The 71,140-nt window shown below is 52.3% G+C and overlaps 1 protein-coding gene across 1 annotated transcript; it reads right to left on the reverse strand.

Annotated features, from left to right (window-relative positions):
* Positions 1-3,433: 3,433 nt before the first annotated feature.
* Positions 3,434-45,056, reverse strand: CMKLR1 (chemerin chemokine-like receptor 1). Its single transcript, XM_021703525.1, has 3 exons — positions 45,029-45,056; positions 5,558-5,633; positions 3,434-5,023 (listed from the first exon to the last, which is right to left on the reverse strand). Exon 3 carries the CDS (start codon positions 5,018-5,020, stop codon positions 3,926-3,928), a length of 1,095 nt encoding a protein of 364 aa, XP_021559200.1. The 5' UTR covers positions 5,021-5,023; positions 5,558-5,633; positions 45,029-45,056; the 3' UTR covers positions 3,434-3,925.
* Between the last annotated feature and the right edge of the window lie 26,084 nt (positions 45,057-71,140).

The following is a 71,140-nucleotide window of genomic DNA, read 5'->3' on the forward strand; positions in this document are numbered from 1 at the left end:
TCTTTGGACAGGCTCAGATCTCTCTATAATAGGTGTGCAGCGCTTAGCGCGGCAGTTTTCTATTGAGGGTGTGGTTTTTAAAAAACTATTGGCTGTGTCTCCCACTAATCAATGAAGGAGCTCCCGAGGACAGAGGCTGTGTGTGCCCTGCTCACCCTTGCATTCCCAGTGCCGACCACAGCAGTGGCAAAGAGAAGGTAGTAAATAGATTTCTATGGAATGGATGAATGGGTGGGTATAGAAATGGTTACGTGAATGGCTGGATGGGCGGGTGGGTAGATGGATGTTGGGGTGGATGGGTGGGGTCTATCTTGAGTCAGTTACTAACAACCTGCTGTCCTTGGCGGCTAGGAAATTGAAATAAGTGGAGGGGATGCTTTTCAAAATGCAGATTCTGGGGCGCCTGGGTGGCTCAGTCGTTAAGCGTCTGCCTTCGGCTCGGGTCATGGTCCCAGGGTCCTGGGATCGAGCCCCACGTCGGGCTCCCTGCTCGGCGGGAAGCCTGCTTCTCCCTCTCCCACTCCCCCGGCTTGTGTTCCTGCTCTGGCTATCTCTCTCTCTGTCAAATAAAAAAATAAAACTTAAAAAAAAAAAAAAAAAAAAACCCGCAGATTCTTTGAAGTCCTAAATTTGGGGACTGGCAGGGAGTTTCGGGCTTCCTCCTGCTGCTGCCTCCCAGCACTGCTGTGTGACTTTGCACAGCACGCTGCACTTCTCTGAGCCTGGCCTGCTGTTCTGTGAGGTGGAGGAAGGCAAAGGGGTTTTGGGGGGCAGGAACGTCCAGCTCAGCGCCCCACTCTCACCTCAGTCTCTTTATTCAAAAGCAACTTTGTCCTTAGAGGAAGAAAGCAAGCAAGCCCCCCTCCTGAATTATTTCGTGGTTGGACAGGCAGCTTCCCGGTTCCTCCTGGTCCTGGATACCATGCCCCAGCAGGAATTTTCCAAATTCAGGGTTTGGCAACCACAGGCCCCGGGCACCCCAGCTCCCCCAGAGCACCACATGCTAGGGAGGAATAGGAGAGAGGAGGGCCAGGGAACCACGGATCACTTCCATCCAAGCAAATACCGAGTCCGTTTGCCCCAAAGGGCCGCTCTCAGCTCCCTCATCTGTAAAACGGGAACGGCCCTCATGGCTCTCACTGCTGGGTTCTCTCCTCTCCCAGCCAGCCTGGCCCCTAACCCTGCCAGAGCCAACTCTGGGGGCAGGCTTAAGCCACTCCTTCCTCATTCCTCATCTGGGTCACTGTCCCCTCCTGAGCCCCTCCCCCTTGTCCCCTTGCTGTCCCCCCTCCCCCTTTCCCCTCCCTCTCTCTCTCTCCTTCCTCCCATAGGCTGAAGAAGCTAGGAGCTCGGGCAGCAGACCAGGTTCAAAGCCCAGCTCCACCATTTACTGGCTGTGTGACCCAGAGCAGGTGGGGTCTGCAGTCGGAACCTCCTTCTTCATCACCCGTGCAGCTCTGATAGTCCTCTTCTCATTTTGAGGGTCTGATGGGATCATGAGCCTGACACATAGCACTTGCTTAATAAATGCCAGACCCCTTTGCTTTATCTCTATTCTGCATTTCCTCTGTGCTTCCCTCCCCCCTCCCTCTCAAACCCCACCTTCTCTGCGTGTCCCTGGGCCCGCTTCCCCGTCTGCCCTCGGCCCACCCACCCCACCCAGGAAGCAGCACTTGGACGCCCCATCAGCCAGGTCCTGGCCCCGAAGGGGGGGGGCGGGCCTCTCAGGCACAAAGCACGTTGGCTGCCTGTGGAGTAATGCAGGTGCACACTCTTTGTGAACCACAGGACCTTTGTATGTGTGACCTGGGAGATCCTCTGAAGAAGCTGCAGGGACAGGATTCAGGAGGATGTCATGGTTGCATTTCAGTATTTAATGAGAAACTCCTGGCGGGGCAGCCAGGAAGAGGCCTGACCCTAAGGAGGAAACAGCTGGTTTGAATTTTACTCCTGTTCATCAGCTTTTCCAAGGACAAAATGATTTCCTGGCTCCCCGGCCTAACCCGGCCGGCACGCAGCCCAGGAGGAGCGAGGGCCTGAGCCCGAGCGAGCAGCACCTGGGGGTCAGAGCCTGGGTGGCTGAGGACCGTCTCTGGGGCCTGACGTCCCATGCAGTCTCGTGCCTTAGCCACTTCACCTTTGCCGCTGTGGTGGGAGGTGACAGGCGCACTGGGCAATCTTGCAAGCTCCGTTTTTTGCTCTCCGATGGCCCAAGTTTAGATTTCCTGAAGCACTGGACGCCCAGACTTGGGGTCAATTCCGAGCTGCCTCATCATAAGCACAATGACCCACGGAGGGAAGGAACAGTCTGTCTCTTAATGAGGTGTGATTTCCAAATAGCCCATGGCCTCGGGAACGTGCCCAGCGCTGTGTAGACATTACATCTGTTCATTGCGTCTTGTCACGGAATTGGCTTCACAACAACACTTGGAAGACAAGAGAATGTGGAGGGCCAGAGGGCCCACCAGTGACGGCCTCTGTCCCCCCACCGCCTTCCCTGGAGGTCTCAGGGGGGTGCAGCAGATGGGAAACATGGTGGGCACGAGTGGACGGGCATCAGGGGACTGGAGGCCAAGTGTACTTTCTTTGCCATGTTGGGTCATTTTGGAAAACTATTTGCAAGGCTGGCTTATGGGCTAGTAAGAGGTTTATATTAATCTGCTGAGGAATCAATGTTTATGGTCAAAACCCCAAGCGTCTCTCAAAACCCTGATTCTGCAGCTTTCTTTGAGCCAGGCAGACCTAGTTTCAAATCCAGGTTCTGGCAGAGGCCTGCTGGACGCCCTCAGGGAAGTTACTTAACCTCTCTGAGCTTCAGCTATCCCTCATATATAGAAGGGCAGTACTAACTGTACGGAACTCAGGCCTGCCAGGGGGAATACACGAGATAATACATGGACAGTGTTTAGGGTAGGGGGTGCTAATAAATGCAGGCTATCATGAGAGTCTAGAATATTCTCAATGGATACATTCGTCATTAAAAAAACAGAGGATCTGGCGCCAGACAGAGCTGAGTTCACATCTTAACTCTGCTTCTGGCTAGTCGCGCGGCGCTGGGTGAGTTACTCCCCGCCCCACCCCCACGGAGCTTCGGCTTTGTCATCTCTAAGTGGGACAATGACACTGCAGCCCAGGAAGGTGTCAGTCCTCGTTGAGAAAAGGCAACAGGGCTGCATGTGGAGGGGCTCCATGCCCGTGGCGTCCCCACGGCCTGTATCTCAGCGGCATGCGACAAGGGCCCAGCCTGCAGGCTCTGCTGAGTTCAGTGACGGAGCCCTTGGACCTTCTCTTCAACCTCCAGGCCGCTCCCAGGTTGCTTCCTGAAGCTGATTTTGGCAAGGCTTTGAGGAAGCTGAGGAGGAGGACAGGCCCTCCTTCCCTGGCCCCCTGACCTGGCGTGCTTAATTCTGAGCACTGGCAGTCAGAGCCGGTGGACCAGGGAAGGAAGGGACAGTCCCCGGGGACGGGGTGGAAGCTGTGGGTGACGCTGCCCGCCATGACCCAGACCCCAGGCAACAAAGGCAAGGGGAGAGCGGGGGCCTGGGGCGAGGGGCTGGCACCACCCCCATCCCCCAAATAGCCGCCGCCCCCAAAGCACCATCACCCTGGGAAGTTCGAGGGTGAGCACCTTCAGGCTGCCTCCTTTGAGGGCCGTAGCTCGCCTCCCTCCCCCGCCTCCCCCAGGCCCCAGGTCCTCACAGAGTCAGTCCAGACGGTTGAGAGGACACGGCATGCCCTGTCCACCGGGCCACTCGAAGAAAGGAGTTCCAGGCCCTGGGCTCCCAGCTCAAAACACGGGTCAGCCCCGGGCAGACTACAGCGGGCATCAGTGGGTCCTGAAGAGGTTTCTGCCGTGGTCTTGAGAAGGCAGAGCTCGGGGCCTCCAAGGCCGGAGTGTCTGTCCATCGGGCTTCCCAGATGAGCCTCAAAGCATGCTGGTCTCCCTCTCGTTCATCGACGACATCTTGGTAAAGCTCCTGTGGCTGGGGTAGGAGGAGTGGCCCGTGTCCTCGCTCAGAGCGTTGACCAGGCGGGAAAAGAGGGCCACCTTGAACTTTCTGAAGTCCTGGCCCATGAAGACGTACAGAATGGGGTTCATGCAGCTGTTGGCGATGGCGATGGCAGTGGCCAGGGGCAGACCCAGGCTGAAGACGGAGCCGGGCATGGCGGCGTGGTGGAGCTCCAGCAGGTAGAGCGTGTGGTAGGGACACCAGCAGAGGAAGAAGGTGATGATGATGGTCACGATGATCTTGAAGGGCTTCTTGGTCTTGGCCAGGCGGTTGCGCCGCAGCTTGCAGACGATGGTGAAATAGCAGGCCGTGATGATGAGCACGGGGACCAGGAATCCACAGAGGAAGCGGGTGACGGTCACCACCATGTGCCGGCCGAAGCCCACGGGGTCCAGGCGGGTGTGAGCGGGCCACGGGGCAGAGCCGGCCGCGGACAGGCTGAAGTTGTTAAAGCAGGATATTTTCCCATGCACGCGGGCCGTGTCCCGGAAGACCAGGGACGGAGAGCTCAGGAAGAAAGCCAGGACCCAGATGACCACACAGGCCACGTAGGCCAGCCGCACGCTGCGGTGGTTCTGCGACCAGACGGGGAGGAGCACAGAGATGCAGCGGTCAAAGCTGATGACGGTCAGCAGGAAGACGCTGGTGTACATGTTGTGGATGAGCAGGAAGTTGCTGATCTTGCACATGGCCGTCCCAAAGACCCAGTGGTAGTCCATGGCGGCGTAGGCGATGTGGATTGGGAGGAAGATGTTGAACAGGAAGTCCGCCACGGCCAGGTTGAGGAACCAGACAGTGTTCACCGTCTTCTTCATCTTAAAGGTGGCGATGATGATCACCAGCCCGTTGCCCAGGATCCCGAGGAAGCAGACGATGCTGTAGACCACCACCAGGAAGATCCTGGCCACCTTGCCTTCCAGGGGAGAAGACTCCTCCAAGACCATGATGGGGTCAAAATCATCCGAGTAGTCATCGTAGGCGAGGGAGGTGTTGTAATCCTCGTCGCCCATTCTCTGCGAAGGGAGACAGGGGTCAGTGGGGGAAGCGTGAGGGGACTGGCTCTAAGAGCTTGGCCAACACCAGCAAGGCCGACAGGGTTCTGCCTGACTCTGAGCCAGGCCAGTTTGGTATCTTGACGGCTTAAGTACTTACTTAACTACAAACCCCATTTTACAGACGGGGAAGCTGAGGTGGAGAGAGCCTAAGTCACTTGCCCGAGGTTATACAACGGAGAAGAGGTGGAGCCAGGAGCCACACCCCTCCTTCAGAGTCTGTTCTCCTGACAACCCTGTTTTGCTGCCTCTCTGGGACCCCCCCCCTTCCCCTTAGTCTAGTGAGGGAAACGAACATTCGTCAGATTCCTCAACTCGTGGTAAAATCGCAGTGATGCTCGGTGCAATGAAGGAGGGGTGCGGTAGTGCTGGGAACTTGGTTCCGGCCATGTTTCCCAAACCCTGTGCTGGCATTCTCCAAGTGCTCCCACCTCGTCACGGGTCCCCCACCAGTGCCCTTTGGAGACATTTGTTCAGACCACAGAAGCCCCTCACCGTTCACTGTTCGGGTGTCCAAGGCTCTCCGATGGGGGTCCTTGGCCAGTCAGTCCCTGGGCACAGCTAGAAACACCTGCAGGAGAGGATAGAGAGGTAGCGGTTGGATCCAGGGATAGAGCCAGAGATCGGATCTGTTGTCACCGCTCCCAGTTTACAGAGGAGGAAGCAGAGGCTCAGAAAGGCTAAGTGATGCCCAAGGGCAGAGGCTGGGGAGTGGTGGAGCCCCTCGAACCCAGATGAACTGCCGGCGCCTTCATCCCAACCCCCGCCCCACCCAAGCACATCCAGAGGAGGGCCTGCATCAGGGGCAGGGGCAGAGGAAGGCACGGGAGGAAGGGGGGTGCGGCGGCGGGGGAGTGTGCGGATAGCTCCATGCGAGTCTGCTGCCAGGACAGCCCCAGAAAGCACCATTCCAGTAACTGGGACAACAGAAGAGGAATGGCCCTGAACACCCACTACGCCCCTCGTTTTGTCTTCCCAGGGCCTCTTTGAGGCGGGCGTGGTTACTCCCGTTTTGGATCTGGGGAACCGAGGCCCAGAGAGAGAAGCCTCCTTCCCCCTGGGCGTTGCCCGGGCCTCGTGGGGGCTGTGGATCACATGCAGACCCGCCGGCGCAACAGCCTGGGGAGGAGACGGACACGAATACATTCACTGAGCACCTACCATGTGCCAGGCAACTTAAGTGGTACTTGGGCCAATTCCCAGAACCACCTTGTTGGGGATTTTCCCAATCTAAGGAGGAACGCACTGAGATTCCGGGGAGTTGGCAAGCTTGGGAGGTCTTGGAGGCACGCCCACGGGCATGGTTCAAACCCAACCTCGACCATCTGCCAGCTATGTGGCTTTGGATCCATGACTCCTCTCTGAGCCTTTGCTTCCTCATCAATAAAATGGGGATACTCACTCCTTCGCAGAATGGATGTAAAAATCGCAGGCCCTGGCAATATGGCGCATCGGTTCCGTGCTGGCGCATAATAAACCCTCAAAAAGTATTTGTGATTCCGTTAGGGCCCGGGTTGAGGGGGGCGGAAACCGCTGAATTCCAAGATGGGATTTGAACACGGGGCTCTGACAGCCCTACGCCCAGGCACCTTCCACCACCCAAGCTCTTCCCATCCTGACACATGGGCTCCAAACCAGATGTTCAGCTCTCGAGACTGCCAATCAAGGCTTCTTTATAAATAACTCAACTTCCACTGTGGAAATGCACTGCTGGTCCTTAATGGGCTTGAGGTTGTATTTTATGGCAGAAAAGTCATCTTTCGCTTTTATTAAATAAAAGCCACTTGGACAAGCCCCTTGAGCATCACTCTGGGTTCAAGGGACTCAGAATTCAAGTGTCACCCCACTTGGGTATCATCCTACTTCTGCAGGCTGGGAAGATAGTCCCAACGTGCCCAGTGAGGGGTCCCCCAGGGCTTCCTGTGGCCCCTGGAATGCAGAGAGCACATGGGAACAGCATGCCCCACCCCCATAACTGGGGGGGAATATGACTGGTGGTCATGACCAGATCTGCTGAACAAGGGCTCTCACCATCCCTACGTGCTGCCCCTGAAATCATGGTCCGATGACAGGCACCAAGCATTTCCTTGAGAACAAAATGACCATGTCCTCATTCCCTACGCTGGGCCGTGCAGGCCGCAGGGATGAGGAAATGGTTTCCATAGGGTCCCTTCCCACAGGAGCTCACAGCCAGTCACAAGGCACAGGACAGAGGTGTGCTGGGGCCGGAGCAAGGCCAGGAAGCCCGAAGCAGGCTGGAGAGGGGTGTCCCCCAGCCTGGGCATCAGTCCTACACTTCTTGGGGCAGGCAGGATAGTCTCCCCGGGCCCAGCATGCCTCCTTCATTGGCCGTCGGCGGCGGGGTGGGGGGGTGTCTGAGCCCCAAGAGGAGAGTGAAGAGGAGTGGGGATCCAGCACTTTGCACAGCGTCTGCAGAGATGCCCTGGACACAGATAACGTCACATCTGGCTCTCTGGCTGGGCCGGGAGCAGCTCGGGGTCAGAGGCCATGTCTTCTCATCTGTGAGCAGGGCGGGGGGTGGGCAGGCTGAGCCAGCACAAAGTGGCGCTGACATCCTCTGGTCGTGTCCATCCGTCCACCCCCTCAGCCGACTAGGAATCAAGTGAGTCAGTGTCCCCAGTTGGCTTGTGCCCTCCCCCGAGCCCCTCGGCCCTCCCGGGAGAGCGTTTCATCACACGCCCGCCCTCGGCCTGTCCCGACCCACATCCCTCCCGCCTGAGCCCGTTTCTGCGCAGTACAGCGGAGGGGTAGAGGACACAGATGCTGGGGCCTGGCCAGGCTGCCAGCTCCCAAATCCTGGGTCTGCACAAAACTCCTGTGAGCACGGGCAAGTCAGTTAGCTTCTCTGCACCTCAGTTGTCTTATCTGTAAAATGGGTGTGATCCTCACAGTCTCTAACTCATGGGATGGCTGTGAGGCTTGAAAGTCACGTGTGAAGTTCTTAGAACGGGCAAGCACTATGCTGTTCCCATTTTTGCTGTGCCCCAGGATTCTACTCTTAAGGCCCGCCTAAAATGAACTTGGCCTGGGAAGGGAGGAGGGGCTGGGAAGGCCACAGGACCAGTGAGTCCTGCCCACTTATCTCCCCACTTCTGGGTTCAAGGGCGGAACAAGGGTGACACAAGCAAGGATTTTGCTTCTCTAAGCTCCTCTAATCTCTTTGCCTCGCAAATAGGGGTAAGAATGCCTCCCTCGTGTTGTTGGGAAGGTCAGGTGAAGCGACAACGAACCCTTGGCCAACTGTAAATTAAAAAGAGCTATAAAGTTCTAGTTATTTGTGTTCCTTAAACAAGTAATCAGGAAGCTCCTGAAGAAAGTATAACTATAGATCCATTGTATGTGTATATACACATAGCCAATATTTATTTGAGTGCTCACTATATGCCCAACACTGCTCGGCCAGGCTCCATGCAATGCTCCCGACAGCCCTGAAGGGGTAACTTTAACTTGCAGGTGCAAAAAATGGAGGTTCAGAGAGGTGAAGCAACTTGCCCAAGGCCACACAGGTGGGAAGTTCGGACCTCCAAGGACCCCAAGTGAGCAGTGTCTTGGGCTTCCCCTGCTTCCCTGAGGGATTAAGCGGTCCCCAGTCCCGCCACTCACCCCTTGGAGCTCTTTAAGCCTTAGCTTTGAAGCCCGAGAGCTCAGACCTTCGTCACATTCTTGATCCTCCTACAGAGCTGCCTTCCCTGAGCCACCTTGCCAGGTTCCCCTTCGTCTTTCCTTCAAGATGCTTAGACTCGGCTCCACGTGAAAATCATACCTGCAATGCCATGTGTATCCCGGTCCGTGAGCCATGGCCCACCCACTGCCTCTCTCGGGTGCCCTCTGTGAAGGCCCCTGCTCAGTGGGAAATGCCCAGGAGAATTCAGGGTAAAGAACAACATTGCTTCCCCTGAGACACTGGACTGTTTCCTCATTCTTAATAATTCAAGTTCAACAACTGATCACATTTCCCTTTTTGACGTGGCCACAAGGAAGCTCAGAGTCACATTTGCAGGTCAAAGGCAGCAACGGCATCCACGCTGCTGCCTCCCCTCAGCCTTCTGCACTGGTTCCGGCTGCTTCTTAGGTCTGCAGAGAGTTATACTTTCCACTGGTTTCCGGGTGATAAATAATGATTGATTGGGTGCACACAAGAGCCCAAACGCTATATAAATACTTTCACTGCACTAGCTCACACGTCCCCAGGAAGCCCCGGGAGTGGTGCTGCTGTGACTCCCCCATGTGAAGGCGAGGGAGCGAGGCTATTGTCGAGGCTGGTGACCAATTCACACCCAGGATGATCAGACCTTGAACCCTGCTCTTAACCACTGTGCTTTCCAGAAGGCGGAGCACCTCTTGCTACATCTGTCCTCACCCCTCCTCATGCACTAGGGCGTCCAGCTCCATCTTCCCGGGCACCTACACATTGCTCTCCTTTTCCTAGCCCCTCAAGGAGTCCACCTTCCCCAGTTCTCAGGACCAGTGACCCTGAGCTTACACCCATTTGGAACACCTTGAGCTGGGCTGCTCTGAGACTGCTAAGACAGACTGCCCAGGCCACGGAGACAGCACCCTGCCTCGGCGCCCCCTCCTCCCTGGCATCCCCTCCTGGAGACCTACAGGAAGCGCACAAAAGAAAGGATGGCTTTCTTTTCCTTTATGGCCTCAGCTCACCCTCCCAGCAGCCCTGAGAAGCAGGCAGGACAAGTGTTATCATCCCCATTTGGCAGGTCCCAAAACAGAGGCCCAGAGGAGAAGCAACTTGTTCAGGTGTGGTCTTGGACCTCGCAGCCTCCAGAACTGTGAGAATGAAGGTTTGTTGCTTCAGCCCCACAGTCTCGGGCATCCTGCTACAGCAGCCTGGATGGGGGCTGAGCCCTCTCGGGGGCTCCACTGCGATCCCAGCGCAGCGGGGCCGATCCGAGGACTAATCCCCAGGCTGCTGTGAGGCTTGAGTAGGTGGGGTGTGTTTTGGGGCACTTGGGCGCTGCCTGGGGCACGAAAGCTCACCACTGTAACTAACAGAGCACCTCCCGTGTGCTGGACAGCAGGCCACACACTTCACACCCGCCTTACGACAGCCCTCTGCGGCCGGGACATGAGTGTACCCATTTACAGATGGGGACACGGAGGCACAGGGAGGTAAAGTAAGGTCTGTGAAGCACTGTACACACACCCTGTAGAGCCTAAGGCCACTGTAGTCTGTCACTGTTGCTGGTGTTTGTGGGGTGGGGGTGGGGGTGGCCAGAATCAGCATCCTCTAGAGTTTTCTATCGGTACCCACTTCTGACCCCACTCGTCCCTTCATCTCCACTCTGGCCAGCGCCCAGTCCTCTCCCTGCGATGCTGACCAAGTCCTACCCGCTGCCCCCCCAGCACCCCGAAAAGGCCTGCCGGACGGCAGACGCTCATTCTTCACCAGTCCCCAGCTCAGTGCCTGGCACAGCCCAAGTGCTTAAGAGGTACGTGTGGTATTCATTACCGGCTTCGTCATTTACCAGACACTTCTGTGTGGCAGGGGCCAAGCCCGTCAGAAATGCTGTCCCGGGTAACAGTCCTGCAAGGAGGCAGGTGCCCTTCTCCCCCGAGGCTTTGGGAACATGGCACGTCTTGCCTACCGTAGCAGTCGGCTCGGGCTGCTGTAACGAAGGACCCCAGGCTGGACGGTTCAAACAACAGATGTTGATTTTCTTACAGTTCTGGGGGCTCGAAGTCCAGGATCGAGGTGTTGGCAGGATTGGTTTCTCCGAGGGTCCCTCTCCCTGGCTCATACACAACTACCTCCTCCCTGCGTCCTATATGGTCTTCACTCTGTGTGGGTCTGCATCCTGATCTCTTCTTATAAGGAGCCCAGTCAGGAGGGATTGGGGTCCACCCTAATGACCTCATTTTACCTTAACCACCTCTTCAGAGGCCCTGTCTCCAAATACAGTCACATGCTGAGATATTGGAGGTTAGGACATCAAGATACAAATTTGTTGGGGGGGGATACAATTCAATCTATAACACCTACACGTTGGCATTATTGTTATAACCTAGCACTGCTATTTGTGGTTCCTCCAGATGGTTCACACTGAGTGTGGGGGGTCTTATCCCCAGCTCTCTGCCCCATGGCCTCACCCACGCTGGGGCCCAAGTCCCATCCTTACAATGGGTTACACACACACACACACACACACAGGCCCTGCCTCCAGGGCTGCCTGCCTCCCAGATATTTATAATCTCCAAACCCATCAAGGGATTGTCATCTACAATGTACAAGAAACTCCTTCCTTCAAATCCAAAAAGAGAGCAATCCCAACAGAACAAAGGTCAAACGATATGAATAGGTAATTTACCAGAGGGAAACTTCCAAATGTCAGCATATGACAAATTCTTGCTCAAAGACATGCAAATGAGAACCACAGCCAGATAACACTTTGTGCCCACTGGACTATGGCACGAATACAAAGCTGGCATGTCTACCCCTCAGGATGGCAGGGTGGCGGCGCACGGCTCTCATGCCACACTGTGGGTACCCATGAACCCCTGTGCACCTTCCAGCCCCGGGAGGCACCAAACACCAGGACGCTCATGTGCAGTATTTGTGTGTGTGTGTGTGTGGCGGGGGGGCATGACTTAGCTTTAGCTCTCCAGAAGCAAACCTCAAGTGAGGATCCCTGCAAAAGTAATTTATCAAGGAAATGTTCCAGGAAAAATCAGTAAGGGAGTGGAGAAATAGGATCCGGAAGGGGAGGAGGCTGGGCAAGGGTGCAGAAGGTGCCCTTGGCTCTTGCTTGCGCTCAGGGAACAATGGAGGTCACGGTCCAGGAGGCTGAGTATTTGTATCCCTCTGCCCTGCCCATGTGCATTCCCAGGCACTCCCAGCCCCTGAGGTCAATCCTCCAACAAAGAGTGAAGGTCTGGCTGTCAGGGGCAAGAGACCACGGGGAGACTGTGTGCACAAAAACAATCAAGATTCCGGGGGGCTGGGGGGGGGCAAGCACACAGAGGCGTCCACTGATGGCTGGAAGCTGGAGGCCCCTGAATGTCCGTTGTGGGAGAGGGAACCAGTGAATGCTGTGCAGCTGGTAAAAGCAACAGATCATCCAGGGTATACACAGCAGCAGTATTCGGAGCATCTTAAAACCACCTAACCATAACAGCACTTAAGTGCACTGAAAACACACACGCAAAAGCAGCGATGCACACAAAACAGTAACAAACATTTTGCAAGAACACCGCCAAATAACAAGATGCACACTGAACAGATTACAATGGCCCCGTGGGAGCAGCGGTGGGAGGGAGAAGGACAGAAAACGCGGCTAAGAGGAAATGAGCACCGTGAAGAAAGAGAGGTCAAGTGTGGGGGCTTCCGGAGGCTGGCGATGTGAATGAGGATGGATGCAGGGGTGTCATTGTGTCAGCCCTCTCTCATCTCCTGAGGTCCAGGAAAACCCAGAGCAAACAAACAGACACCCCGAATCCTTGGCTGGTGTTCATGTTCGGGCAGTGCTCAGCCCACGCCTGCATCCCTGAATCCCCGATGAAGCCACGCTTGGCCGGCTGAGGACCAAGAGAGCAGCCTTGGCCCGGCCCAGGGCCCTTCGGTGCCCCACCCTGAAGCCTCCTCTCAGACTGGGAATGAACTTGGATGCGCCACTGGAAGCCCTGGCCCAGAGTAAGCTGGCTCCGTGGCACCCAAGGCCTCGTACCTCCTTGGTGAGCCCAGCTCCTGCCCAGGACGGATGGGGGCTCAAGTTCACATCTGATTCCTCCTGCCACAGAGAGCAAAAACCTCAGGCGGATGTTACTGGCTTCATTTTTATTAAACAAACATGTATTTAGCCCTCACTACATTCTAGGCACCATTCTAGGCACTATTACGAAGAGGAAACTGAGGCCCAGAGAGGGTGAGTAACGTGCCCAAGGTCACACAGATCACTCAGGTAAGCAAGGTAGGTCAAATCAGGCACTGTGGATGGAGGAGGAAGCTCCAGGCAGGTAGGTGTCATGTTAGGCTTCAAACTCAGCCTGCCGAACTGCCAAACCCACTCTCTTTCCTTGTCTACCACCTCGCCTGCCCAGAACATTCTGGAATTCTCTGGTCTTTGCTCCAGTGGAACCACCTAAGAGCCCCCACCAGGGTCAATCTGGCAGGGTTCATGGTGTGCATTTTATAGATGGGGCAAAACGAGGTTCCAGGTTCCCCGCGAGTTTTCTGCTGGGCCCCCCTGCCTCTAGTGAATGGTCTGAACAGGAATGTGTCATGATCCCAGGTGCTGCAGGAAAAGTCTTTTGGAGATGGGGGCGCATTCGTGCATCCATCCTGCAGGCATGCGTGGAGCCTGCTGCCCCCGGCCCGGGCTTGGAGGCTGGGATGCACCACGGGGGCCTTTCCCCACCCGGACCTCCCCCTAACACTGCGAGGGTGGCTGTCACCAATCCTGCTTTCTCAAGCGGACGGCTGAGGCCAGAGGGGGTGGGGGTGGGGTTGCTTGCCGGAAGTCACACATCTGGTGAGCGGCAGTGCGGGGATTTGAATCTGGTCCATCTGCGTCCAAGGCCCCACCTTCCCCAGCTACTGCCTGCTGGCCTGTGTCCCCACGGGCTCAGGGGACAGCAGAGCTGGGAGGCATCTGGGCAGCAGCCGTGTGCCTCCGGCTTCCCCTCTGTGTCTTTGTTCATGCCCCTCGGCTAAACAGGTGCCCTAAGGCTGCAAAGAACTCAGCTCCCTTTCCGTCTGTGTCTGTCAGTCGGGGTCTCTCCCTGTTTCTCGTCCTTCAGCCCCTCTCTCTCTTTCTCCTCAGCTCTGCGTGTGTGTCTCCGTGTCTCTCTCTCCTCCGTGTAGTCTCCCTGTCTTCTGTCTCCCCGCCCCCAGTCCCAGTCCTCCCCCGTGAGAGGCTCAGCCGGCCCCTCGCCTGCCCTCACTCACCTCTGCGCTGACCCGGCCCCCCGCTACCAGCGGCCCCTCGCTCTCCCACCCCGCTGCCTCTCCAGCCACGGCCGGCCTGCCACTAACCTCCTGGCCACGGGCCCAAGGCAGGAAGCGCTTCCCTTCAAGGGGGAGGTCTGGCCTGGCTGACGTCCTCCTCTGCCACCTCCCCCACTGCCCACCCTGACGGGCCAGATGGCAGCCCTGGAGGCCTCTCCTCCAGCTCCCTGCAACCTCGGGAAGGGGGATGCCTCTCCCTCAGCGGGCACCCCGTTTTGTGGCTGGAGAAACTGGGGTCCAGACGGAGCAAGTGACCCTCCCTAAGCCACAGAGAAGAAGAGGGGCTCAGTCTGTCCTGTGTGTAGTGTGTCCCCGGAGCCCAGACCTCTGCCTGGCCCCTCACACCCCCCTCACGCCTCACCCCTCTGGAGCCTCCCTGCAGAGATCTGCAAATGGAGTCTCACTCAGAGAGGTGAAGTGGCCGAGCAGGGCTCCCGTGGCCTTTAAACCTCAGCCTAGGATTTGAACCGAGGATGCTCTGACCCCCAAATCTGTGCTATTTCTCCTTGCCCAAAATCACAGCCTTGGCCCGCAACTGAAGTGTAAAGAGGCCTTCCACGCACCACTCCTCCTTCACAAAAGGCCCTCCTCAGCCGCATGCTCGCCTCCCACCGGCCCCGGCAGCCTCTGTAGGTTCTGACGTCTGTCTGCTGCAGAGTTCCCTGGCTGCCCCCGCCCGCCAGTTGCCCACCGCCCGACAGATCGCTCTCTGAGAGACACACCTTAGGGGTTACAATCCCTGGATCCCCAGCTCGGAGGGACTCAGGAACCTCGAAACCACACTGCACTGCAGATATTCCCACCGCAGGCTGGCCGCCAGCCCCGGGACAGAATTAGCTCTGTGTCGGGAGAGAATTTCCTCCCTAGTCCCACGCCCACACTTAGGAGCTCACACTGAGTCACTGCAATGAAGCTAGAAAGTGCTGGCTGCCTAACAGCCTGTCCCATTTTCTTTGGGTTTGGATGGGGCCCTGTTTGAGCTTAGGAACCTGTAGGAGCGGGCCACAGAGTGGAGCTTACAGCCCTGGACCTGGACGAGCCCCTTGCTCAGAGACCAGAGGCCCCAGGAAACCTCCAACAGTGATGAGGGCCCAGAAGCAGGAGACCCTGGGACTGAGCCTGGGCTGGATCCCCAGCCCCAGATGAGAGCCTGGCTTGGTATCAGGTTCCGGGGCCCAGGGAGAGCATGGACACTTCCTTGCAAACCCGGCCCCACTCTTGTATGGCAGACCCAGCAACAGTGGCCGGCCGCATAAGGCCCCTAGTGAGAGCGTTTGGGTGGACGTCCTTCTTTCCAAGCTCAGAAGCCACTCTGGCCCCATTAGTGTGTCCGATGCACAAACACTGTGTGTCCTCCCAAGCACTCAGCTCGTGTCCAAAGCCCCCAGGCAGATAGCCTGTGCCTCTTCCCATAAACACTGCCCCAGCCCCTGGAGGTGGCCTGTAAACAAATTCCCCCCTGCTTAGGTCCCCCAAGACTACGAGGCCCAGCACCCGACCTGCCTAATCCCCTAAAGTCAGCCTTGAGTCTGCTCACGCAAGCAATCCCCGAGCTATGTACATAGCTTATCTGGAAGGCAGCAGCTCTGGGGGCGTTGACATGAGTTGCTCAGGATGTGGTCTGAGAGGGCTGCCAACGGTGGTCGTCGTCTCCCCAGGCCAGGCGCCGGCCGGTGACATATGCTCAGGGTCCTGCTCACAGTGTGGGCTTGGAGCCTAGACTCCCAGGGGCTCCTGGGTGCTCCTCAAGAAGTCATCGTCTCAGCCCCTGCCCCCTTAACCCCTGCCCCTAGTCCAGGCCAGCACAGCTCACCTTCAGCCCCGAGGGCCAGGCTACATCAGCCCCAAGCACAGCTTCTCCCCCGCCTCCTTGAGACCCCTGAGAGCTGGCAGCCAAAGGAACTTTCTCCATCAGCAGGGCCCCAACCTGCTGTGGGAGAGAAGAACAAGCAAGCTGAGCCCCAGGCTCCTGCTTCTGAAGCCCTTGTTTTCAACCCCCAGGCTCTGGTCCCTCCTTCCTTCTTTATAGCTCCATTGGATGCATGAGAACTGGACCTTACCAGGCCCCTGAAACTCACACCAGAGCCCCAGGCCAGATATCTGAGACCAGCAGACCATCCTGGTAAGGAGCTCTGGAGCCCAGAATGTCAGGGCTATTATTATTATTATTTTTTTTTAAAGATTTGTATTTATTTATTTGACAGAGACACAGCGAGAGAGGGAACACAAGCAGGGGGAGTGGGAGAGGAAGAAGCAGGCTTCCCATGGAGCAGAGAGCCTGACGTGGGGCTCGATCCCAGGACCCTGGGATCATGACCTGAGCCAAAGGCAGACGCTTAACAACTGAGCCACCCAGGTGCCCCCGTCAGGGCTATTATTAAATAGTATTAATAATAATCATCAAAACAATGATATTTTATTGAGCACCTATGTGTGCCAGGATGCTGAGAAGCACTTACGTACATCCCCTCACACAAACTCCAGGGGATGGCGGGCATTATTATGGCCATTTTAGAGTTGAAGAAGCAGAGGCCCATCGAGGTTGAGTCCTACCCAAGGTCACAGGGCTACTGAGAGGCAGAGGTCTTTATACTTTCACAGGCTCTGCTTGGCACATGTCCTTAGATAAATCCCGGACACTTTGGCGGCCTTAGTTTCCCCATCTGTAAAAACAAGGAGGTTGGAGTTGATGGTGTCAAAGCCTCCCTTCCAACTTTAAAAAAAAATGCCATAGTTGAACGGGCCATGTGTCTGTCTATTGCTAGTCTTGTACCAGCAAAAAGACAGTGTGGCTCAGCTCCATGCTGTGTGACCACGAGCAAATCGCTTTACCTCTCTGAGGAGCCGTGGTTGAGGTGCCTATGAAAGGGCAATACTAAAACCTTTCCTTCAGGGGCGTCTGGGTGGTGCAGTCGGTTAAGTGTCTGACTTCGTTTCGGTTCAGGCCCTGATCTCAGGGTTGTGGGATCAAGCCCCGCGTCCGGCTCTGCGCTCAGCGTGGAGTCTGCTTAAGACTCTCTCCCTCTCCCTCTGCCCCTCCCCACCACATTCTCTCTCTTTCTCTCTCTCAAATAAATAAATCTTAAAAACAAAAATAAAATAAAACCTTCCCTTCAGAAAATCAGGGAGTTTGGATAAAGTGATCTCTTGGGACCCCTTGCAGTTCTAAGATTTCTGGCCCAGGGATTGAAGGTTGATGTAGAGGCCTCTCACCCCACAACCCGAGAGCAAGTCTGTGATAAGGTGGTCTCAGGTTTGTTGCCCCACTCCAAGCCACCCAGCGGCTAAGCCACCAGGTTCAAAGGCCCTTCCTAGTTAAGCAACCAAATTCTCTCTTTTCCAAGGCTCAGTGTTCCTGTCTGTAAAATGGGGCTGTTATTACGACCTCCCTCCTAGAGTTCTCATGAGCAGGTCATGAAGCAATGACGTGGGCGGACACAGTGCCCCCCGCACAGTAGGTGCTCAGCAAACGTTGATGGTGACTTATCTGGGAGAACCAGCAGCATCCCTGTCCCGGGTGAGGAGAAAGCTGGGTGGCATCCAGCTAGCAGATTCTGTACCAAAGCAAAGAGCCGCGCTTCCAGAAACCAACGGAACTTGAAGACGAGCCTGGAATGTGTCTGGGGGCAGAGGAGGGATGGAAGCCAGGCTGCAGCCAGGGGTTCCTCGGAGCTTCCTCCTCCCATACCAGACGCTGCCCTGGCCACTGCCATGCCTGCCCTCAGCTCGGCCCCATCTCCCTTCCCGCATCCCCACATCCTCCGTAGGAGCCTTTGCAAAGCAGTTTTCCACTTAGTGAAATCCCTCAGCTGAACTCAGGCTGTGGTCCCGCCTCTGTCCACACAGAGCCGCACGGCGTCACCAGGAGGTGGCCCTGGCTGTGAGGGCTCGCACCCACTCCCCACATCTCTGACCCTCCATTTCTGCTTCTGGGACATGGGGATTGCCCAGCGGGCTATGAAGATCAAGAAGGACCGACCGGATGCACCTAGCAAAACAGCCAGCCCCTCGAAGGGTCTCACACGATGCCAATTCCCCCTTATTCCCACTTGACAGATGGGAAAACTGAAATTCAAACCAGTTTCATGATCTTTCCCCAGGTTACCCCCACAAGTGAGCCAAGGGTAGAATTCGGCTTCTCTTCTGATTTTTCCCGGAACCCGGTTCCCTACCACTTAGAGCTAGGATTGAATCCCAGCTCCCGCAGTTGCAGGCTGTGGGACCTGGTACGGGTTACTTCACCTCTCTGAGCCTCAGGCTCCTCATCCCTAGCATCCGCCTCCAGGGGCTGTGAGCGTTCAGTGAAACACGGTTGGGGAGGCCCTGGGCAGAGTGCCTGTCCCAATCTCGACAACTTACGAATATTACCGGCAAGGGAGAGCCTAGGAAATGCATTCCCACTGCTCCCTCGGCAGAGCTACTATCTGAGGGTCCACGGAGAAGTTGGCAGGGCGCGGGCCTTCTCTGGAACCCCTCAGAACAGGGTCAGATGATGGGGAATGCTGGCTACATCGCGGGCACCGGCAGGCCGCAGCGTCGGAAGCCGGGCCCCTCTCCAGCCTTCTCCTCATGTCCTGTCTGCTTGTCCCCCTGAGCCACATTGAGGCTCTCAGCACATCTGGCCGATGACAGCCCTGCCCGCCCCCCCCCGGCCGCCCAACAGCCCCGTCCGCTCCAGGCCACCTTGTTTCCGAGACTTCCTGCCTCCGGCCTGGAACGTTCTCCTCCGTGGTCCTGTCACAGGAGGAAGTGTGCTCAGCATGGGCCTGGGGTTCCAGGAGTGCGGTTTTGGCACCTTTGCCTGGGAGAGGTCAGTAGACAGAGGCCCTGTTGGAGGGTGAGGGAGGGCGAGGGAGGGTGAGAGAGGCTGGGCTGGGGCCTCTCCCAGACAGGCTGACTCAAACCCTCAGGGAGGCTGAGAAACTTCCGGCAAGATGGCCTGGACATTGGGCTACCGGAAAGCTCTTAAGGCCAGGGATTCTTCCCTCCAGTTCTCTGATCCTCCCATCTCCTTTGCTCTATCCTTCCAAGAAATATTTATTAAACATCTATTAGGCCCCAGGCCTGGATCTGGGAACTGAGGGGGCTGGCATTCTCCAGGGGTGGGGGGAGATAGGAACAAACAGATAAAGAAAGGCGGGACGAATAAGGTCATCACCCCTGGAGCCAGACAGCCTGAGTCTGAGTCCCTGCGCTGCCACTCACCAGCTATGTGACCTCAGGCAAGTCACCACACCTCTCTGTGCTTCAGCTTCCTCATCTGAAAAACAGCAGGGACAGTAGCTCCTCCCTCACAGGGTTGTTTGTTCGAAGGATTAAATGAGTTCACATTGCTGATGTTTTAGAAGCATGCCCGGTTCATTGGAAGCACTATGTAAATGCCGGGAAAATAGAATGATTACAGTGGCAGGTGGTGGGATATGCTACGGATAAAATATAAAGAGGAATGGGGCACAGAGATGGGGGAGAGGGTATTATTTTAGGTTGAGTGCTCAGAGAAGGCCTCTCTAAGAAGGTGACCTTTCAGCAGAAACTTGAATATAGGAAGAAGGAGACATGTGACTATCTGATTGAAGGCAGTATGGACAGCAAGTGCAAAGGCCCTGTGGCAGGAGCACGTTTGACAGGTTCAGGAAACAGCACAGATCTGTGCATTCAAACATCTATTCAGAACGCTGCTAGCAAACACCTTCTGAGTGCCACACTCCCTGCTAGAAGCTGTGGGTGTGAGATGGCCCAGTCTCTGCCCTCATGTAGGGGAGGTGGGTGCAGGGGCACCCAGGAGGGGCACCTCCTCAGAGCACCTAAAGTCCAGACTTCCAGTGAACCAGCCATATTGGCCTGCATTACAAACAGGATGGGGTTATCTGCCGTCTCCACCTCTCCCTAATACTCCCTTGACTGTGGGGCCATGAGTCAGTGGCAGTTCACCACAGAGCATGCCCTGGGTCCTGCTGGTGTAGAAATCAGAGCGATCTGGTAAGAAAGATGGGCCAAGTCATTCTCACTTTTAGCTGTAACGAGAGAGTGCAGATCTCTTTGCAGAAGTGACGACATAGTCCCTACATTACTCACTGTGTCCCCTTCCTGGTCACTGGTGGCCGAGTTTGTGACCCTGGCTCTGTACAAAGCACAGAGAAGCTGGTTGGCGATATCAGGGGAAGCTTCTTGGTGGAGGTGACATTTGGGCTGAGCCTTGGAGGGTGCAAAGCCTTTGCTAAGTGGAGCCATGGAAGGAGGAGGCATCCGTGCAGAGAGAACTGTGTGCAAAGGCACAGAGGCTTGATCAAGTGTGGTGAGAGAGTATGTGGAATGGGATGGCAGGAGACAGGGCTGTTAAGAAGACCCCTGCAAGGCACCGACTTTCCTCTGGGGGCAATAGGGAGCCATGGATGGTTTTTGAGCAGAGGGGTGTCCATCTTTCTGAAATGACCCCAGTTCTAACTCATACGGCTGATACGGGGGCTGTGCTGGAGGAGGGGAGACTGAAAGCAGGAGACAGGCAAGGGGCCCTGTGAGCTGGGTGAGGATCCATCTGCCAGTTCCAGGTCCATTCAGAGGTAGCAGTCTTTGGAGGCTCCAGGAATTGGGGCCCCCTCAGCGAGCTGGGGAATCTGGCAATCTCCCCATTTTCTTGAGGAATTTTTTCTCAGCCCAAGTGGGCCGTTTTGCCTCAAGAGCTGTTTCCATGGCAACTGCCAACGCTCTAAGAAAGGTCTTAGATGGGCAGACAAGTGGGGACCAGAGATACCCAGATGAGGCTTCATGGGAGAAGCCAGGTCATGGAGAGGGGCCCACACTGGCCAGTCCCAGGGACTGAGACTCATCTACTGCTCCCAGAGCCCCTGAAGCCATAGATGAAGTCTGGTCGCCATGACAATGCTGATTCCTCATCTCTGGGCCTCACTGACCTGGGGCCTTTCAGCATGGGGGGCAGGGGGAGAGAGAGAGAGGCAATGCCAAGTGGCAGCCAGAACCAGCAACTTATAAAATATGCACATCCTAGGACAGGTGTGCGAGGCAGGTAAGTCTGAAGACCCCCCAGGAGATGAGCAGGGATGCAGCTAAAGGAGCAGCCTCTGGGTCTGATTTTTGGATTCCAGAAAGGCATCCCCTACCTCCCCAAACTGATGCCTGGTAAACCCTGCTGCTATGCCTTGAATTCCACCATAAGAGTTCTACTTTCTATCCCCTTCCCCCAATTAATTGCAGTAAAAGTAGTAATGATAACGAGTGGCGCAAACTGTGTCCCCCCTCAAATTCATATGTTGGAGCCTCATTCCTAATGTGAGTGTATGAGAAAGCGGGGCCTTTGGGAAGTGATTAGGTCTTGAGGGTGGAGCCCCATGAGTGGGATGAGTGCTTTCATAAGAGACCCCACAGAGAGATCCCCAGCTCCACCGTCTGCAGAAACACGACGAGAAGACAGCCGTCGATGAACCAGGCGGCAGGCCCTCACCAGCCACATCTGCCAGTACCCTGATCTTGGACTTCCCAGCCTCCAGAACTGTGAGAAGTCCATTTCTGTTGTTTATAAGCCACCCAGTTTATATTTTTGTTAGAGCCACCAAGACAGACTAAAACAATGACTAGCTTTCACTGGAAGTTTACAATGCACCAGATGTTGTTCTAAATACTTCAACCCATTAGCTCATATAATCTAGACCGTAACAGCACAGTGGGTATTACTGCTCTCATTTTAAGATGAAGAAGCTGAGGCACAGAGAGGTCAAGCAAGCTGCCTGAGGCCATGTAGTTAGGAAGGGGCGGAACAGGATTGGGATGTGGGCATCCACTCTCTTCCTCCTTGCTTACCTCTGGAGTTTCCTTCCAAAACCCATGCTTGCTTTTGGCGTTATGAAGCACACAGAGCTTAGTCCAGTGTGTGGCACAGAATAGGGGCCCAGCAACGTCTGTTCCCTTCTTCCTTCCTGGTGTATGATCCCAGAAAGGAATCCAAATATAAATCACTCCCTTAACAACAGAAATGCTGGCCTTCTCTCCAGAAGCACCCCTTCCTGGTAGCCTTCCGCAAACCCCAAGCTTTCCATGAGCAGCCCCTGGAATCCAGAGACGCCTTCTGGACTTCCACTTGCTCCCAGGTGGGGCGCGTTCATGTGTCCCTCTGGGGAGTGGCCTGAACATCTCTTCTTTGTGGAAAGCCAACCCTCCCCACCCTCGTCAGGCTGCGGGGCTTAGAAGGAGATGACCTCGCCCCTGCTCTGAGCCTGGCCAATGAAAATACCCCATCCCCCTGGCCACCAATGACCGCTTCAGGAATTGGGCACAGGGGCCTGAAGTGGGCCAATGAGAGCCTTCCCTGAGACTCTTGCCACCACTTGGGCAGATTCTAACAGAGAACGAGACCAACAGGAAGGAAGCAGACCTCAAAGATGGAGCGAGACCAACCATGCCTGAAACCCTTGCTGGACAGATGAGTTCCCCCCAGCCAATGAATTGCCTTTCCTGCTTTAGCCAGTTTGCGTAGGGATCCTGTCCCCTGCAACCGAGGGAACCCTGCCTCACACGCAGCTGTTCCAGCTCTGATATCCCAACGTTGAGGAGGGACCTCACTGCAAACAGTGCTCGGGGCCATCCAAAATGGCAGCAGCTTGGGAGAGAGAGAGAGGAAGGCTGAGGCCTCACAGACTTGCTTGCCTGACCCTACAAGGTCCACTGCTGAAGGAAGGGGCTCCCTCAGGTGCAATAAACTCTCCAGGGAAATCAGGAACGCCAAGGGAATCCCCAAATCGGAGAGCTGCCCTTCCCTTCACCAGCAAGACCAGGCCCTGAGCTGGGTGTGTGATGCGCAGAGAATTAGACACCATCCCCATCCTTGCGGGGAGGTGGGAAAAGCAGTCATGCAAATAGATCCCTAAATCAGAGCTGACATTTACTGAGGGCGGAGGCTGTGGCCTGTTCTGGTCACTGCTGCACCCCAACCCCTTGAATCGTGTGCGACACATGGTGGGCGCTCCATAAAAATTTTGTTCAATAAATTTGAAGGCTTCTTACGTGTGTGGCATTTACCTGTTACTAGCTCAGTCTCCACGTCAGTCTCAGGAGGTTAGAACTATTATTAGCCCCATTTACAGAGGAAGGAGGAGAAGCTCAGTGAGGTTAAGTGACTTGCCTGAGGCTGCCCAGCCAGGAAGCTGCAGAAGTGGGATTAGAATGGGGGCAGTTTGGACCTTACAGGGCTTGTGGCAGACATCTGTAAGGAGCACTGCCAGCGGAGGGGGAAATCGCAGAGGGCAGTCCAGGAGACAGCAGGAGGGAAGGCAGGGAGGCAGGACGCAGGGAGACGTGAGAGCTCCGCCGGCAGGGAGTGCTGACCTTACAAAGCTCCAGGGAGGGGATGCCGAGGGGGGCCAGGCAGCACAGGACAGGAGACCAGGTGCAGAAAAGCCACAAAGAGAGGAAGAGAGGGCCCCTGAGTGTGAGACCAGTATCTGTTCCCTTTGGCCAGCCTGGGCAATGTCAGCAACCTAGGGTCACTGACTCAGGACAGGGCTGCAGGGCCCAGGGTCAAGGAGGGCTACCGGGGGAGCGGGGAGGGATCGCGGAGCCCAAGTCCTTCCAAACCCACCCGCTCCCTTGTACACCAGGAGCCCAGTGCCCCCTGGCATGGTGTTCAAGGCCTCTGGGGCCCTTACTGCCTGGGGTGGCCCTGTCTCGTTCTCTCTGCTCCTCCCAGCCCCACTGGGCACTCTGTAGGAATCAGGGCAGAACAGCCAGCAGTGATAACGAGAAGAAAGAGAACACTCATGCTGGGACAGCCAGGCGTCTGGCTGGGCCTGGCCTTCCTTATCTCCCCGTCTCCATACAAGGCCCCCGGGGGTGGGGCGGGGATTACTATCCCCACTTAACAGGTGTTGAAACTGGGACTCTGAAAGGAACCGGATCAGGATCACCAGCCACACCTGAAACTCGGGTCTGTTCTAACGGACCCCAGCAGCAATCCACAAGGCTGGTTAACATGTCCCTCTGTCCTGTCACAGCATGTCCAAGCATCCGGAGGGGCAGACGGCCCTTCCACTGCAGGGCTGTGACGAGCTCTTCCTGTCCATCCTACTTCCCTCACATCTCACTAGCAAGCTTCTCCACGGGGATTCAGAAGCCCTCTCCTGTCTCCGGGTCTCGGGGCGCAGCCCTGGGCCAAGAGTAACAGAAACCGAGAGGCTGGTGTGACATCATTAACTCCCACATCTCAGGTGCCAACTGGGTACCCAGTACCTCCACTCAGAACAACCCGTCCAGGTGGGCTTTTTCACTCCCATCTTGCAGATACGGAAAACTGAGGTAATAAGAAGCAAGACCACTCGCCCAAGATCCCACAGCAAGGAAGGGACAGAGATGGGATTTGAACTTGGGCTGCCCTGACACGAGGCTCATATTTTGGGTCCCTGTGACTGTCCCTGCTGTTGTGTGACTTGCCTGTTGGAGACTCCTCTGGGCACAGAGCCCTGTGTTCTTATGCCTGCTGACCGCCCCACCCCCTCCCCAGGCCCAGGGCTGGCAGGGTCACTGCATCTCACATGTCCCCAATCCCACCTCCAAGAGCCCTCGGTGACAGGACTCACCCACCTCTGGACAACAGTTGCCACTCACCAGGTTCCTGGGCAGGCAGGGGCTGGAGAGGCCCGTCCAGCCGGGTGGCGCCCTGCGAGATCCTGGAGCCCTGAGCCGCCCAGTGGCACCCTGCCCAGGCTGCCAGCCCCGGACACAGGGGGCCCTGGGGCATCTAGGCAGGTTCTGGCCCCTTGGAATTCCCTGGCTCCAGCCCAGGCAGCTGACCAAAGAGCCAGGCGCCACTGCCGGCAGCCAGGACGGTGGAGTATGAGATCCCACCCTGTTCCCAGGCGTGGGGGGAGGAGGAACGGGCTGCCCTCCCCCTCGACCCCGTCACTGCGCTGTCACCTTTCCCAAGGCAAAGCTCAAGCCTTGCCCTAAGGAAGGGTCTTGCTGGGAAAACTGCCCCTCCACCCTCAACGGAAAAAACAGCTGGTTGAAGCCCAGAGGAAATTCCAGGCTCTCCAAAGCCGTTCCTGGAGAGGCTTTAGGATGGAGGGGTCTGCCACCCTCAGGTTATGGCTTAAGCCCCACTGGGGGGCAGCAAAGCCAGATGCCCAGGCCAGCCTGGCCCCGCGCCTGCCCTGCAACCTTGGGCCATGGAGCCATCTCCTCATCTGCAAGGTCTGTCGATGTAAAAACTACGTGGGATCTCCAGTGCAGGGTGTAGAGGGGACTTCCAAAACATTCCAGGCAAATCGGGATGGGTCGGTCCGCCTCCGTAGGTAGAGATCCTCGCTCCAACACACGTGCCCCTGGGCTGTTCTGTTTACAGAGAGCTACTTCTGGAGGCAGATAATACTGAGTTGGAATTCTAGCCCCACCACCAGAAGCTGTTTTCTTCATTCAATTACTGTGACAAATCTGCGGTGTGCCGGGCGCCGGGCTAGGTGTGGGAATGGCACAGAGAGCAAGGGGCTCAAAGACTCGTATCTGGCAGAGCTCACCTCGTGGGGCGACGAGGGGCAGAAGGAACCAGCACGCAGGCAACGTCGTGAAGGGGTGCCCTGCGGCCGGTCACATTGCCTAAGTCTTAGCGTTGCCCAGAAATGGGGAGAGCCTGCCCCTGAGACCTCCCCTCAGGCATCCCCTGGGCCCTCAGGTCCACGCTCAGGAATAAAAGAATCAGAAATAAACCCACCCTGGGTTCTGCCATGTTCCAGAGCTGGTCACTCCTCTTTCTCCTCCCCACCCCCACCCCCTGGCAGACCTTCTAGAAAAACCCATCAAGTCATTAGAAAACTCTGCCTTTTTTGACTAAACTGAACTCTGAACAACCTGCCATATTCACCTCAAGCCTGGTTCAGCCCCCCAGGATCACACAGGATAAGCTGGCCACCTCCTTCCCACCACTTCCCCAACAAGGGCCACTTCCTCACTTATAATGTGGGCCAGTACTTCCTCTGCATCGTTCTTAACCCCTTGCCTTCTGGCCCCCACCAGCTGGGACCGTTCTCTCTCCAGGCAGAAGGAGGAGTGCTACAGGATGTTTTTGCTCGCAGGTTTGTCTGTTTGTTTGCTTATATTTTGACTTGGTCCAGAAGGGAGGAAAAAAAAACATCTCAAAAGACTCACGTATACAGGGGAACATAAATTAAAAGTGAGAGTGTAAGGAGGAAGGGAACGTGGGTGGAGACAGAAACCAGAGCCAGGGCTGAGGGGAAAAATGCAGATGATAAGTAATGTCCTACATGCTTAGCTTGGGTGGGCCATACCGCGGACTCCCAGACTTACAGTCTCGGAAAGGAAAACCGGTCCCAGCGGTCACGTGCGCCTGGCTAAAAACAAATCCACTCCGGGGGATGGCAAGCCTTCCTGCGGCCAGGGGGCAGAAGGACTTTCTCCAGAGGTACCTGCAGAGAGGACAAGGTGTGATATGGTGATCACTGTCCTCATGGACACCCTGACCGTGGACACAGCCTCGAGGTTCTGCGCATTTTAGGATAGGCATCCAAATGCTTACGGTCTGAATACGGCGCCCTCCCTCTAAGTTGGTGGCCCTGCCCCAAAGTGCAGTTCGGTAAGAGCCCCTTTCCCCGGCCGGGCCTGGGAAGGAGTGTCTAGACATCCAGGTTTACGCATTGCTGGCTTCCTCTGAAGACATTTCTAGAATATGTGGGAGTAGGCCTGAACTATGTGGCCTTCAAGGCATCCTCTCTGATCCTGTTTCTCCCAGGGAGAAAATGCTAGACCCCAGCCATGCTGCCTACCAGCTGGAGGCAGGCCCAGAGTGTGATTCTGCTCACTCCCCGATGCTTGCTTGCCTGTTACCATGCCCAGGATGCTGACAAAGACACTCGCGAAGCCTACATAGTGTCCCTACATCCTGGCTTGTGCCTCTTATCTCAACAGGCTTATTAAGAGTGCTACTTTTACTCTCAAAGTGCCCCAGTTTGGACAATGTGGATGTCCTACTCACAAATCTCCCCCCGCCCCAGAGAGAGGAGGACCAGAAGCTTCTGAGTGCTGACCTTGCCCGCCCACCTGTGCTGGGCCCTGTGCACTTACCTGGGTCCTCACATTCCCATGATCCCCACTTGGCAGACGAGAAAACAGAGGTTCGAAGAGGCTGGGGCTACCATGTAAAAAGGTACGTGCCAGGCACCTGTATCCAGAATATTCCGGGGTTTAGGTACCCATTGGCTCTGCACAGGGACGGCTACTCACACCATCTCCACAGATGTAGAGACTGAGGCTTGGCTCAGAGACAGAAGGGGGCCTCCCGGGGGCCCTGCAGTCTCAGCCTGAAAGCCTGGATTTGAGAGGCAGCTCTCTTCAGTGCAGGGTCTCAAGCTGTGGGCCCCGGGGCAAGGAACTTGGCCTCTCCGAGCCCTGGCTTATCTCCTCTGCAAAATGGAAATGAATCTGGCAACTACCTTCCATTGTTGCAGGACAACCGCTTGAGGGGAGCGCCTTGGAAGCTGGGGGCACATCTGGGTGTGGTTACTCGTGGGCAGATAAGGAGCAGCGGTGGCATGCCCAGAAACTGGACCCTCCCAGGAAGGCCATGCCCCTCAGCATAGGCCGTGTACCTTGCGGGGCCCTGTGCAAAGTGAGCACACAGGCCCCTTATTCAGAAAGGACTAAGGATTTTAAGACGGCAACTTCGGGGTGTTAAACCAAGCTCAGGCCCTTCTGAGGCCTGTGTGGCTGCCCTGGTGGCCCACCCATGAAGCTGGCCCTGCCCTTCTGCTCTGGGGGCAGGGGTGCGAGAAGAGTCCTCTCCACTGCAGGCCCAGCAGGGCAGGGGTTTGGTGGGGCGGGCAATCTCAGTGGGGAGGAGGGAGCAGGGGATGATACCGTGGTGGACACAGAAGGAGATGGGAGGAGGGCAGGGCAGCCAAGTATACCCAGAGGGAAGAGGACACAGAGGAACAGGGAGGCGGCGGACAGGGAGACACAGGAATGGGGAGACAGAGAATTGACAGAGAGGGTAATGGAAGCAGCTAAAAGGTGAGAGCAGGGAGAAAGACTAAGACAGAGCAAATACAGAGATTCAGAGTCAGACAGAAGGGGAATAGGCTGAAAGCCACCTCTCTGCCCAACTCCCGAGAAGGTCCAGGAAGGCCCTACAGACACCCCCCCACCCCCACCCAGAATGGGCCGAGGAGGGGCCCCACGAACAGCCATCCCTCTGGGGGGTGGTCCAAAGCAGCTTGGAGAGTAGAGGGCATGCGGGTGTTTTCTGTTGTATTTAGGCACCTGCTTAAGAGTATAATAAGGGCAGCCTTGGGCTATTTCCAAAATTCCCAAAGATCAGAGAGCTAGGAGCAAGGTGTGAGCCCCATAGAAACATGAGGGGCCTCTGCTCTGGGATGGAAAGCTGGAGCCACTTGGCAACTGGGGACCACACGCTGATCAGAATATGCAATGGGAGCTCGTCCGTGTCTTTGGCTAATTTTACCAGGAAACAGCAAGTATCATTTAACACACGGGCTGTTTGGTGGTGGGGTGGGAGCGGTGTTTGGGGAGGTCCTGGCAGAGAAAAGACTGGCTAAAAGCCCTATCAGGTTGTTTTCTCAACTGAGTATAGGGGTTTTCAGTCATTATCTTCTCTAGAGAGTCTCTCGGTCCATTGGATATTAGCATCAGGGAGAGCCCACAAGGACACATTTTTTCCTATAAACATTTCACCAAGGGTTTAAGAGTTCAAGGGTTCTCTTGGCATGAGACAAGCAAGTCTCCTGACTCGACCACTCGACCTGACTGGACATTGGATATTAGCATCAGGCCCCCCCATAGGGGGCCACCAAGATGACGTGGATGTTAGAGGGAAGGGTGGGCCCTGCATAAAACCCAAATAGGACCCTCTCAGGCTAGGTTCAAAGTGAGCCAGAAGAACCCTCTCCCTGTGACACTGAGGAAGCTGGAGTCGGTAAAGCTAGGTTTAAAACCCCAAATGTGTTCATATGATGGTCAAGGGGATAATGGTGGTAAAGAGTCACCAGCATTACAGTTTAAATAATACTTCATAATAACTCATTATTAGTCTAATGGGCATTTGTGCACGATTATCACTTGGATTTTGTAACTTAAATTTTTGACTTGGCAACACAACTCCCATCTAATTGGTGACATTCAAAACCATCTAAAATTATTAAAAAGTTAGGATGCAAATCCTTGCTCCCACCCTGCCACCATCTGCCCAGTCCCCTCTGTACCTATCAGCTTTTCTTTGTTTCTCATGTCCCCTTCCAGGGTTTCTTTGGGTAAATACGAACGTATATTCTAATTTCTCTCCCGTTTTGCATAAAAGGTAGTAAACTACACACACTACTTTGCAATTTGTCTTTCTTACCTGACAATACGCCTTGGAGATCATTTCACATCAGTATGTAGAAAAAGTACCTATCCTTTTTGATGGCTGCATAGTATTCCATTTTGGGTTGTTGTTGTTGTTGTTGTTGTTGTTTTTTTTTTTTTTACCATCATTTACTGGTCCAGTCTCCCGGGCTTGAGCATTTGACTTGTTTCTAGTCTCTTACTACTATAGTTCATTATTGTACACATGTTACAATATTATAATCAATCATGTTGTGTGTGTATCATTTCCTACTTATTCCTAATACTGTCTGGGGCTCTCCAGCCCTTGTCTTTTATGATGAGCAAACAAGTCTTCAGCCCTCCCTTTGCCCTGGCTGGGCTGTGTTTTAATCCGTCAAGAAAATGCTTCAGAGCCACTTAGACTGTCAGTCTGCAGAGAGCCCAAGCCATGTCTGCGGTATGAGGTGTCACAGGAAGTCGGGAAGTCTTGGTTTTTATCCCAACCGTCCCAGCTGTTCCAGCTTCTGGTCCTCAGTTTCCAGATATATCAGAGGGAGAGAGCAATCATGCACAGGGCCATCGTAGGGGTCAGGGATCGGGAATGGGTCTGCAGATGTATGAAACTCTCCACGGTATGAGAGAGACAGATGTGTGCCCAAAGCCCCCTTGCCAACTCCAGAGGGTAGATCTGGACCCTGTGGGTTCCCAGAGAAGGAGCCAGTCAGGCTGGAGGAGGCAGGTTCCACAGAGAACCAGGCAGTGACAAGCCAACTGGCACTTCTTCCAGAGCTGTCTCCATCTCAGAGGCTAGAGCCTGAGCTCCTGAGGAGTCATGTTCTGGACCTGGCTGGGCAGCCATGAGCAGCCCCAAGCCACGATCTACTGAAAGTTGTTTTCTGCTTTTATTCCATTTAAAAATAAATCAGTGATCACATTCCTGGGGTGTAGAGAAACCTCTCCCCTCCATGGACTGGCCCTAGCCTCCCTGTCCCCTCAGGAAAGAATCCAAGGTAATTTTCCACCCGTTGCTCATGAAGAACAAATCCTGGCAGGCAACATGGTACCCATCCCACTTACAGGCTGGAGTCCTCATCTCCCTCTGTGGAGCTCTCACTTCTTCCCAACTTACCTCCCAGAGGGAGGGCCCCAAGTGGCTGACAGAGGGGTCTTGGTCTCCCTGCTCCTGGCTTCCTCACCCGTCGACCAAGAACCCTGGCAACGTCTCCACCAGGGCTGGTTTCCAAGGGCCTCCACAGTGCATAGCCATAAGCAAGCTGTGGGAACCACCAGTCAGCCCTCAGGATCCTTCCCAACCTTTACTTTGTTCCCGCCTTCCAACGGCCCTGATTCCCAACCCCATCTCACAGCTGAGGGAACAGAAGCTCAGAGGGGCCAAGCAACTTGCCTAAGGTCACACAGCTACAATATGGAGGAGCCAGGACTTGAACCCAAACCCATGCTCCACACGCCACGGGGAAGGGAGCAGGCTCTGGAGCCAGAACACCTGAGTTCAAATTCCAGCTCTGCCACTCACCACACATGAGAACTCTTCGTGGCTTAAATGGCCCATGCCTCACTTTCCCTATCTGTAAAATGGAGCAGTAATAGTACATACCTCATAGTGGTGGTATGAGGATTAAATAAGAGAAGGAGTATGTTATTGAATAGGATTATGATCTTATGATTACATGACATATGATTATACTGCCCCAGATCTGAACGTGGTATAGTCATAAGGGGGTCTGATGATAAAACAAAACAAAACAAAACAAAACTCCTCCCAGAGCTTCTTTCACGCTAAGGTATAAATATCGAGGACAGATGACACATTTCTCTTTTATACATTCAGTAAACCTTACTGAGCACACTTGATCTGCCAGGCACCAGGCAAAGAGCTGGGGATACAAAGATACAGTTCCCACTCCTAAGAAACCCTGAGAAGCCAGGCAGGGGAGGCACACAGTGAGGAAAGCACAAGGCAGCGAGCCCCACGTGCTGGGAGAACACGCGGGCGTGTTTCCCACTGCAGCTGCCAAGTCAGGCAAGGCTACCTGGGAGAAGAGAACCTGGAAGGATGAGTGAGGTTGGCCGGAGCAGAGCAGATGTCAAGGCTCAGCGGGACAGAGTTCTGCACGTTCAAGGAACACAGCTGGAGTAGGCGGGTACAGATTGAGTTCAGATTTTAAAACTTTGATGGTGTACATGCAGGCACTGTGTGCAGCAGAAGCCGAATTTGAGCAAGAACATATGGACCCTGGTGTCACCTTAAAATCCCAAAGGGAAGGTGTGGTCAGGGAGCCAACCCCGTGCCTCTCGCCCTGAGCCCTGGGATGCATGTCACACTTGTTGGTGGTACTTTCTCCTGAGTTCCACCAAGAAGCCCAGCCGTCTCCAGGGCCCTGGGACTCAGGACTAAATATCCCAGGCCTCAAGAGCTTACCACTCCTTCAGCTTTCCAGTTTAGGAAGAGCCAGGCCACCTCCCAGGACCGTCACTACATGCCTGGCCCTCCGGGGGCAAAGCCCTCTCCTTCCTCGTTTCTTCTTCCTCCTCCCTCTGCTTTTCCTTCCTTGGCCAGAATCACAGACTTAACCCACTTGGCCTTTCCTGTCCCCTGCTCCCACCCTCCCAGGAAAGGAGCCAGCAGCTGAGATGGGCCATGCCCACATCCACACCAGCTCCACCCACCTTCCCATCCCCAACTCAGGACGCACTCCCTGCCCCAGAGCGTTCACACATTCATCCAGTCTATAACAGGAATAGAACTGGGTCCTGGAAGCTTCAGCATACTCATAGCCAAAGAAACACAGTCCAACAGCCAAAAGCACTTATAAATGATTCAATTTTTTTACTGCCATCCCTCAAAGAAAAACAGTATTGTGGTGGATGTTGGTGCCCAGCTCAGATCCCCTTTCCTGGCTGAGGGCACCCGTCCCACAGCTACAGAGAATACCAGATGCTCACAGCTCACAGCTGGTCCTTTCTGAGAATTGCCCCGAGCTAAGCAGGGGCTGCCTCTCCCCAGCTGGCATGGAGTACAATTCAGGCTCCAGAGTCCCCCATGGGACCAGGCTGAAACTAGTCTCCACCTGAGACCACCTCCTTGCTGAGTTCCTCCCCTTCTCTGTCCTTGAATGCAAATTTAAGATTGTGCTCCCAAATTCACTAATCAAAATAAATAATATTTTAGTTCCATATTTTTAAAATTTATTTGTTTGTTTATTTTAGAGGGAGAGAGAGAGTACATGAGAGTGGTGGGGGGCAAGGAGAGGGAGAGGAGAGAGAAAATCCCAAGCAGGCTCCACGCCCAGATCAGCTCAGAGCCCGACACAGGGCTCCATCTCACAATCCCGAGATCATGACCTGAGCCAAAACCAAAGGTCAGACGCTTAACAGACTGAGCCACCCAGGCGTGCCTAGAGGGGAAGAGAGGAGGGGAGGAGGGAGAGCGAGAAAGAACGTACACTGAGAAGACAGGAGCCAGCCAGACTTTTACCCAGCTCTTCACAGTGGCCTGGCTCTGCACCCCACGTCTGGGGACAGAGCCCAGAACCCCACGAGTTTCAGAGCCCCCTCAGGAACTTGAATGTCCCGAGATGCCTGCAGCATTTCCATATGACATCGAGGGGAGAAACTAGCTGGCCCCCACCACCCCAGAGGAGCCAGATGATGCCCAGAGAGATGGTTTCAGATGGTTCCAGAAGCATATCGCTGCCCTGGAGCCAGGAGCTCTTTCGACTTCACCCCTGCACCCTCACAACGCCCCTTGCAACACACCCCGAGTTTTTGAGAACACGGCTTTCAACGAGGTGAAGCAACTTGCCCAAAGCCCCTCCGCAAGAAAGCAGAAAGGGGCAGAGCTTCTTACCAAAGCCCCCCATCACTAGGAACACAGACTGGACCGGACCGGATCGCTAGTGGCAAAATTGCAAATACTGTGCATGTAGTGAGCACTGGGCCCCAGAGCTGCATGCACCCAGTGTGTGGACGCCCCATTCCAGATTCTTGCCTTTAAACAGCTGACTGTGGCAAATACCAAAAAAAAAAAAAAAAAGATAAAACACAAAAGTGTCCTCCCCTACATCCATCTCCCCACCCCAAAAACCCTATGAGGCAGTGTCATCCTCGCCCCCATTTTACAGATAAGGAAAGGATTCCAGAAATGCCACCAGCCAGGCCCCTCTGCCTCTCCAGACACATCTGGACCACACGGGCTTCGCCCTACACCAGCCCACACCCGGCCTCTCCCCTCTCCCCTCTCCCCGCCAATGGCCGCACAGGGGAAGACCGTTTTCCTAGTTCAGTGAAGGGTGACAGGGACACCAGGCTCCTCATCCAGGACCCAGGACATGGCCATGGCAAGCACCTCTGCCCCCAGGCTCTGGTAGATACGGGGTGTGCCAAGATTGCGACGCTTGTCCCCACGGCCTCCCAGGCCAGTCCTGTTTCTCCAAGCTATGCTAAAGTGCAGGTTCATCGCATTAAAAAAAAAAAAAATCAACTCAATTCCAACCACTCCATCTACAAGAAAAAGAAGAACGGAGAAGCCCTCTCTGGTGGAGGTGTGAGGAAGTTGGAAATACACACTTCTATGGAATTGACTCTAACCGCCTGTCCTCGGGTCTCTGGAGCAGGACGGACCCGCCGCTGGCTTGCCTCCGGGAAAACCCCTGGCCGAGAAGCTCCCCTCACTTTGTGTCCACAGCGCCTGGATGTCCACCAGCACAGACATTCTCTGCTGATTTAAGCCATCGTGCTCACAAAGCCCCGCTCCCGCCAGCTGTCATCAGTTGCAAATATCTCAGTGTGAAAGAATTGATTGCTTTGGTTTTCAACTGGACATCTGGACGAAAACCGGCTTCTGATGGAACAGGGCATTTGATTTAAAAAAAAAAAAAAAAGGAAGAAGAGAGAAGAGACAGGCCTAATTGAAATAGGGAGGGTCTGCGGCAGAGGTAAGGCAGAAAGGCCTAGAAATCACAGACGAGGAGGGTATGTAGACTCTGGACAAAGGGGCCAGGAAAATAGGAAGAGCCATGTGGGGTGCAGTCACGGGTACAGGCAGGCAGAGGAGGTGGCATCAGGGGCCCGTCTCCCTTGGCTAGCAGCTATGTGACCTTAGGCAGCCGACCAACCTCACTGAGCCTCACCCTGGATGGGAAAGTATGGCTGCAAACAGGCTGGGGGTTGCCTACTGGCCCCAGAAGACACTCTGAAAGACAGGAAGTGGGAGAGTGCAGAAGCCCAGCAGGGACTCAGCCAGTGGAAGCCACCTGTCCCCTAGGGTAGGGGACACAGCCCAGGAAACTCTTAGAAGGAGGAACTTTGGGTGATGTTGGCTTCCCCAGAAACGGGAGATGCCAGATCTGGGAGAGGGCCGAGAATGTGGAGCAAACAGAGAGCGTGGAGTCGGGGCCAGCCGGGCTGGACGGGGAGGAGGCCCGGGGCCCCAGCCTCTGCAGCGGCCTCACCACCAGGCCCGCCAGGAATCGGTGAGGGCGAGGTGAGGGGCATCGCCCAGCCAGGCTCTGGGCAGCCGCCCTGCCCTTCCCCAGAGCCCTGTTACTGATTTCCTTCATGGCTGAGGTTTTTCACAGGTGGGGGAGGGGGAACCAGAAAAAGAAAGGCCCATTGAGGCCAGACAGGCCCTGCATCCCCCAGGAGAAGAGAGGCTGACGATTCAAGGTCCCCACCCAGTGTTGCCATGTTTTCGGGCCAAGGCAGGAAGTGGAGGGGAAAGTGTGGGGCAAAGCATGACCCTGGCACAGTCCACACTGGCCCCTCCTGGCTCGGGACTTCCGGTCCCCCCCACCCCACACCATTCTGCGCCACTGGAGCCAGGCCCCCTCACGCAGAGGCCACAGTGCTTTTCAGCCCCACCTCTGGGCCACGCATGATCTCACGTAAGCCGCGTAACACCCCGGTGATCCCCAATTTACAGTGGGGGAAACTGAGGCACGGAGCAGTTAAGTGATCTTTTCTGGGTTTCACAGCCAGTGAGCAGCAGAAATGGTTTCAAAACAGGTCTGTGAACGGGCAGAGTTTCTGCTTCTACCCATCAGGTGGCCATCCCATTCTGACTCAAGGGACGCCCTTTTTCTTCATGACCCAAATCCCTGACAGTTGGAGAAGCCCCCTGTGAGTCAATTCTGCCATAAAAGAGACTGCAAATTGCTGACACTCCCCGAAGACTCTCTCTTGATGCCAGTCAGCTCCACCTCCCCTGCCACTGGGAGGCCCGTGGACCCTTCAGTGCCCAGCCCGGCTCAGTCTGGCTCCAACAGGGCCTTGGCAAAGTCTCCCTGCAGTAAACAAGTCCCAGGCTGACCACAGGTGCCAGCCTAAATCAACTTTCTTCAGCCCTGGAGGAAACACCTCGTTTTCCCCCAAGCTCCGCGCCTACATCTGTCAGCAAGTCCTGGGCACGGGAGGAGAGGGGACCCATCATTCATTCACAAAAGCCACCAGTGCAAAGAAATATTCTCTTCTCCGAGCTGGTTTCTGGACCAGACAACCCAGGAGATTAGAGCCACAAACCGACAGGCCCTCTGCCAAGCTGGAATCTCAAACTCAATTAGTTTGGGATTGTCTGGAATTTTCAATTGTTCTAACGTTTGAGCTAAAAGCAACTGAGTTTGGAGAGAGTGAGCCTCAGGACAACAGGATGCTGCTCTGGTGAAATAGGGCAGCCTTGGACCACCCAGAAAATTGGGTGGGATCTTCAAGACCCTGCAGAGCGTCCAGACTCCCTCCGGCCACTCCCTGCTTCTGCCCACCACACCAGACACCCCTGGCTCATCAAGCCTCCAAATCTCTGCTCATGCTGCTCTCCCCACCTGAAATATCTTTTATTTCTGGCCAACTTCTGCTCTAGCCAACTAGAGGCCTCGTCCAAAACCAACTCATCCTTGGAACCAGCTCAAATCCGCACTTTCTTCTCGAGGTGCTATTTCCGGACTTCCCCAGCAAAGATACCCCCAGCAAAGCTCTTTGCCCCTGTAGTACTTTGCACACTGAATGTATTTAACGATACACTTTCAGGGCGCCTGGGTGGCTCAGGTGGTTGAGTGCTCAACTCTTGGTATTGGCTCAGGTTGTGGGATCGAGACCCAAGTCAGGCTCCGTGCTCAGCGCAGAGTCTGCTTGTCCCTCTCCCTCGTTCCTCTCCCCGTTAGTGCTCTCTCTCAAAAAGATACATAAAATTTGTAAAAACACAAAAAACAGAAAAACCCCCGACAATATGCTTTCAATCAAATGGCCAGGGTTCACCTACTGTATTGAACGGATGATGGAGGAAAATGTCATGGGTGATCATGACCCAGAAGCAATTGGCCCCGTGTGCCCGGCCATTAAAGCCAAACTTCCAGCTAGAGGGACCCCACTCTGTTGACATACTTGTCTTCCCACATGACTGGGAGCCCCTTGAGGGCAGGGCTGGTCTCTCCCTGGATCCCACGCTCCTGGCACACAGTAGGTGCTCAGTAAATACTGGTCAGGGGGCACGGAGGCTCTGTCTTGACTCTTTCATTACCTTCATGGGCTCCTTTAGACAAGTCCCTCTCCTTTTCTCAAGCTTGTTTCTCCATCTGAGAAGTGAAAGGGTGGACTAACCCATACTCAGGGCTATGGTCTGAATGTTTGTGCCCCCCCTGCACCCCAATTCATATGTTGATGTCCTAACCCCCAATGTGACAGTGTTGGGAGGCAGGGTCTTTGGGAGGTGAGGTCATGAGGGTGGAGCCTTCACAAGTGGGATTAGTGCTCTTATAAAAGAGATCCCAGAGAGCTCCCTAACCTCTTTCACTGTTGTGAAGACACAGCGAGAGGTCAGCCATCTGCAGCCTAGAAGAACCTGACCATGTCTGCACCCTGACCCTAGACTTCCAGCCTCCAGAACTATGAATGATGAGTTTCTGCCATTTACAAGCCACCCAGTCTCTGGTAGTTTGTGAGAGCAGCCCCAACAGACTAAGACACTCAGGAATGACACATGATTATCTCAGATGACCATTGTCATCCATCGAATTTTAAGGTCAAATGTGGTTGATAGCTTGTCACCACCGATGGGCCCTAATATCACCCCCTTCCCACAGATGCACGTCACTCCCCCCATCAAGAGGTGGACTCTCTTGCTTTTCCCTTTGAGTCTGGGCTGGGCTGGTGACGTGCTGTGACCAACGGGATGTGGCAGAAGTGATGCTTGCTAACCCCAGGCCTAGATCTCAAGAGGCCTGGTCACTCTCCCAGAGCCCTGGTCCTCCAGGTAGAGAAGTCCAGGGAGTGCTGCCATGTGCGGAGAGGCAGCATGCGTCCCAGCAGGACATGAAGCCATCTTAACTGGACCCACCCTGGTCAAGCTCCCTGCTGAATGCAGCCCACGAGGGATCCGACGGATACCATGTGGAACAAACATGGACCATCCCTGCAGAACTCTGCCCAGCTACAGAAATGTGAACAAAGAAGTCATTTCAAGCCACCACATTTTGGAGTGGTTTGAACCACAGAGATAAATATTTGAAACAGATTCCTGTCTGCCGTGGCTTGTGAGTGAGGAGTGTAGAGCTCCATCCCTGGACTAGACAATGTCAAGTTCAATGTCAATTCGATTCAATGTCAATTCAAGATTTTTCTTGGGTCTACTGGATAGGAAGGTACCAGACTGAGAGGGGATTAATCCATCAGAAGAAAGCGGAACCCCACTAGGACAAAATGAATCCAGTGGGCCCACTTGGGCTGTTTCAAAAGACAATTCAGAGAGGGTGGAGCAATCAGGAGCAGAGCTAGAAACAGAAACTCAGGAAGAGACAGAATTGGAGGAAACAGCCCCATGGGTAGAACAACAGAGCAGGGAGCTGCAGGGTCTTGCAGTGAGGGGATGAGATAGCCCCTCCCTGGAGCCATCTCAGAGCCTGAGAACCTTCTAGTTGAACACAAGCCTGGCTGGGCATCTGGTACCACCCTCCCACAACTCAAGTGTGAGTTGGCACACACATTCCCAACAATGAACCCCCTTTCTTTGAGGGTACCCACAGCCCATGAACCAGGCTAGCACTTCTCCCCAACACAGGGCAGAAACAGAAGGGTTCTCCTGTCTAGAAATCACCAGGGCCTGATGTAGAGGCCCAATCACCAGGAAGATCACTAGTTCATGTTGAGTCCTTTACCAGGTTCTAGACACCATGCTCTACACTCAACTTGGGTCCTTCATTTCTTCCTAACCACCACCCTTATCAAAGGCAGAGTGCCATCCCATTTCACAGATGAGAAGACTCACTTGCTCAGAGCCACAGGGTTTGTAGGTAGTGGAGCAGGAATTTGAATGCAGCCCAAATGACGCCAAAGCCCGGAGACTTGGTCAGGCTTGATGGTCACCCATACACCCCAGGACAGCCTCGTGAGCGGCTCACGCTCACATTGGTTCTGACTGGTCAGTGCCCTGCTGAGCCAGCTGTCACTACAATGGCGGCTATCTCAACTCTCAGTTTCCAAATTCAGGAAACAGACACAAATCAGTGTTCGAGATGTCCCCTACTGTGGTAGGCAGAATAATGCCTGCCTATGTCCTAACCCCCAGAACCTGAGAATACGTTACCTGACATGGCAAAAGGGACTCTGCAGCTGGGATTGAGTCAAGGGTCTTGAGATGGGGGATATTATTGCAGATTATCCAGGTGGGCCCAGCGTCCTCACATGGGTCCTTGTCAATGAAAGAGGAAGCCAGGAAAGTCAGAGCGATCCCATGTGAGAAGGACTCATCACACTGCTGCTGGCTTTGGAGATGGAGAAAGGGACCGTGGATCCAGCAGTGTGAACAGCCTTTTTTTAATTTTTTTTTAAGATTTTATTTATTTATTTGACAGAGAGAGACACAGCGAGAGAGGGAACACAAGCAGGGGGAGTGGGAGAGGGAGAAGCAGGCTTCCTGTTGAGCAGGGAGCCCGATGCGGGGCTTGATCCCAGGACCCTGGGATTATGACCTGAGCTGAAGGCAGACACTTAATGACTGAGCCACCCAGGTGCCCCTGAACAGCCTTTTGAAGCTGGAAAAGGCGAGGGGGTGGATTCTCCCCTGGAGCCTCTGAAAGGAGGCTCATACTCAAGAATTGATTCTGACAACCGTTCAAACAAATTCAGATAACAAGGGATGGGTGTGTGTTGAACATTCCCCCGCCCTTCATCGTCACCCCTGATCATTTCCTGAGTGCTGCAGATGGGCTCTCCACAACGCTGAGACAGGGAGCAACTGAGGCTCAAGAGGTATGGGCTGACCTGAGCTCACCCAGGTGGCTGGCGCCAAACCCAGCTCTCTTGTCTTCTGGCCCCAGGCTCCCAGAGGGAAAACCTGAACATGCTAGCCATGGTCTCTTGCCCAAGTTGCCCTGCCCAACCATCTCCTTGCATAAGAGCCGCCCTCAGGGCTGGGATCAGAGGACCCGAGTCATGAACCTCAAGAAAGCAGAACTGATTCTGACATGCTGCTTGCGTAGCCACTAACCCCCCTGCTGAGTCAGCTGCTGGTACTTCCAAGCTTGCAGAGTGGCCACGAGGGATGGGACAAGGCCTGAGCCTTCCCCACCACCCCCAGCCCAGGACTCTCCACGGGGCAAAGGATGAAGCCAAGAGACGCGCCAAAATGACCTTTTCCCGCCTGGGGACCCCAAAATCATGAGGTGCCAGACTGCCATAGGGACCCAGATGTGCAAAGGCAGACTTCCATGCCTGCTTTCCTAAGAATAAAAATAGAAATGTCTTCACTGAGCTGACCACGTGCCGTGCCATGCTTTATGTATATTAACTCATGTTATTCCCTAATGATGCCGTGAAGGAGGCGTTAAGAGTACACCCACCTTACAGAGGAGGACACGAGGTGACAGGAGATTAGGGGGCAGAGATGGGCTCTAAACTCTAGAGCAACTGGCTGTGGAGTCTGTGACCACGTATTCTTTCCTTCTTGGACAGCACTGGGTAGAATTACCACCTCTCCATTCCACCCAGCAGGGCAAGAAATTCTGTTTTCTCGATCCTGTTGTGCCCATCACTGCAAAACTCCAGAAGTTCCAAAAGAGAAGTAAATTAACGGGTTTCCTAATTTTGCCGGAAACCAGCCTGTCCTGACGTCCACAGGCAGCACAAAGTGACGGCCAACCCAGAGGGCGCCTTCCCTGCATCCCAGACCTGGCCCAGGGGAACAAGGATGAGTTCTGGACTGAGAACTAGGAGCCCAGGTCCTACTCCCCTTCCCTTTTTTCTGATCAGTGGCTGTCATACTTAGATAGACTGAGCTCCCCCAGGCTAGGACAACCACCCAGCTGCCTTATGACCGGCAAGCTCGGCCCATGCTAAGGGTATGGACAATGATTCCTGCACCTCTACTTCCTCATGCCCAGCCCTGGGGGAATACAGCCCAAGGAAATCCCCTACCCTAACCACACACATGCACACACGCATGCACACACATGCACACATATGGGCTTGCACACACACATCCAACGTGCGATGCCACCCTAGGACAGGAGTAGGATTTTCTGAGTTCAAATCCCAGCTCTTTTGCTTATGAGATATGTGACCTTGGGCAAGTCCCTTTACCTCTCTGATCCTCATTCTCTTCATCTATGAAATGGGGATGATAATCATGGAGCCTTTCTAGGTAGGGCTGTAGGGCTGTAGGGCGATACTGGATATGAAAGCCTTGGGCTCCAGGAAGTGTGCTGTGCTCAATAAAATTGTTATGCTTGTTCCAGGAGGGAAAGAGAATGGCAGTTGCCTAAGTTCCAGGGAAACCCACGGTGACGGGTCTGGAGCATGGGCATTTACTCAGTATATCTGATGGGAATTATCTTGAGGATAGGAAAGTATTTGTGGATCCAACATCACCTTGTTAACACCATGTTAATGAAAATTTAGACTTCAAATCAAGAGAAGGGGAGAGACCCAAGAGGATACCAAATTTGTGGCAGAGACAACTAGCTGTCCACAAAAACTCCATTCTCCCCTTCCACAGCATATAGCAGACATTGGGAAAGAGCCACCCAGCCAAGAACTCCATTTCCCAGCCTCCTTTGCGACTAGACTGGCCACAGGACTAGTTCTCCCATGTGGCAGAGGGCAGTGAAGAAGCAAATGTTCCACACTTCCATGCTTTCTTTCATTAGGAGCAATGTCCAAGGGGACAGTAGGGACATGCATGGAAGAGGACCTCCCCCCATGCAGAAACACCTGCCTTCTCCTAAACGTCTGTTTTGTTTGAGCCATTATACATGTTTGGGGCTATTTGTTACTGCAGCTACTACCCTGACTAATACAACCTTCAATCTCCTTGTTCACAAATGAGATATTTATGGCCACAGAGTGAGAACACCTTGCCTAAGCTCACGTAGCAAACTCCACAAAGCTCCAAAAGTTTGGTCTCTTATCAGTCTGGAGTAGATCTGCCATTTTCAACTTGCCCCACCGAGCTCTAAGAGTGACGTTCCGTGAACGGCGGCCCAGAGTCCTCCACCTCTGTTTCAACTAGAATAACATGCCTTATATCTGTTTTCCAATCGCCATCCTCCCTATATTTTCATTGGACAAAAGAGTTCTGCTTCTTAAAATAATTCCAAAGCCCACACACTGGGTGACGGCTAGAGCGCTCTGACTTTCTGTGGTGCTACAAGATAAAGTTTCACTTCTGCACCAGACCTCCTGGCCTCAACTGCTGACACAGGACATGCAGACTCACAGAAGTACATAGATATTTGCTTAGAAAGGAAAAAAATCAACCTCTGTGTGCAATAAGCAACCCAGAAACCTGGACAAAAGGCAAACAGAAAAGATGTTCACATCCTCTAGCTCAGTGGCCCTCAAGTTTTGGGGTGCATCCGAATCATCTGGGGAGCTGGCGCCACATGCAGACTCGCACACCTCGCCCTCAGGGATTCTGATGGCACAAACTGAAGCCTTAGGAAATACTCATGATTATTCGGCATGCATGATATTATTCATGATCGTTCCGATGCCAGCATTCCCACGATCGCACTTTGAGAAGCCCTGAGTCTACTTTGCAGCCTTGAAACTGGCAGGGATTACTGGCAGTGATAACCACGCTCATGCAGTGTAGCTCAAAGCGAGTGAGACAGGCGCTGAGGGTTTTTTGTACCCTGATGGGAACCTGAGCATTAATAACCCACTGGTGAAGAAATTAATAATAATTTCTATTTGGCTCGGATGGGTGTCAATGGTATAGATGGCAGGTGGTATAGAAATGATCATAGAATCACAGCTAATGTTTCTGGAGCTCCTTACGACATGACAGGCCCTCTGCTAAGCGTTCCACGTCCGAGATCTCGTTTAGTCTTTATGATATTCCCATTTTACAGATGAGGAAACTGGAGCATACAGATACCTTGTTCCATGTCACTCAGCTGGCAGGGGGCAGACCGGGTTCAAACTTACCTAAACGAAATCACTCTGCAGCCACGATGGTGGCTCTCGTGGACGTCTAACTTCAGAACCCCTCCCCGGGCCTCAGTCTCCTCATCTGTAAAATGGGCATGGTAATAATATCTTTATCATGCAGCCATGGTGAGGATTCAAGAAAATCATGGCAGTGGGCGCCTGGGTGGCTCAGTTCGTTAAGCGACTGCCTTCGGCTCAGGTCATGATCCTGGAGTCCCTGGATCGAGTCCCGCATCGGGCTCCCTGCTCGGCGGGGAGCCTGCTTCTCCCTCTGACCCTCCCCCCTCTCATGTGCTCTCTCTCTCTCATTCTCTCTGTCTCAAATAAATAAATAAAATCTTTAAAAAAAAAAAAAAGAAAATCATGGCAGTAAAGTGGTTTGCCAACTGAGAGGAGTTAATTAAGGAAACATCTAAGGGATGAGACTTTGCCCGACTCACCCATCCCATTTTACAGATGGCAAAACCGAGGCCTGATTATTTATTCAATGAACATTTACCGAGCACCCACTGAGGATACAGAGAGGAGAGTAAGTACCCCAAGTCTAGCCTCAAGGAGCTCCCAGGCCAGCAGGAGAGACAGACAAGACTGGGCACGGAGACAGGGACCTCTCAGAAGGGGTCAAGCCAGAGAGGGGAGTGACTTGCCCAAAGTCAACTTTACCTATTCCCTGAAGTTTTGGCAGAGTCCAGAGAAGGTCCCTGGGTACCAAGAAAGAACTCTTCCCGTGGGCTTCTCAGTGCCTGACACCCCACCGCCTGAGCATCCCTGGTTTAAGTTAAGCCTTCTTTCTTGAGAAAATGCCAAGTAGCCCTCCTCCCACCACTGGAGTTTGGAGGAAGGAAGAGCAACAGCAAGAACCACAGGGAAGATCGCTCTTCGAAAGGAAGCAGGGGCTGCCAATAGGGAGGCTGGGGATCAGGCCTCTTACTGGAAAAAGAAGACAGACCCCAAATCTGGCCACCTCCTCACTGGCCTATCTGAACCACAGGCTGGTCTGAGTGATCAGACTTATCTCAAGCAGCAGTTACTGGATTATCATGTGCTGTGTATAACTTCGCTCAAGGCTAGCCTTTACGGTGTGCTCATTTAAACGGTAGCACAGCGCCCAGGTGCTAGCCGGAAGCAGAGGGGAGTGCGGGGTATGTTCAACAGCTAGCACTGCCAAAGGGTTCCCATCCTTCCTATATAAAGAACTCTTAAAAATCAACAAAAGATAAACATGCTGACAGAAAAAACGTGGGAGTGGATTTGAACAGTAGAATCATAAAAGAAAAACGAACAACGAGCTTGCAAGGGATGATCAGCATTAATAAAGAAATGCAGAGGGAAGCAGCCAGAAGCCTCACAAACCTTAAGAACAGGCACACTTTTGACTCAGCGATTTGGCCTTTGGAAAAGTATCCATAGGTCAGACATGCGAAGATAATGTACAAGAGCGGGTCATCACAGCACATTTGTAATCATGGGGGAGAAAAGAAGAAGAGGAAGAAGGAAGCAACCACAATGAGGAATGGTTACATAAATCCCAAGATAGCCTTTCCATGCAGCCATTAAAATGTATCCTGGAGGAACATAGATGGGAGTTCACAGTCTGCAGTGCAAAACAAGGGAGGCTGCCAAACAAGATATTGGAAGCGTGAGTCCACACCTACATACTTAGATGTGTCTTCTCCATCTGTAGGCACTCAAGAAACATCAAAGATAAACTGGTGGGCGAGCAAGTGTGGGGGCGACGGAGAGAGCCCCCCGAAAGGCCACCTCTGGGTGAGGACCTCCTCCTGAGTCTCTGTACAGAGATACAGCCCAGGGGCCAAAGCAGTGGGCTGTGGGCTTCGTTCCAATCTCAACCTCCCCTCACCGCCCCCCGCCAACTCCCGGCTTACTGTCTCTGCAGCTCTGAGCCACTGCCTTCCCCTCTCTGAGCCCTGGTTCACTCCCCTGTAAAACGAGGACACCTGTGAGAGGGAAACACCTGCCTCGTAGCTGTGAGCTCGGGTGGAGTCATGAAGGAAAACACGGAGCTCGCTGCTTTTTAAAAATAGGGTGACCCTGCTGTTTTTTACAATTAGCATGCATTACTTCGGAAATCTGAAAAATCATGTTTTCATTATGACCAACATTAAATGTTACGCAGAACCACAGGCCTCCTCTCTCTACGAGTATCCCCCTTGCCTGGCCCCTCCAGACGATGTCAAAGCCAAGTGTGATACCTTGTGGCTGGTCTCTGCCTGGGTCTTCCCAAGGGTTCCCCTGGACTTCAGGCCACTGGAGGATGTGCAGGGGACCCGTGTGGCCCCACTTCTTTCTCTCGGCCACACTGTGCTCTGGCTGTGTGCCCAGAAGGCAGTCCGTCCATTCGTTCAAGATGCTCCGGAACCCCCCGATTGCAGCCTCCCCCCCCAGAACAGCCTCAGCCCTCAGGAGGCTCTCCGGGAGACCTCGTGCTGTCCTGAGCTCCTCGCTCGCCGGGGGCTGCTGTCCTGAATGGGACAGAACTCTGCCAGAGAAACAGCTGGAGGGAGGGGAGAGCATGAGGGAGGGGGGGGGGGATGGAGGGAGGGGCAGGAAACTGGGCTGGCCAAGGGCGGGGGCGGACAGCTGCGTGGAGTGGGGGCCGTCAGAGGAGGCTGCCCCTGCCTGCCAGCCGGGGACCGGCTTGTGGGTGGTGGCTGGTGGCTGGTGGCAAGGCCCGCCGGGGACGACCCGCCCCTCTGGCGGCCAGAGCCCAGCTGGGAGCTGTGCCCACCCTCTGAGCGCAAACCAGGAGCACGTGCGAGCCCCAGGCAGCTGTGCCAAGGGCGGCCGCTCCCTGCAAGGGCCTCAGGAGCTGCCGGGTATCCCACCAGCCTGGGCCACCTCTCTCCACCGGGGTGCCCTTCCTGGCCCCCTAGTTGTGCTCCCTTTTCCTGATTTTATCTTATTTTTTTGCAAATTAAAACAGCAATGAGATTTTTTTTAATAAAGTATCAAATGAACAAAGATGAAAATGTTTCATAATGTTTGGTTTTAGTAAATGTCACCGGGAAGCAAAAATCTTCTGCATAATTGGAATATACATTGATAGACCATTTCTGGAGAGCTGACAAAATACATCAAAACCTTTAACTACATTCAGGCCCTGTGTTTAAATATAAATCCTGCTTTCATCCCAAACCCTGCTCCCCAGAGAGAAATATCATTAACACTTTGGTATGAACATACACACACATATATATTCTATATCTAAATGGAAAATGGCTCAGTCATACTCCGCGCACGTCCCATACTGTAACCTGCTTTTTCATTCAGTGATAGGTGTGTGTGTGTGTGTGTGTATACACACACCCTACCCTGTTTTAACTGCTGCTCATTATTTCATTGAATTGATGCAGTGGTTTGTTATTTATTTATTTATTGAACTTTTGTTTCCCTAATGGATGCAGTTTATTACTTACATAGGCAGCAAGGACTGGTTTATTGAATCGACACTTTCTGGGTGACTGGTTGGGTTCTTTTCAAAATTTTGACTATAATAAACGCCCCATTTCACGCTCGTCCAATTATTTCCTTTTTTTTTTTTCCGTCCAACTATTTTCTTATACAAAATTCCTATGAACATGTTTTATTATTCAGAGGGTCGCCTGCTCGCTTTTCAAGTCTCAGCTTGGGGACCACCTCTCCAGAAGCCTTTCTCCCCCACCGCTGCTGGAGGGGGGACTGCTCTCGGATCCCCCCGGGGTTCTCCTACCATCATAGCGGCAGGGGCGTCCCTTCCTGTGAGAGTCTCTTTCTCTCCCTTACCCTGGAAACTCAGCTGGAGAAGGGACTGTATTCTGTCCCCTGCTCTGGCCCTGGGGCGAAGCACGGTGCCTGGCTCATCCGCGCGATTGCATCACGGGCAGAATAAACATGAGAGCAGACACCCAGACAGGGTGCCGGCCGGCCACTCGCTCCTTCACCCTCAGGAGGTACTATTTCTGCGAAGTCAGTACTATTTCTGCCCTCATTGTACCAATAAGGAAATTGGGACCCAGAAAGGTCAAGTCACTTGCCGTGGGCCACACAGCCCATAGGCAGGAGGGCTGGGATTCCACCCAGACTATGGGGCTCCAGAGCCCAGCCCTCGGCCTCCAGACTGAAGAACTAACCGAAGGGCCCACTGTGTGCATCGCCCTGTGCCCTGGGTGGGGGGGGCTTCCCATGGAATGAGTCACGTGACCCTCCCCCCACACCAGAGGAGGTGTCCTTCACCTGTTCTACAGATGAGGGGAGAAGTTCTTTTGCCGAGGGCACCCAGATGGGGCCGACAGAGGCCTGACTGAACCCAGGTCTGGCTCATTCCAAAGCTAAGGCTGCCAACACTAACTTGTGTAGAAAGGAAGAAGGGGGGATGAAGAAGGTGAGAGAGAGAGAGAGGAGAGAGGGAGGGAGGGGGAGAGAGGGGATAGGAAAGAGAGAGAGAGAGAGAGGAGGGTGGGCGAAGAAGGGAGAAGGGCAAATCGAGAGGGGATGGGAGGGAGGGTCACTTGCTCTTCTTTAGACCTAAGGGCTTGGGTGGGTGTGGGAACATGTCCTTCACCATCTGACCAGCCTTAGAGCCTCTCCTTCTTTTCCCCACCATCCTCAACTGTTAGTCCAATGAGATGGACACTTAGAAACTATCATCTCTTTCATTTCCTAGATACTAACTGGAAGCACAGAGAGGTTAAGTCACTGTCCAAGGTCACACAGCTCCCTAGAGTCAGAAGTCAGACCCAGCCTGACTCTAAACCCCTCTCCTCCCTGCTCTGGCAGGCTTGCCCAGGGGACCAAGAACATCTCATCCATGCCCTTACTGTACAGATGGGAACACTGGACCCAGAGAAGGCAAGGGACATCCCAGGGCACCGTTAGCAGCCGGGCAGCAGCCCCAGAGCATCCTGGTCCAAAGGTGAGGATATTTCCACAATGCGATAGAAACCCCGTGCATCATGAACATCACCATCTAAATGTCTGTCATTAATTGAGACTAGTGGTTCTCAAAGTGCGGGTTCTGGACCAGCCGCTGACACCTTGCTGGGGAGCTTGTTAGAAATTCAAGCTCTTAAGCCAGGTCCATCTGCAGACCTTGGGAACCTGACCTCTGCAGGCGGGGCCCAGTGAGCTGTGTGTTCAAAAGTCGCCAGGGGATTCTGATGCTCGCTCAAGTTTGAAAACCACAGATACAGACATTTCCATTAGGAATAAATCCTGGATCCTGGAACAAATTATCTTGTCAGTCCACGGAATAGTGGTCAAGAGCTGGGGGCTCTGACATCAGACAGAGTAGATTTGACCGAATCCCTGTTTCCCCTACTGTGAGCTGTGTGACTGAGCAAGTCCTCTCACCTCTCTGAGCCAGTTTCCTTATCTGCTGGGGACTGAGAGGGACTGTAGTCGGGAGGGGAAAGAGAAGAGGGAGGGAGGGGGGGGGGGGGGGGGGGGGGGAAGGAAGGGGGGGGGAGGAGGGGGGAAGGAGAAAGAGATGGAGGGGGAGGGGAAGAGGAGGAGGTGGGAGAGGAGACAGAGAGGTAAGCTCTGAGGAAGATCTTGCACACTCAGGATATCCTGCAAGGGGAGCCTAGCAGGGTAAATCCAGCGTCTAGATGGATTTATGGAAATTTCCTCTTCCTCCTTCATTGAATGTTGGATACCATTAATGCAGGTCTCCTGGAGGCCCCCCACCCCACTCCCAGCCTCCAAAGCCAACCCAAGACTGTAATGATTGTTGGGTTTTATCGGCTAGGAGATCTGACCGAGTGAGGACTCCAGGCCCAGGCCAGCAGGGCCCCTGGATGCCCAAGGTAGAGGTCAGAGCACACAGCCCCACCTGGGCCCCCAGTGAGGAAGAGCAAGAATCCGGGTGCCCCAGCCAATCAAAAGCCAGAGGTCTTTGGTCACCATTCTGAACATGGCTGAGAAGTTTGGCTTTTTCTTCCTTGGAATAAAAAGGGTTGCAGGTAGGGTGGGGGAGTTGTTTGTTGTTGTTTTCAAATAGGATTCTGAAACCCAAGGCCTAACATTGGAGTACTGGGACCCGCAAGAGAGGTGGTGGCAAAGAAGACTCTGTTTATTCCCTCGAGAATGCTATGTAGTTCCAAGATGGCGGATCAAGCTTTCTCTTATACCCAAATCTAGTTGGTTGGCTCTGGAACCCTGGAGCTCTGTGTTAAAGGAAATCTGAGGCCACATCCAGGTCAGGCTGGAAAGGGCACAGTGACCCATGAGCAATGCCTGCCTTGGACCTAAAGGAGGAGCCTTGCCTCTCTCATCCCACTCTGTCCTCCAACAAAAGTCCAACCCATTGGCCTAGGAGGCTGGGGGGGCGGTGCCAGCTCTGCTTCATCCTGTCCCATGGATTGGCCAACCCTAGTGTAGATAAACTTATATCTTAACTCCCACACCCCTTGGTATATGTCTGGATATATATGGTATATGTATGGTATATTAGTGTTCATGGATCCCCAACACTCTAGTTAAAGCAAATCGTTTCCTCGTTCTCCCTGATTATCAGTTGCAAAACTAGGTTCACCAGAGAGGCTCTCAAACCACAGGAAGCCTGGGAAGATACTTTCTGTGACATGAAGGATTCCCTATAAATCCAAACTGTGCCCACTTCGGACTTTGTTTAAGATGTGGACAGACCACACTGGAATGAGAGCTTCATGTCAGCCGCTGACTGGCTGTGTGGCCTTGGCAAGTCATTTCTCATCTCTGGTTCATTTGATGCTCGTGTGATTAAGTTATGGATGTGATGAAATTGTGCCTCTTGAGATGGGGAAATTATCCCGGATTATCCAGGTGAGCCCAGGGTAATCCAAGGGTCCTCAGAAGGGGAAGGCAAGGACTCAGGGGCGTTGGGGGGAGAAGGCAGTAGGATGAGGAAGGAAGCAGACATTTGTGATGTGGCCATAAGTCAAGGAAGACAAACAGCCTCCACCCTTGGAAGGTGCAAGGAATGGATTCTCCCTGAAGCCTCCAACAGGAACCAGCCCTGCCGACGACATCCTGATGTTAGCCCCTTCAGACTCATTTTGGACTTCTCAGCTCCAGAACTGTAGGACTGTAAGTATGTATTGTTTTAAGCCACAATATTTGTGATTTGTAGAGCAGAAGTAGGAAATTAACACAAGGGCTGTTCTAGAGACCAGAACGCTGACCTTGGTGGCGGACACATCTGGGTTTGAGTCCCTGCTTCCCCTGCTAGCTGTGTGACCTTGCACAATTTCCTAACCTCTCTGAGTCTCAGAGAGGCAGACTTTCTTTCTCTTCCGCACACGGCAGTAATAAAAGACCTACCTCAGACCGTTGGAAAGATGAAAGAAGTTGATACCCACAACGTGCTCGGAACAGAGTCTGACACACTGCATTCAATGAATGTTGGATCACTTTCCTGTCCTGTTGGGCATTAGAAGGTTGGCATTCCCCAATGCAGGCCCTCTAACCATCCCCGGGGCACTACTTGAGCCACCTTCCTGATGTTCCATTTTGTTCAAGGTCACACCACTGCTCAACAACATTCCATGGCTCCCTAGTACATAACCTCATCTCCCAGGAAGGAAAAAATTAAAGGGATGGCAAAGCTGAAAGAGGGCTGGAGGACCCAAACCTTCCCAGGTTGATTGAAATGTCACTCTCTTTGCACTCCCAAGCTAGGTCAGTGCCCTGTCATTCATCCCCACGGCACCCCTTCCCGTGTTACAGCACTGAGCCCAATTGTAATGCAATGATCATTCGTATTGTGAATATACCATCCATCCCGTATCCCCGGGGGTTGGGACTGCTGCTAGGCCCATAGTACCTGTTCCACAAATATTTGTTAAATGAATGAACAGATGGATGACCAACCTCCTCGGACCAGCTGGGCCATGTTCCCAAAGACTTCTTCCTGACGGCCAAGTTCTCGCTCTTCACCACGGAGAGGCCTGCGGGGTTACCAAGATGGGAGAATGGAACACCGTGCCAAGCGTCATCAGACATTTGTAACTCCTGCAGCCAAAAATGTTATTGGAAACATGATGTGTGTCTGGGTGGTATGTGTTCAGGTAGCGGGGGGACTTAATTCCACCCCCCCACCGTCCTGCAGACCAGGTTCAGGGAGGGAGGGGAAGGAGGATTCCTCGTGCTCCTGGAGGTCCAAGGTGGAGGGAAGGAGTACAGAGGTGAGAAGTCAACTTTTGGGGACTGAGAAGGAAGAGGTAGGAGGTAGGAGGGTGCTGACAGCCCAGTTGATTTTGTCTGCTTGGCAAGAATCCAGGCCCCTGGCCTCTGGTCCCGGCTGGGAAGGGTTAACAGCACTGAGAGGGAGTGTTGGGAGGGTGCGACCAGGAGTGAGGAAGCCCTAACAGGGGATGGGGCTTCTTGGTGTGGGTGGATGAGGCCCATTGATTACCGCCCCCCCTCCCATGAGCAGGACCCTACCCATCCAGCCCAGCTCCTCCCACTGGAACAGAGAGATTTGCAGGGGTAGGGGGAGACCACCTGGGTGCCTGAGAGGAGTGGGGGGTACCAGCAGGGTTGTTCCAGCCCATTGTTCCAGGATGGGGATGGGAGGAGCTTGGAGCATGTTTGAGACCCCTTCTCAAACCCAAGCTAGCTGTTCCTGGGTCTGGGAAAGCTTCCATGTTCCAGAACAGAGGCCCAGAGAGGGTTAACAGCTGCTCAAAGCCACACAGCAAGTCCTGAGCAGCCAATCCTTCCAGTTCCCAGAGAACTCCTCCACTCCTGCTACACACACACACACACACACACACACACACAGATGTATTCAGTGGCCTTGCCCTGCCCATCTCTCCAGCTACATGGCCCACCCCTTCCTCTCCTTCTACTCTGACCCCATCATGTGGTTTCAAATCTCTGCGCCTTTGCTCGAGCTGCCCTCTCTGCCAGGAATACCCTGTCTCGCCACCGTGCATCCAGCCACAGTAACCTGGTCATCTTTCAAATGCAGACGTCCTCTCCTCCAGTCAGTCTCCCAGGGCTGCCCGTCCTCTTCCCACCTACCTGGGAAGGTTGATCTGCCTGGGGTGGGGGTCTGTACTTGGCCAACACATTCATCCTTTCTCAAATCACACTGCCTCTTCATTTTGTCACGTACACATCTGTCTCCACCCCTGGACTGCTGTTGTACCAGCTACCAGCACTGGACCTGACCCATACTGGAAAAGTTGGATGAACTGAGCCAGCCTTCATGCCTGCACCTCCCTTCCCAGGGCCAACTGTTACTGTGAACTCCTGGAAACAGATCAGAAGCACCAAAGCCATTGCATTTTAGGGCAGTGTAGCCTAATGGTCAAGAACACAGGGGCGCCTGGGTGGCTCAGTTGGTTAAGCGACTGCCTTCGGCTCAGGTCATGATCCTGGAGTCCCGGGATCGAGTCCCGCATCGGGCTCCCTGCTCGGCGGGGAGTCTGCTCCTCCCTCTGACCCTCCCCCCTCTCATGTGCTCTCTCTCTCTCTCTCTCAAATAAATAAATAAAAATCTTAAAAAAAAAAAAAAAAAGAACACAGACGTTTACATCTGCCTTTGGCTCAGGTCATGATCCCTGGGTCCTGGGATGGAGCCCCGCATTGGGCTCCCTGCTCAGCGGGGAGTCTGCTTCTCCCTCTCCCTCTGCCCATTTTTCCTGGCTCGTGTATGCTCTCTCTCTCTCTCTCTCTCTCGAATAAATAAATAAAATCTTAAAACAAAAACAACAACAACACAGACTTTCAAGGTCAGAAAAACCTGGGTTTGAATCCCAGCCCTGCCACTTCCTTGCTGTGTGACCTTGAGTAAGATACTTGCCCTCTCTGGGCTTCCCTTACCCTTTCTGCAAAATGGAGATGCTAATTTCAACCTTGCAGAGCTGCTTTGCAGGCTTCTCTGAGATGATGCATGTAGGGTGTATGACACAAGGCTCAGAGTAAGTGCTTTATATACGTTGTTGCCCTAACTCTGTGAGTCATTTCTGAAAGCCCATCGCTCCCCACCCTGCCTCCTGGCTCTGGCCCTGCATCATTCACCGAAGTCCCTGTTCTGGCTGCGTTGTTAACACGGAGTAAGTTAAGCCCCACTAACCAGGTGCCCAGATGGGCATCCCAGCTCTGCCACCGCGCTGGCTGTGTGACCTCGAGAAAGCGACTTCACTTCTCTGAGTTTCCGTTTCTTCCTCTGTAGCATGCCGATAGCAACAGCACCTGCCCGGCAGGGTATCATAGAATTAGCGTTTGTGCTTGTAAAGCCCCGAGGGCAGCAGGGGGCAAATGCTGAGTGCTGGCTTGCAAGGTGCTCATCGGAAGACTCGAATTCGCCATCTGGGCCACTTCTTCCTCCGCCCTCTTTCTCCTCCCACTGCCCCACCCACCAATTTACAACCAGGGACTTGGCCTCTTTTGCCTTCGCTGTTAGAAAAACCCAAGGCCTCCAAGATCAGTGGACTGAGAGTCTTTAGATTCCATGGCCACAGGTCTTTAGCTTCCTTTTTAGGAGCCCCCTTTCTTCCAGAAGGATCTGTAGGGATCCCCAAAATATAAAGGCATATGAAAAAGCACCTGCTCATCTAGAGAGGACGAGGGAACACGGTGCCACACCCCTTAAGCCCCTGCTGCCCCTGCTGCCCCTCCCAGGCTCTGCAAACTTCCCATTAATCCACTGACCCCTCACCCACCACCACCACCTTAGATGGAGGGAGAACGTTTTCTTTTTTCATTTTGATATCATTTTATTTTTTTTTATTTTTTTTTTTAAAGATTTTATTTATTTATTCATATGAGACAGAGAGAAAGAGGGGCAGAGGGAGAAGCAGGCTCCCCGCTGAGCAGGGAGCCCGATGCGGGGCTCGATCCCAGGACCCTGGGATCATGACCTGAGCCGAAGGCAGACGCTTAACCATCTGAGCCACCCAGGCGCCCTCATTTTGATATCATTTTAAACTCACAGAAAGGTAGCAACCATAGGACAAGGAACTTCTTAAATCTTCGCCCAAAGTCACTGATTATTGCTCTTTTGTCCCATTTGCTCTATCATCCTCTTCCTCTCCGCCCCTCCCCTTTCTGCACGCCTCTTCCTAAACCGTTCCCATTTTGCATACAGGAAAACTGAGGCCCAGAACCTGTGGTCCACAAGTTCGTCAAAGGCCTCTGGAGATATTTGGAACCTGAAATCGCAAGCAAACCGACCCCAGAACATGGAAAGGCAGCTGAAAACTCAAAATAAATAAATGTCTGATGAACTGTCTACAGTACACTGGTGAGTCAGCTGCTAGTCCACAGTGCTCGTGTGTTTAGAAATAGAAAAGCCCAAATCACAAGAACACGCTGAATAATTTATTCTTAAAAAAAAAAAAAAAAACCCTGGTTGTATGAATTCTTTTAAAACCTTTTCAGATATTTTTATAAGAAATGCATATGTGTAATGGGATCTGTAGGGACATTTTGAGGTTTGCCACGATGTGGGGTGGGGTCCCCCAAATGTCAGAGATCCTGGAGCCTTCAAAGGCTTTACGATGAGCTCTCTTGGCCCCAAAGCCCCTTGAATCTCACTCAGATAAGGCATAAGATGGAGATTTTTCCATGTATTTTTATAAGGAGGCTGTATGTACCTTTTTATGTGGGTCATAAAAAAAATGTAAAAAATTTCAAAAACACGGAGCAACACAAGAAATTCGTCATAGCAACAGAGCTGCCTCTCCTATTTTTGAAAAGTGAGCTGCTCTCTCCTCGTCTTAGTACAGAAAGTTTATTTTCCTGCTGGGGCCTCTGACTCAGAGGCGAGCCCCGAACTCAGTCAGCCGCCCCTGAGGAGAGACAGGAGGCATGGGGGTCATGGCCCCAGACGAGGGCAGGTGACGCCCAAGGGTCCCAAGCTTCTGATCCCCCTCAACTGAAATGTCCTCCGGGCACCCTGGTGCGCCTGGCGCTTCTGGTCACCACGCGGGCCATCCACCCTGTGCTCACCCACATATTCCCACCCGACATGCCTCTGCAGAACAGCCCCACCTTATAGGGGCCCCGCTGGGGCACTCAGACCAGCTCTGTAAATATCTAACCAGCTGGTAAACCCCAGCTAAACAAGACTCTCTCCTAGGACCATGCCATGATCCAGGGGCTAATGGAGTAACAACCGACAAGTAGGGGGCCCAGGAGTCTGACTCAGGACTGCTTTCTAATCAGGGACGTCCTGTCAGATGATAAAGGGGATATTACCGCAGCCCATGGGCTTCAACATAGCAACTGGATGTGGCTGTGGTGGGGGTGGTTTTGAGAGAACAGGGTGGGTTTGAATCCTGCCCCACCACTTACCAGCTGTATGACCTAAGGCAAGCTCCTTAACCTCTCTGTGCCTCAGCTCCCTCTCATAAGTATTATTAGTAACCATGAGTTGTGGTGGGCATGACTAGTGTTAACCCATATGAGGCACTTCTGATAGCCCCTGGCCCAGAGCAGAATCTCAATAAAGGTTTATTTATTTATTTATTTATTTATTTTTAAAGATTTTATTTATTCATTTGAAACAGAGAGATACAGAGAGAGCGAGAGCATGAGCAGGGGAGAGGCAGAGGGCGAGGGAGAAGCAGGCTCCCCGCCGAGTCAGGAGCCAGATGTGAAGCTCAATCCCGGGACCCTGGGATCATGACCTGAGCCGAAGGCAGATGCTTAACCATCTGAGCCACCCAGGCGCCCCTCAATAAAGGTTTATCATCATCTCCTATCCCCAATCCTTCGTAACACTTTTGGTGACCATCTTATGCGATCAAAACAATGAAACCAGGGGCACCTGGGTGGCTCAGATCCTGTTAGGAGTCGAGCTCCAAGGTGTTACGCAATTGTAATGACACGAACATGAGGATGGCATCTTTCTTTCATTTGTTAGAATATGCAATGATTCTGAGCCCCCTGCCCCCGGGGAATTCACTGATGGTTTGTGAGGAGGCTATAAACACAGGGTCCTGGGATCGAGTCCCGCATTGGGCTCCCTGCTCGGTGGGGAGCCTGCTTCTCCCTCTCCCTCTGCCTGCCTCTCTGCCTACTTGTGCTCTCTATCTCTGTCAAATAAATAAATAAAAATCTTTAAAAAAAACAAAAAAAAAAATGAAACCAGAATCCAGGTTCCATCAATTACCAGCTGAGTGGCCTTGGGCAAGTTACAAAACGTCCCTAATGCTGATTTCTCATCTGTAAAATGAGGATAATAATACAAACACATAGCGCAGCTCCGGGCTCGTGGTAAGTGTTCCTAAACACTGACTGTTATTATTACCGGGGGTCGGAAAACGATAGCCCATGAGCCAAATCTGGCCCACTGCTTGTTTTTGTAAATAAAGTTTTATTGGAACACAGCCATGCCCATTCATTTACGTATTGGCCGTGACTGCTTTCTTGCTACAACAGCAGGGCTGAGGAGTTTTGATGAGTCACTGTGTGGCGCGCAAAGCCTAAAATATTGACTATTTGGCCTTTGAAGAGAAAGTTTGCCTGGTTTTTATCATTTTGACCTTTAATGGCAATAATTGCAGTACAGAGACATTTCATCTCTCTCAGGAGACCACACAAGTTAAGATTTGCTTTCCAGGAAGCCCTAGCAACCCACAGTTGAGCTCCAATGGTCCCAAAGCTTCCTCAAATGATTCACAACAGTAGTGTGTGGAGAGGGGGTCTGTAGCCTTCCTTGGCTTCCCAGAGGCACCCGTGACCCATAAGAAGTCCACAAGCGCAGGAGCATAAACCCTGGAGGAGCAGGCCTGCATCCAAATCAGTGCCCTCCGCCGTTTTCCTGGGCTTGCTGGTTCTCTCAGACAGTCGCACTCCAGGGCCCCCAGACACCGAGGGGTCATTGATGAGCTTTCTCTCCATGCTGCTTTAGCACCCACGCCCAGCAGCTGGCTGCCTCCTGGTGCAGGACGCTTCACATTCTTTTTGTGTGATGTTGAGGCTAGAGAAAGGCCATGGGGGTGGGGGTGTGCCCAAGAGCTTATCGGGAATTCAGCAAAGGAAACCTGTGAATTATCCACCCCAGAAAGATGTCTTCCCATCTGGTTCTCTCCCTCCTTCGGCAGGAGAATCTGCCCTGGCTTATTGGCCTAATGGGATTTGGGTTGTGGGGATGCAACACAGCACAAAAAGGTATCTGTGGACCTCCCAGATCCTAAGGATCCTGGTGGCCATGCTCCTTGGCTTTGTCCCATGGTTTCCACTATTCCAGGAGTATTGGTTCCCAAAACCCGAATTGGGCCTTGACGTCCCCTGAAAGACCAGGCTGGACTCAGCCACCCGTAGTCCCTGTCTTGACTGGTGACATCCAGGGACCCTGACATCACCACCGCCTGCCCTGTCTCTTCAGGTCGTTCACTCTTGTTTCTTCCCGACACGCCGTCAGGGAGATCCAGGCCGGATCAGGTGAGAACAGCAGTTCCTCCCTGGACTGCGAGCTCCGTGAGGGCTGAGACCAGGCCTGTCAGGGTCTCTGCTGAAGCTGCAAATCTCCAAACAGCCCACACATAGGAAGTGATGCGCAAACGTCTAAGTCTACAAATGCGGCTGTGGGAGGAAGGAAATCCTGTTAGGAGTCGAGCTCCAAGGTGTTACGCAATTGTAATGACACGAACATGAGGATGGCATCTTTCTTTCATTTGTTAGAATATGCAATGATTCTGAGCCCCCCGCCCCCGGGGAATTCACTGATGGTTTGTGAGGAGGCTATAAACACAGGACATTATACATGTGAGCGCACAAGGTTTTGTGGGGAGGGGGTCCAACATTTTCATCAGACGACCTCCAGAACCACAAATGGTTTATGAACATGAGACCCCAAATCTGATCCCTATCTGCGTCCCCAATGCCTAATACAATGGTGGGTGCGTGAGAGGTTCTCAAGAAAGGTTTGCTGGATGAATCGATCACTGAATTTGAAGCTACAAACCACCAAGCTGCCTGATGATCAGCTTTCCTGGACAGCTGAAACGCACTCATCTGGAATTTGGGGATAACGTGAATGGATTCTTTTTTTTTTTGTCAGCAGGAAGGGAGTGGTACATGAATGGTACAAACAAGAATGAGCGGCCGCCAGCTGTGGAGGGTGTCCACACTGGCCAGCAGTGGACTTTACTGCTGTGGGCACTGAAGCAGCCTCCCCAAGGAACCGCATGGAGGAGAGATTTTCTTCTCCCATACCGCTGTTGTCTGTACCCAAAAGGACTGAAACTGCTTTTCCTGGAAGATATTCTGGGATTCCTTCTACCTGGACTTCCTGCTCACGGACCTTAAAATGCTCTCCCCAGACAAGCACAGCAGAGCCCAGACCAGCTAGAAAACACACACATCTCACAATTCAGTGACATTCGTTGACTTCAGTAAAGGAGTTTTCCTTCATAAATAATAGCACCAGAGGACACAGTGAACAGGCACTTAAATGCACTATAGGGGAGGGTGGTGGGGAGAGGAGGGCACGAGGGGGCAGGAGTTTTTGGAAAGCAAACTGCCCAAGAGTTATAAAAGCACTCACTTGTGCAGAGTAGTTACACTTCTAGAAGTCTGTTCTAAGGAGACCATAAGAATTATGCACAAAGATTTATTCCTACAGATATATAGCTTCACATGATGGATAATAGCAAAGAAGCTGAAAACATTTCGAGGGTTCAACAACAGGTATTAGGTAAGAAATTCATGGCACACCCATATGAAACATTAAATCATACCATAAAATCATTCCTTGAAGATAGTCTTCATAAAAAAAAAAAACTTCATAAACATTTAAAAATGTTTGTGCTTCAAAGGGTATCATCAAGAAAGTGAAAAGACACCCATAGAATGGGAGAAAAGATTTGCAAGTCACATATCTGATGAGGGGCTTGTATCTAGAATATAAAAAGAACTTTTGTAAATCAATATAAAAAAAGCGGGCGCCTGGGTGGCTCAGTTGGTTAAGCGACTGCCTTCGGCTCAGGTCATGATCCTGGAGTCCCGGGATCGAGTCCCGCATTGGGCTCCCTGCTCGGCGGGGAGCCTGCTTCTCCTTCTGACCCTCCCCCTCTCATGTGCTCTCTCTCATTCTCTCTCTGTCAAATAAATAAATAAAATCTTTAAAAATATATATATATATAAAAAAAGCAATTCAATAACTCATTTAAAAGTAGGCCAATGACAAAAAAAAAAAAAGTGGGCAAATGAGGGGCACCTAGGTGGCTCAGCTGGTTAAGCATCTGACTCGATTTCGGCTCAGGTCATGATCTCAGGGTCCTGGGATCGAGCCCCATGTTGGGCTCCGTGCTCAATGGGGAGTCTGCTTGAGTATTCTCTCTCTCCCTCTCCCTCTCCCTCTGCCCCTCCCCCTGCTCATGCTCTTTCTCTCTCTCTCAAATAAATAAATAAATCTTTAAAAAAATTTAAAAAAATTTTTTAAAGCAGGCAAATGATCTAAACAGACATTTCTCCAAAGAAGATATACACATGGCCAATAAGCACATGAAAAGATGCTCAACATCATTTGTCATTAGGGAAACGCAAATCAAAACCACAGTGAAATACACTTCACACCTACTAGGACAGCTGTAATAGCAAGTGTCGGAGAGGATGTGGAGCAATAAGAGCCCTTATACACTGCTGGCGGGAATGTAAAATGACGCAGCCACTCTGGAAAAACAGTCTGGCAGTTCCTCAAAAGAAGCAAACAGAGTTACCATATGACCCAGCATTCCACTCTGAGTACACACCCGAGAGAAAAGAAAATACACGTCCACGCAAAAACGTATACGCCAATGTTCACAGCACCATTACTCATAATGGCCGAGAAGTAGAATAAACAAAATTTGGTACAGTCATGTAACAGATTATTTGGCTATAGAAAAGAAAAGAAGGGTGCCTGGGTGGCTCAGTCAGTTAAGCATTTGCCTTCGGCTCAGCTCATGATCTCGGGGTCGTGGAATCGAGTCCCGCATCAGGCTCCCTGCTCAGTGGGAAGCCTGCTTCTCCCTCTCCCTCCGCCCCTCCCCCAGCTTGTGCTCTCTCTCTCTCTCTCTCTCTCTCTCTCGCTCTCTCACTCTCTCTCAAATAAATGCATAAAATCTTAAAAAAAAAAAAAGAAAAGAAGTACTGACACAAACTACAAGGATGAACCTTGAAAACATGATGCTAAGTGAGAGAAGCCAGACACAAAAGACCACATATTGTGTAATTCCATTTATATGGAAGATCAAGAAGCAGCAAATCTACAGAGACAGAAAATAGATTCGTGGTTGTCCGGGGTTGGAAGGAAACAAAGAGCGGCTGCTGAGGCATACAGGATTTATTTTTGAGACAAAGAAAATGCTCTAAAATTGATTGTGCTGACAGTTGCACACTTTTGAGAACATATTAAAAGCCAGGGAAATGTACACTTTAAATAGGTGAATTGCATGGTGTAAATTATATGTCAATAAAGCTATTATATATATATTATTATAAAACAAATGTTACATATTAAGTATATTATATATAAATGCATTATATAATATAAATATATGTATATATTAAGTATAGATATATGTGACATATTATATATATTGTGTATATATACTATCATATATGTTATATATAATAGATCTATATAATAAATGATGCCCAATGAGTACTATATTTTAAATGTTTTCTTTTTTAAAGATTTTATTTATTTATTTGACAGAGAGAGAATGAGAGAGAGAGCACATGAGAGTGGGGACGGTCAGAGGGAGAAGCAGGCTCCCTGCCGAGCAGGGAGCCCGATGTGGGACTCGATCCAGGGACTCCAGGATCATGACCTGAGCCGAAGGCAGTCGCTTAACCAACTGAGCCACCCAGGCGCCCGAGTACTATATTTTAAAAATCTCTCAAAACAGACTAATACTTCTCATACCTACCTACTAAATGGTAAAGAATGAATGCGTAACTCTGAGGGTCTGGGATGGAGCCTAAGTCATGAGCGACATTTTTCTTTGAAGCTTCATGCTTTAGTTACAAAACTCAGGCACATTTGGCCTTCCATTTCAAAATACGACCATGTTAATTTTAATATAAAAAGATTTATTTTCTCCAAATCCATGAATTAAACTGATACCCTAAGAAAAAAGAAGAAAAAAGAAAAAAAAATATTTACTAACTAGGGGAAATGGCCATAACATAATAGTAAGTGGATATAACATAATGATAAGCACGTATAAAGGTCTGTTTGCAGGATGTGAGTCTACCAGGGGGTGGGGGCAAGGAAAAGAAATTACATATATACCCAGAGCAAAAAGACTAAAGAGATATATGCCAAGAGATTATCAGTGGTTATCTTTAGGTTGTGGGATTGTGATTTTTTTTTAATTTCTTGATTTTTTTTTCCTTTTCCATATTTTTAAAGAATGTTGCATAATATTAAAGAATAAACATTTTTTGGTCCAAAAGAGGAGAGCCAGGAGGGAAGACATCGGGCAATGTTTTTCTGGAGATGACTTAGCGCGGCCCTCCCTGTGGTGTGAGCATGCTCACGCCCCTGGGATCACAGCTGGCCCCTAAGTGGAAGGACATGTGTGCACACAGAGGCTCCCAGCATCCCCTGCTTTCTGTGGGTGCTGGTGGAGAATGTAGATTTATCCCCAGAGGGGTGATGAGGCCAGAGGCTTTGCAAAGTTGCAGGAAGAAAGACAAGCAGAGGGCGCCTGGGTGGCTCAGTCGGTTAAGCATCTGCCTTCAGCTCAGGTCATGATCCTGGAGTCCCAGGATCGAGTCCCACATCGGGCTCCCTGCTCAGCGGGGGGTCTGCTTCTCCCTCTGACCCTCCCCCCTCTCATGTGCTCTCTCTCATTCTCTGTCTCAAATAAATAAATAAAATCTTTAAAAAAAAGAAAAGAAAAGAAAGAAAGACAAGCAGATCATCACTATATGACAACAGCGAATAAGGACTGGATATGACATGAGGGATAGGTCTCTGGACTGGGTGGGCATCAGGAGACGTGGGCTCAAGCCACTGCTTTGCGTCCAGCCAGCAGGATGACCTTAGTCAAATCACACCCTTTCTCAGGCCTTAGCTTCCCCCTCCGAAATGAGGGCACTCGGTCCTTCTATTTCTGATGGTTTTTGATTCTGTGATCTCACATCTGCTGCCTTTGTTTCCACCACCCATGTAACAGTTTGTAGCTCTTCATACTGACCGCCAACACAGCCCCGGCCCCCAGAATCTCAAGAGCCATTCTGCCCAAAAGTAATGTCTACATTGACACGTGACACTTTTCGACCCACCTAATCAGAGGAGACTTTCTGAAGAAGGCAGCGTGAGCAAACAGCATTCCCCAACCTCTGCACCCCTGAACCTGGTTGAGTGTGAGGATATTTACTGAGCATTGACCAGGGACCAGCCACTCATATTGTGGTACAAGTAAGACACCGTCCTGCTTTCTTGGAGCTTACGGGATCAACAATAACTACCAATACAGACCACCTGTCCTGTTTGACAGGGGGAATTCACATACACTACTTAAAAAAAAAAAAAAAGATTTTGTTTATTTATTTGAGAGAGAGAGAGAGCACGCACGAGTGGGGGTATGTGGCAGTGGGAGAGGGAGAAGCAGGCTCCCCGCTGAGCAGGGAGCCTGACACGGGGCTTGATCCCAGGACCCTGGGATCATGACCTGAGCCGAACAAAGGCAGATGCTTAACCGACTGAGCCACCCAGGCGCCCCTACATTACTTTTTTATAAGCCACACATCAGTACTTTAAGGCTGATGCCATTATTCACATTTTACAGCTGAGAAATTGTAGACTAAAAGAAGTTGGTACCCAAGGTCACAGAGCAAACAAGTGGTAAAATCGGGATTCCAGACCCCATCAGTGACTCTTCCCAGTCACCTGTGATTTGTCAGTGGTTCTTAACTTTACAGTTTAGACATAACAAAAGACCTCAAGATCCACCCAATTTCTACCCTTTTTGATTTGTCTGTAAGAAAGAACTGTAGAAAAACAAAATTAAGTTGCTGTAAACTTGATACTGAAACATCAAACTTGACATTGACTTTATAAGAGCAAACTATGAGCTCATACAAATGAATTTATATGATAAAACAATACCCTTTAATATGGACAAGACACTATTATGTAATGAGTCACAACATGAGAAAATTATTCTCTTTTCAATTTTTTTCCCAATCCTTCTAATTACACCCAAGAAAAGGTCTTGATTTGGTGCTAACAGATCTTTACCACGTTCTCCAATACTTGCAGATCTTCCTTTATAACAAAGAAAGAGCAAGCATCAGGCTCAGAGCCTTGGTATCTAGCTAACAGCATCTGGCTAATATTTAGTAACATTGTTTATTTTCATTGTTTATTGAGAGTGGTGTTTGGTGGGTATATTCTATTTGAGGAAAGTGAAAATTGATTTCCTATTTGCTGTGGTCATGTAGATTTTCCTTCTGAGCTACATTTACTGATATTTAAGGAGTACATTTACTGACGCTTTTAATGAGTAGATTTCAAGAAAAATGTTAAATTCATGACACCATAGAGGTGGTATATAAGCAGGGCACAAAAAAAAAAAAAAAAAAAAAAGTGGCGCTGGAATGACCAAGCCTTGAGAAATGCTGCCCGATGAAATTAAAAATAACCCAGCCATGTAATTATATTGTCCTGGAAGTATATTGCAAGTTACCTAAATAGCACACATTCACAGTAGACCATCACTATTAAAGCACATTTTTGAGGGTTTACGTATGCAGTTACTTTAGCAACAGAGATATAACTGAATCATATTTGAACTGCAAGACATACGTGCCTGAAGATCTAATTATTGGAAAATTACAGACCTAAGAAATACAGCTATGCTTCACTGCGCACTACAGGGCTGACAGAACACCTCACGGTAATTGGATAAACCACGTCTACACAGAAGATGTGTGGAAAGGAAGAACCTTTCCCCACCTGTGGCACCCTCAACCACATGTGAATGCAGAATTGCATATATTCATCCATTCACTCATTCAATCATTCCTCACGATGTTTATTTTATTGAGCACGGTCACGTGCACTGGAAATACAATGGACTCCGGCGGGCCTCCAGTCCAGAAGGGGGCGCCAGACATCATGCCCAACCTCATGGCCAATTGCCTGCCAACTGGGCTCTGGAAAGAGCACCATTCTTTGAAAACTCCTAACAAAGCAACCTGCCTACCTGGGGGTGGTCAGAGAAAGCTTCCCGGAGGAAGTGACCATCAAGTTTGAGAGCTAAAGAAATAAAAGGAATTAAGCAGAGGAGGTGGGAGAGGAGGAGGTAAAAAGGCAGGGACATCCACCTAGGTAGATGGGCTCTCATGTCTCGTGCACCTCTCATAAAGTGAGCCACCCTGGTGCCATCCCCCAAATGTGATCTTTGCATTCAAAACTATGTATTTCATATGTCTTGGTCCCTAAATGCAAGCCAGCACGGGTATCCATTCTTCAATGGGTATATAGCTATCCAATCCCAACACTGAGGGAAAACATGGTGGGGGCTCTCCAACATCAGCCTCCCGTGGGATTTGAAAGACTGATTTTGACCATTAGCTTTTGTCATAGGCACCAACGTAGAGGTCCTCAGCCAGGGACCACACTTAGGACTCTGGGGAGCTTTCAAGCCTCAGTGTCCAGGCTGCACCAAGACCACAACCAACCATTAAGTTAGGCTCTCTGGAGGTGGGGCCGGTGACTAGTAATGTTTAAAGCTCCTCAGAGGAGTGCAATGTATGGCCAAGGCTGGGAACTACATAGAGACTCTAACCTTGATGGAATAGTCAAGTCTACCAAAACTTACTGAGCACCTACTCTGTGCCAGGCAGCAGGCTGGGGGCAGGGGTGGTGAGCATAAGATCCCACCATCATTTAAGAATCACTACAGAAGGCTGCACCTGCTCTCAATGAATGTATTGGAGCCCAGGTAATGATGAAAAGTGCTTTGGTCCCATGAATTGCCTGGGGGATCTCAGCAGGTCTGGATGGATACTAAAGAGTCTGCATTTCTAACGAGCTCCCAGTGTCAATGCAGGGCCAAGATTTGCATGTGGATGGCAAGGTTCTGCAGGAAACCTCTCAGACCAGGGCTGCTTCTTCCCACCATTTCCCCACCCCTCTGACAGTCCCGAGCATCGCCTGGAGGTGATAACAAAGTGTAAGGAAAGAACAAAATGCACCCTGGCAGCCAGCCAGGTGTGCACCTGTGTTTCCTCCAGGCTTCAAAGCCCCAGGGCAGCGCTCCGTTCCCACCCCACACACACCCATAGAGCATGGAGCAGATCTCAGGAAGAAAGGGAAGGGGCTGGGATGGAAGATGGGGTGCTGAGTAGGTGGTTGTCATAAATAGCAAACCATCTGCATGCCCCCGCTGCCTAAGGACTCCCCTATCTGGGGCCAGAACAAAGGCAGCAAAATTCAAGAGGCATCAGAGATCAAAAAGGCCTCTGAGGCTCTCCTGCAGCGAGTCTTCACTTCTAATTAATCACTCACCTTGGCAAATCAATTGCGCCTGTGTTAAAATCTGTGCTCCCAGGGCAAGGGATAGGGTGGCAGTTGGAAGCAAGAAAGTCTTTGGAGCTGACGCTCAGGGCGGTGAATTCTTGCGGAGGAGACGCTTAGGTCAGCCCTGACCTGTTCAGCAGGGTCAGGAAGAGAACAGATCAGGAGACACGAATGCTTGCAGAGGCCAGGCTGCTCACAGGAACTGATGAGCGGGGTGGGGGTTAGCGGAGGAAGCCCCGGGGGACTGGGGCCAAACGGAGACTGTGTGCTCTGACCCCACAGGGTGGCAACTCGTCACTCCTACTCCCTCACTGCGCAGCAGAAATGCAGACCCGTTTCTGCATTTCTGGAAGATTTGCCAGATCTTCCTTTTTGTTTTGCCTGAAAAGGGGGTGCCTCGATGGCACAGTTGGTTGGGCATCCAAATCTTGGTTTCGGCTCAGGTGGTGATCTTGGGATAGTGACCTCAGGGTGGTGAGACTGAGCTCTATGCTCAGCAGAGAGTCCACTTGAGATTCTCTCCCCGTCTCCCTCTGCCCCTCCAACTTGTGCTCTAAACAAACAAACAAAGCTTGGAAATGCCTGCAGATACGAGTTCTTTAAATATGAAATCTCCTGGCTTACAGAAGTCAGCTCAAATTGTTTTTTTTTTTTTTTAAAGATTTTATTTATTTATTTGAGAGAGAGAATGAGAGACAGAGAGCATGAGAGGGAGGAGGGTCAGAGGGAGAAGCAGACTCCCCACTGAGCAGGGAGCCGATGCAGGACTCTATCCCGGGACTCCGGGATCACGACCTGAGCTGAAGGCAGTCGCCTAACCGACTGAGCCACCCAGGCACCCAGCTCAAATTGTTTTGAAACGCCATGCCATCCATTAAAATCTTTCTGAGAACCACGTATGCAGCGCAGGCTGCCCATCTGTGAGGTCTGAAATAGAGACTGGACTGGGGGAATGACCTGGAAAATTAAATGGCCTGTGGGCAGGGACTTCCTCAGGGGCCTAGAGGAGGAGAACATGGGTGGACAACTTCCTGAACACAAGGGAGGTGTCCCTGAAGCCCCATGTATATAATGCCAGAGGCATTCACTCCAATTACATCTTAATAGCACTTACTGAGCATGTATTATATGCTGGTACTGTGCTAAATGCTTTATGTGTATTAACTCATTTAATCCTTGCAACAACCCTGTGGGGTGTTACTATTACCCTATTACCCCAGCTTTACAGATGAGGAAACTGACCTGGGCAGTCTGGCTCCAGAACCCATTCTCTTCATTGCATGCAACCCTGCCTCTCTTAATTCCCACAATGCCTTTCACAGAGCTCGGCACAGAGCAAGTGCTCTGGAAATGTCTGCTATGGTGAAACAAAGCCTCTGTGAATTAGATCTACCAGAATCTGATGCTATGATTTCAACTGATTCGGGGTGCTCTTTCAAGAACTGGCTCATGGTTTCTGCCGGGGCTGCGTCCTCACCCAGGTAATGTCCGCATCATTGTGTTCAATGCTAAATCATCCAGGCACTGTCTGCAAAGAGAAGGAGCCCCCAGCCCCTGCTCCCCTTCCTCCCGGGACTCTGCAGCTTCCGGCTTTTGTCTGTCTGGTTGCCTTCCGTCCTCGCCCAGCTCTCCGGCTCATGCGTCCCTCCTGGGACCTATTTCAGAACCTGTCTTAGTGTTACAGTCCTCAGAGGACCATCTCATGCAATGCGGTGCACCTGGAAGGGGAGGACAGGGTTATCCCCCCAAAGCTAAGCCCTGTGGGGGACTGTTCAACCTTTCCCTGTCTTGGGACTTGTAAAGCCCCTAGAAGAAAATTCCCACTGTCTGGAAGGCAGAACTTGTTACCCTGTGGGAATTCCAGTTCCCACCGGCTCCTTGTTACCCTGTGGGAAGCTCACAAAACGGGACAGGCTCAGCAGACAGTTTTGGTAACAGCGGACACTGGCGGCTGAGCCGAATGCCGGCTTAAAGTCACCTGATTTGAGTTCCAGATCTGCTGATAAACATTCATTCATTCATTCGACAAATATGTATTGCATGTGTTATGTTCTCAACACTGACGTGGGTGCTAGAGAATCAGCGCAAAGCTGAGGGGTCCCTGTGAAATCCCTGTGAGACCGTCAGGAGGTCAGGTGTCCTCTCTGAACCTCAACCTCTTTCTCTTGTATGAAGATGCAAGATCTCCTGCAAAGTCCTAATCCCCACCTCTAGCTGAAAGGCATCCTGGATGGGGCTCCCGGTGGCTCAGATGGTTAAGCATCTGCCTTCGGCTCAGGTCATGATCCCAGGGTCCTGGGATGGAGCCCCGCGTCGGGCTCCCTGCTCAGCAGAGAGTCTGCTTCTCCCTCTCCCTCTGCTCCTCCCCCTCTTTGTGCTCTCTCCCCCCGCCCCACTCTCTCTCTCAAATAAATAAATAAAATCTTAAAAAAAAGAGAGAGAGAAAGAAAGGCATCCTGGAGCCACAAAATGAGCACTGGAAAGAGAGTCAGGATGTGGCCTTGGGCTGAGTGCCCCTGATGAGGTCATTTCTCTGGGCCTAATTTCTCGGTCGGGAGGTTGAGAGGGCTGCTCTGCAGGATTTCAAGAACCCGTCTAACTCTGTGACTCTCCAGTTCACATATTTTAGGATTCCAGCATGGGAATAGCCTGTGACTCCAGGAATGGACATCCTCCCGTTCTGGGGGCAAATCTCCTCATTCTGGGATGCTTTCCATGGCGCAAAGCAGCAGAGAGGAGCTTGCTTCTTGCCAGGTGAGAGCATGGAAGGGTATGGGGCACCTCCCGGGAGCTGCTCCCCCAGGATTTCCAGAATCACTCCATGTACCTTCCCCATCATGCTCTTAATCTCTGCAAATTTAGTGGCACGACCAGAAGCTGCCTAGAGAACATAGCTGACCCATCACCAATAAATCAGAAGCTCTCGGTGATGCTTCTGAATAAATGGTAGTCCCTCAGATTGGTGGGCAGGCGGGCTGAGGATGTTTAAGGTGTCTTGGGAGAGATTTAAACCCGCATCCTGCTTGGGTGGGGAGACATTGCAGAGAAGACAGGGAGCGTGGTGAGATCAAGAAGCCCCCAGAGTCACCCCTGGGTGTTTGGGCAGAACCAGACCTTAGCCTTTCCAGTCAGGGCTGGCTCTGTCTTGCCTGAAAGGAAAACGTCCTCCAGAGAGAGGGAAGAAAAGATGTCCCAGGGTTAAAGAGATGCCAAACCTCAATTAGAATCCCTGCTCTTTTAGGGGCTCCCGGGTGGCTCTGTGGTTAAGCATCTGCCTTTGGCTCAGGTCATGATCCCGGGGTCCTGGGATCGAGCCCCACATTGGTCTCTCTGTGGGCTCTCTGCTTGGCAGGAAGCCTGCTTCTCCCTCTCCCTCTGTTTATGTTCCCTCTCTCACTGTGTGTCTCTCTCTCTGTGTCAAGTAGAAAAAAAAAAAATCTTTAAAAAAGAATCCCTGCTCTTTTGAAAATCCCCTGCTTGGCCAGTTTTCCCATCTATAAAATGGGGATCCCAGTAAATTGGGACATGTCCTACTCCTTTTTTTTTTTTTTAAGTAAGCTCTATGTCCAGCGTGGAGCTCAGTAATGCAAGGCTTGAACTCATGACCTTGAGATCAAGACCTGAGCTGAGGTCAAGAGTCAGACACTTAACCAACTGGGCCAGCCAGGTGCCCCAACATGTCCTACTCTTGACCTTGCACTTTTTGGACCCTATTTCCTTTTCTGGCCCCATTTCATACAGAAAAGGAAATAGGCTCAAAACAGTGAAGTGACTTGCCTGATAGGTCTTGTAGAGAATAGGAGTTCAGTCCAAGGCCTCACCCCCCAACTCTGGGCCTTCTTTCCTGCAGTGGGAACCCTGGGTCCTATCTGGCTGCCTTTCCACTTTGGGGAGCTGAAACCCACAAGGAGAGCCCAGCTGCACCCCGCATCCGGGTGCCTCTGAGAGCCAGTGGCAGTGGGACGGTGTGAGGCCCATGGTCTTCCTACACACCCCCAGGTTCTGCATTCCATCCCCTTTGGCAACTCCGAGAAACAGGCAGGTGGGCAGCCCCAGGCCAGGCTGAAGATCCTTTGGAGTCAGTTTCTAGTGGGTACCATATCCAAGGACAACCCATGCCCTGCCAGGAGCTGTTGGGAAATTCTAGCCGACCCTGGGTCATGGGAAGCAGGCTCTGCTTGGACAGAGGTGAGGAACTGCAGTTAGGGACTACTTATACTGGGCCTTTCACTGACGTGGGGTCTCTGAGAGCTTCTAAGCATATTAGGCTCCCGACCGCTCTGCCTCAGAAGTCAGGAGACACAGATAGCCACCTCTGAGCTTTCACAACACTCTGCCCAGAGCCCAGGGTCTCCTTCATGCCTCCCATAAGGGCAAAATCATTGGTCCTTAGAGCTAAAAAACTGACCCAGTGTGATGGATTTTTAATATTTAAAAATGGTTTTTAAGACATCAAAGCCTTTCTTCAAACAAAATCTTACTCAAATTCCCAATTATGCAAAATAGATAAAGGGAGAACACAGTTGATGACTATCCCAGTCCCCACCCACCTGTCTGCCTCCTGCCTCCCAAGGCAGCCCCAGGGCCTGCCACAGAACCCTGGGCCTCAAGGAACCCAGTTTGTAAACCACTGCTTAGTCAGATGGGGAAATGGGCCCAGAAGGGAAAATGCATGGCCAGGGTTACACAAGGACATAGTGCAAGGGTGAGGCCCTTCCAGGAGGGCTGCTGAAAGCCCAAACAGGAGGCAGACAGCCCTTTCCCTCAGCCAAGTCAGAATCCGCTTCTGTGGATTTGCCCCCAAACCAGTATATTTCGGTTGCTTTGTTAGTTCGTGGTTATTTGATTGGTTAGTTGGCCTGTGTTTTGGTTGGGTGATTTATTAGTTGCTCACTGAATGGTTGAGTAGTTATTTGGCTGGTTGACTGGGTGGTAGATTAGCTGGCTAGTTGGATTATTAGTTGGTTAGTCGGTTGGTTCATGGTTAGTTGGTATTCAGTTACTTGACTGAGTGGTTAGTTGGCTAGTTGGATGGTCAGTTCACTGACTGGCTAGCTAGTCAATTACATGGTTCATTGTTTCTTAACTGTCTGGTTGAACAAATGAGTGAGTGGTTGCATTAGTGATCGCCTACAGTAGTGTTTTGGAGAAGGCTCTGAGACATGAGGCGCATATCTGATGGAAAAGGCACCATGCAGATGGTGAGACATGGAGAGAAGAGTGAGATGCACTCACAGACCTCAGTAAAAGTAGCGAAGTTGCTGTCTCCAGAGCTGGTTTGTCCACTTCTTGACCTGGGAGGTGAGTGGCTGAGCCAATGAGTATGAGTGTCCTATATAAACTGTAAAGCCCAGTACACAGGTCAGCGGGCCCCTTCCACTCTCTCAGGGCTCCCAGTGCCCCCTGGTTTCCTCCACCCCCTCCACCTCTTTACCCCCAAGCAACCCTGCTCTTCAATTCTTTACTACCCTGCGGTGTTGGTGATGGGTAACAGCTCAGTGTGTTTGAATATATGTATTTTTGAGAGAAGGAGCATTCATGGGAGTATTTCAGCCATCCTACAGCAGATGGCATTGGGATTGGAAGGAAAGATTCTTCTAGGACTCGGTGGTCACATCTCATGAACAGCACTTACTCAGATGAAAGGTAATGGTATAAGTCATGTAACCCTCCTGGTAAACTTCCATACTAAGCATCACTATAATCTCCATTTCAAAGATGAAGACCCTGAGACTCAGAGAGGCGCAGTGACCTAAGTTCCAACAGGTGGAGAGTGGGGGGCCCAGACTTGAACCCTGTCCCCCAAGGACAAGCACCACACTCTTGCACAGCCCCAAGATCGCTCGGGTATTGGAACCATAATGGGTCC

Source organism: Neomonachus schauinslandi, chromosome 14, assembly GCF_002201575.2.
Source record: "Neomonachus schauinslandi chromosome 14, ASM220157v2, whole genome shotgun sequence".
NCBI classification, from domain to species: domain Eukaryota; kingdom Metazoa; phylum Chordata; class Mammalia; order Carnivora; family Phocidae; genus Neomonachus; species Neomonachus schauinslandi.

Bases quoted from the DNA above. Each gene is read 5' to 3' on its own strand.
- CMKLR1 (XM_021703525.1), bottom strand. From the start codon at position 5,020: ATGGGCGACGAGGATTACAACACCTCCCTCGCCTACGATGACTACTCG.